This window comes from Capsicum annuum, chromosome 2 (genome assembly GCF_002878395.1).
Source record: "Capsicum annuum cultivar UCD-10X-F1 chromosome 2, UCD10Xv1.1, whole genome shotgun sequence".
Lineage (NCBI taxonomy): Eukaryota > Viridiplantae > Streptophyta > Magnoliopsida > Solanales > Solanaceae > Capsicum > Capsicum annuum.
In genome coordinates, this window is record NC_061112.1 from 103,632,816 (window position 1) to 103,704,904 (window position 72,089).

The window sequence follows — 72,089 nt, forward strand, 5'->3', positions numbered from 1 at the left end:
GACCCATGGATAAACATTTAACATACCTCAAAAGCTTGAATCTTGAAAGAGAGTAACTTTTCTTGAAGGTTCTTGAATGGTGACGCTTTGATTCTTGAGTTTCCTTAAGGAAGGGTTTGAATCTTTTTCGTGCAGAATGATCTTGAAAGAAACTCTAATTTTGATATTAAGGATGAATGAGGAGTTATGTTCTTTAATTTGATGGAATTAGGGGTTAAAAGGGGTGGAAAAAGACCCAAAAATCAGTTACTCATTTATCAGTACTCAATATTTTTATTTTGCTTAACCAACCGTCACTCTAATGGGTCTGGGCCAGTTTCTTACAGCTTCGATCTTTTGAGGGTCAACTCTAATGCCATCATCGAAAATAATATGGCTAAGAAAAGCTACTGACCTTAGCCAAAACTCACACTTACTGAACTTGGCGAACAACTGATGAGCTCTAAGAGTCTATAATACAATTCTGAAGTGGCCTGCATGATCATTTTCATTGCGGGAGTAGACAAGAATATTGAAGACTATGACGAACATATCCAAATACTGCTTGAACACTCGATTCATCGAGTTCATTAAAGTTGTTGGGGCATTTGTGAGATCAAATGACATGACTAGAAACTCGAAGTAACCATATCGAGTTCTGAAAGCTATTTTCGAAATGACATATTCCCTGATTCTAAGCTGATGATAGCCGACTCTGAGGTCTATCTTGTAGAAATAACTGGCACCTTGAAGTTGGTCGAATAAGTTATCAATTCTGGGAAGTGGATATTTGTTTTTTATTGTGACTTTGTTTAACTGACGATAGTCAATACACATTCTAAGAGAACTTTCTTTCTTACGCACGAAGAGAACAGGTGCGCCCAATGGGGAAATACTGAGCCTGATGAATCCCTTGTCTAGAAGATCTTTCAACTGTTCTTTCAACTCCTTGAGTGTCGATGGAGCCATTCTGTATGGCGGAATAGAGATAGACTGGGTATCTGGAAGAAGGTCTATTCCGAAGTCAATTTCCCTTTCGAGAGAAACTTCGGTAAGATCTTCAGGGAATATATCTGGAAATTCCCTTACAACTGAAACTGACTCGAGATTAAGAGTATCTAAATTAGAATCTTTGACTCGAACAAGATGATAAATACACCTCTTGGATATCATTTTTTTTGCTCTAAGGTACAAAACAAGCTGACCTCTAAGCGTTGTAGTACTACCCCTCCATTCAAGGACTGGTTTATTTGGCAACTGAAAATGGACAACTTTGTTTCTACAATCAACTAAACCATAACATGAATGGAGCCAATCCATGTGGAGAATAATATCAAAATCCATCATCTCTAACTCTACGAGGTCTACTGAAGTAACTTTCTGAGACACTGTAACCAGGCAGTTCCTGTATACCCGTTGGGCTATGATCGACTTACCCACTGGAGTAGACACTGAGAAAGTCTCTACTAAGATTTCAAGACTGACTCCGAAGTTTATGGCTATATAAGAGGTTACAAAAAAAAGAGAATCTCCAGGATCTAATAAAGCATATACATGTAAATAAAAAACCTGTAACGTACCAGTGACCATATCAGGAGAACTTTCCTGATGCTGTCGGGACTGAAGTGCATAAAGTCTATTTGGGAGCTGCCCACTGGTAGCACTCGAAGTGGCGCCCTGATGAGTTGGGCGACCTGCGAATGTGCTGAAGAGTTAGCCTGACCCTGTTGACGATTATTCCTACCTTTCTACATACCTGTCAGACATTCCTTCAACCTGTGGCCTGGCTTCCCGCATCCAAAACACGCATCGCTGCCAACCCTGTACACACCTTGATAATTTCTTTCATACTTCTAGCAGAGAGAATTAGTGCGAGTACTGCTTACACTGCCCTGGGACTTAGAGCCTGGTGCCCTATCCTGATTATCATTTCTGAACTTTGGCACAGGTGCACTAGCTGAGGATGGAGCTGGAAATGAAGATTTCTGGCAGAACTGAGGACGATTACCACCTTTTGATCTTGGCTGAGCAAAATTAAAGCCACCTGTTCTAGCCCTCTTGTTCTCCCCCTCTATCTCCTTAGCCTTATCTTCTTCAATTTGTTGAGTATGTACCACCAACCTAGACAAGTCCATCTCTTTGATCAACATTACGGTCCTACACTCCTTGACCACACTATCAGATACACCAGACACGAACTTGCTCATCCTAGACCTGTTATCAGCCACTACATAAGGAGCATACCTGGTTAGCTGAGTAAACTTAAGGGAATACTCTTTCACACTCATATTGCCCTGCTTCAAATTAATAAACTCTAACACCTTAGCTTCTCTTAGCTCTAAAAGGAAGAATCTATCTAAGAAGGCTGTAGCAAACTCCTCCCACTTTATATGCTCTGCTTCCGTGCCTTAATCCTCTCTCCACTTCTTAAAACAGGTATGAGCTACATCCTGCAGCTGGTAAGCAGCCAATTCAGCACTCTCACTAGAAGTCACTCCCATAATTTCTGTTACTTTCTGCACCTGGTCAAGGAATTCTTGTGGATTCGCTTTAAACTTGGATCCCGAAAAGGATGGAGGATTCATTCGGGTGAAGTCCCAAATCCTAGCTGCAGCAGTATTGGCTACTGGGTTGGCTAGGACAGCAGTTGGCCAAATATTTGGAGCTATTACAGAGTTGGCTAGAGTAGTAAATGCAACTCTAAACTCGGCATGTGAAACATACTCATTCAGGGGATCTTTCTGAATAGACAGAGGTACTGGCTAATTTTTGTTTCTTCTTCCGTTAGTCTTTCTGGGAGGCATGATGATACAAGTCAAATAGACGCCTTAGCTTTTGATGAATTATTTGGAGGCCAACACCTAAAGACCCAAGACTTGGTAACCCCGAGGGCACAAGAATATACAAGGAAGGCCCAGTGTGGAATCACTCTTGTTGACATTTTGGCAAGAAAGGTTGGTGCTTGAGGAGTTGATCCCTTTGTGTCCACCTAAGAGTGCGGTGTTATCCTCCATTGGTGTTATGTGTCTTGGTGTTTGATAAACACCTTGGTACTATTCATTGGTGTAGGTGTATGTCTCACTATCTATCCTTTACATTTATGCATTTTTTTTTGTTTCTTGTTGAATCCGTGCGTTCTCTTCTTTATCTACTCTTCTTCTAGTTGCTGAGTTTTGGTCCCTTAGGAGTAATTTCGTGTTTAGTAGTTTATTTCCTTATCACATATTCTGTAAACATAATGGAGATTAATTAGATGAAGAGTTTAAGTTGTGCTTATGCTCCTTCGCACAACATAAACACTGAAAAAAGGGAAACTTTTCCTAAAACTTCTTATAGGCTCTTGTCCATAAATATGACGCGCTTCATGCCTATGCATAAGACTCTACTCAATGCGGCTTTCAAACTCCTTAGGATACATTAAAACCTTAGGCTCTGATACCAAGTTTGTAACGCCCTGAGAGTACACCATGGGCGCCACACGGTGCTTATGGTCACAAGTGACCACAAGCTAACCCATGATATTGGTATCTTCTATGAGCACTGAACAAAATAATAACATATGCGGAAGAATAACTCAAAGCCATAAGGTTCTAGCAACTTAAATTAATATTGAATCATAATTTCAAACATCTGAGAACAAACTGGTAATACTGATAAACAACTGGCAATAACAACTGAAAAACTGAAGATTGACTAACTGTTTGTACTAGTCTGAAAGCCTCTAAACTAACTCACTGTGGAGTTGATGGGATAAGCTCCCAACTAACTCTGACTGACTAGATAATTGAACTACTGACATACTGAATGTAAGATAACTTCTCCTCGAAGGATGAGGACTCACCACTGTTGACCGCTGCTGATAGGCTAATCTGTCTAAGTACGGTCAGGAATTCGAGCATCTGAACCTATGATATGAGACATCATAGCGCAAGAAACGAGTATGCGATCAGTACTTTGAATGTACTGGTATGCTAAATAGGGTTAGGCTAATATGCATGGTTTCATATACATACGAAGTAACTGAATGAATGTATAACATGAAGTACTGAGTAAAATGCATAAAATCTATAAAGACTGAGCATGCATGACCAAGCATAAAAATATGTTCTGAATATAGTCTGAAAACTGAAATACTAAGTATTGATAAATGAGTAACTGATATTTGTATACTATGGTTAAGCAAAACTAAAACTGAATTACTGAGTTGAATACTGGATTGAGACTGTGGGAGCTAGCTATAACCAAAATGCCCTGATATATTATCAGGGTCCAACCTGTAAATCCAGTTGGACGAGTGTCATTACCGTGCCACGGGTACTAACACTGGCTGTGTGGATTTACTAATCTGAAGTCCCGAAGGACGAGGGTGTCATGCCTAACTGACGGGGGACCCCTCAAAATCTACGGTGGTGCCATAGGTCTGGAACCTAGAGACTGCTACTAGAGACTCATGCCTAATTGACGGGGGAGACACCATCCCTACGCTCACTCGGTGCTAAGTGTTACTCCCAACTGAATGACATTGATTATTAGACTGAACTGAGTTTAACTGAATGTAATAAATGGTTGAACTGATAATACTCATAACTATTTTGAAACCATTCTGTAGATACTGAAAACTAGGTAAGCAACTAAATTTTGGGTGTTGAAACCCCCAGGACTTGATATAGCAAGATCATACTAAAACTTTGATGACATGATATGCAAGCATTTATTCAAAACTCATTCTTGTAGGCATTTTATCAAACACTTGCAATGCATGGTTTAAGCTAAGCATGGGGTTGGTTTTAAATCTTGTAGTAATAGTATGATTTCAATAATAAAATCACCAATTAAGTCTTAAATCAATAAACAACACCATTTAAAAATGTGAGGTTTAATAACAACAACAATTTCGTGTAAACATGGTATAGAATCGAAATTCATGAGAATTCATGGTTAAAAATTATAATAATCATGTAAAAATCATAACTTTAAGTTTGAAATTGGGTTCTTGAACTCCATGAGTGAAAAGGACCCATGGATGAATATTTAACATACCTCAAAAGCTTGAATCTTGAAAGAGAGTAGCTTTTCTTGAAGGTTCTTGAATGATGACGCTTTGATTCTTGAGTTTTTCTGAGGAGGGGTTTGAATCTTATTCGTAGGGAATGTTCTTGAAAGAAACCCTAATTTTGATGTTAAGGATGAATGAGGAGTTATGTTTTTTAATTTGATGGAATTAGGGGTTAAAAAGGGTGGAAAAAGACCCAAAAATCTCATTAAAACGTCTTTAAATCACTTGAACAGATGTGGTTGACAGTCTGGGTGAAGGACCGTCACTTTGGTGATTAACCGTCACTCAAAACATCATTTTATGGCCAGAAAATAGGCCCACTGCCTAAGTTGCGACGGTTAGAGTGATGGTCCGTCACTGACTTGACGGTCCGTCAGCTTTTCCGTCGCACCTCAGCAGTCGGACAACTCTCTGGTAAAACAAGCATAACATTTTACTTTGATATTGAATTGCAGTAAAATTAGTATCGTTGGAAAGGTAATTCAATTATCTATCTGTTGGTGGGTCATGAGCTCAAAAATTCTTAGTAGAATGAAAGATATGCTTGTTTAAAGTTGACTATAGCAACATCCTTCTTAAGAATTCAATCGGTAAGGGATATTTTGATTAGTCTAATAGCTAGGACCTATTTGAGGCCTTAATACATATCAATTTCGACCATAAAACTACCAAAGCACTATAATTTATTTCTCATGAGCTTGAAGCATGATTCTACTATTGGTTGGAATTCTCGGGGTATTACATCATCGATGATATCTTTGATATAATATAGCGCTCAGTATTATAAATAATATCGAGAATCTTGAATACAAATCTGTCAAAAATATGAACAGATAAATTATTGACCAAATAAAAGTATGTAATTCAAGTAATTTATTTCACTTGAAAAATGAATATTTGAACTCATAATCCAAAGATTAGATGTATAGTGCTAGTAGGGTACAAATAATTTACTATGCGAAAAATAAAATTCGTAAAATATAAAGTATGACTAGTGCCTTGGGTTTTGAATCTCCACATTCCTATCTCCGAGATAAGAGTTTGAACACCGTATTTCTTAAAAGAAATGGTGCACGAGATATGAATGCTGTGTTCAAATTCAATTTGACTACTAACTATTATCTATTATTAATGACATTTCACATAATATTTCTTCACTGAGCTTTTTTTCATTGGGTTATCATAGTAAGGTTTTAACAAGACACATTGTCTATTTAATGGACACCAGTGTTATATAATATGAATGTCAAGTGACATATGTATGTGTGAAATGTCATTAATTAGAGATAATAGTTAGTAATCAAATTGATTTGAGCACCAAGAGTTACTCGTTCAATTTGGATTTGAATACCGAAAAAAGTTGGCCAAGTTGTCAACTTGATATCAAGCTTGACAACCTTAGGGGGTAAATTTGGTGGTCTATAAATAGCCACCCTTTTGTACATTTTTATTAATATATGAAGTACCAGAATAAAAATACTATTAAAATTTTCTAAAATTCTGTCCTTTCTTTAAATTTGATGTTGATATTTTATCTTTATTTTATAACACTTTGGACGTAGATTATCACTACTTTAATGACAAACATGTGCATTTAGATTGACTGAAATAGCAGAAGTTTCATTAGTTATTTCTTTTAGGATAATTATTTAGTAAATAATGATTTTTTTAGTTCTCTCGAAACTTATGAGACAATGATAAAGGAGCAAACTAAAATCTAATGAGAAAACATTACATCACATTCTAAATTGGTAAGTTATTACAAACATTAATGGTTGTTTAATATTTTGTTTGTAATGTTAAGTAATAATATGACAAACATTAAACTCAAGTATACATTGTTCGAAAAGATAAATTTTTTAAAGAGATATTACACCTTTTTAGAATAAAGACAAAATCTAAATAGTAGCCTAACAAGAGGAAAAAAAAAAAAACTCATTGCACTAAAACTCTAGCTATGAGCCTGTCTGATCAAGACTCAAATCATAAAAATCTATTATATGCAGTTTTATTCTATGTTTCTATAAGGGACTAGTTTTATAGTTTGAATTTATATACGTCCTTCATTTAAATGACCTAACAAGAGACATTACCTTAAACTAGCCCATGGAGAATGGACCTTGATCCATCGTATTAAAAGCCCACTTTTATTCTCTCAATACCCATGACGTGTCAACAATAGTAGCGCCCAAGTTATTAAAGTGAAAAAGGATTGTAAAGACCGACGGTAGTAGTTTCGTCAAAAACCAACCAAGAGGTTAAGGGTAACTGGGACAACCCTAAACACACGGACCATGGAGATGCAAAACGATTTCGACCGTCTACTGTTTTTCGAACACGCTCGTAAGAGTGCCGAAACTACCTACGCTCAGAATCCCCTCGATGCTGATGTTCGTCTTTCTCCTCTTTCTCTTTACTCCCCTTCCTTCCAAATTAGTTGTCATGTTTGCTTTTCCACAGTCAGTATAACTATTTTTTGAAACCCAAATTAATTAGATCAAAATTTATAATTGTGGACTCTCAAAAGGTAAGTTGTGACAAGTAAAAAGGAATGGAGGGAGAATCTATCATTTTTGGAGTCGTTATGCTTATAATTGGATTTTGATGTTTGAAGTTAGATGCTTTATTCCTTGTATATTGCTTATGTTGTGTTTGCTGTGTATATATATGTGTAACATTAAATGCAGAACTTGACGAGATGGGGAGGTGCATTATTGGAATTATCACAGTTTCAGCCCGTGACGGAATCGAAACAGATGATTTCTGGTATTGAGTTGCTTTAATTTGTGTCTCGATTAAACAGTTTGTTTTAAAAAGAAAAAATTCTTCCATATGTTGTTTATGATTATTGATGTTTATTTCCATGAGTAAAGGCAGAACTGTTTTGGTACATTTGAGTTTTTGAAGTTCTCTTCTTTTAGAGACTGATAAAGTGTGCATTTATCGTTGTTTAATTTATGCGTTGGGGAATTATCTTGGCAGATGCAACCTCAAAGTTGGAGGAGGCATTGGCTGTTAATCCTGAAAAACATGATGCGCTTTGGTGTCTCGGGAATGCGCATACATCTCATGCATTTTTAACCCCTGATATGGATGAGGCTAAGGTTTACTTTGAAAGAGCAACTCAGTGCTTTCAGCAAGCACTTGATGCGGTATATTATCTTTCTCAACAGAGGTTCCTGATGTATTCGTTCTTACTGTTGCAATTAGCTTAGCTTTTTGTTACTCTGAATACAGGATCCAACAAATGACCTTTACCGCAAGTCCTTAGAAGTTACTGCAAAGGTGAAGCTTTTGTAACTGTTTTAGTTAAGTCTCTATATGTTTAATGCTCTCCATCTTTATATTGTATTTAGCTATTCCAAATGAATAATATCAAGCTGCTACACGTGGTTGTTGCCGTTGCCTTTTCCTTGCAATCATTCTTTTCTTAAGTTCATTCTACGTGGGCCCATGTAATTGGTGTATATTGATATTGTAGTAACTTTTCGTGAATCTTTCCATGCTCTCTTATTCATATTATAGTATTCTTAGATTTTACATTTAGTTCGAAATAAGTAGTTTCACATAATCAAGAAGGTTTTGTTAATTTTTGTCCAAATTTACACTTACTAAATTCTTACATAACCAAGAAATCATATTAAATTGGAAACATTTAATTAAGGTAATTTAGTGAAATCACTTCTTACTTTCTATTGGTAAGCGATTTCTCACATGGTGGTGCCCAAGATAAAGACACATAAAATTTGGAGCACAGGGAATATTAGATTACCCTTTACTTTATTTGTCATTATATACATTGGTAAAATTTGGGTTACTTTAGAGCCACGTTTTTGTTCTCAATTGGAACATTTATTGCATCTTACTAATTATTCTCCCTTTGTTATGTGCCACTCCTCGTTTTCCGAGAGTCATTTTGACTAAACTTTGAAGCTAAATAGAATTAGATCAACTTAGTATTTATAGTTAAAGTTTAGATATATAAAAACTATACAAAGTGTACTATAAATTATTATTTTAACTGAGACTGATATTTTTAAGCATAACTATATACCAATAACAACATACCTAGTGTAATTCCACAAGTGGGGTTTGGAGAGGGTTGAGTGTACGCAAATCTTACCCCTACATCATAGAGATAGAGAGGTTGTTTTCGATAGGCCCTCGACTTAAAATATAGCATTTTCAAGGAGTTTGAAAAAGGGGAATACAGAAATGAGAGTAGTAAAAAAAAAGGAAATAATGTAAAATGGGAGCAACACAACTTACATTCGAAAGAACAGTGCTGCTAACAAAATAATGCATTAATCAAACCTCAAAAATACACAAGTAATAATCGGAATTGAAGAACAAGAAGCCACGAGAATAGTGTTAATACCACTGGTAAGAAAGAAGGCCCAAGTACTACCACAAATTCTATTTGGCAAAACACACAACTATCAACTAACCTTCTACCTTAATCCGGAGCCTCCAAACCTCTTATATAAGGTCTTGTCTTCGGTAGGCGCAAGATGCGCCATGTCTTGTCTAGTCACCTCCCTTCAATAATTCTTTGCCATGCCTTCACCTCTCCTGATGCCTGCCATTGCGAACCCCTCCCACCTCTTCATTGGGGCATCTGCACTTTTTCTCTTCACATGTCCAAACCATCTCAGGCGTGCTCCTCTCATCTTATCCACCACGAAGGCCAGTCCTACCTTGTCCTGAATATTTTCATTCCTGATCTTATCTCTTCAAAGTATGTCCACACATTCACCTTAATGTTCTCTTCTCCGCAACTTTCATCTTTTGAACGTGTGAATTTTTGACCGGTCAACACTCCGCCCCGTACAACGTAGTCGGTCTAATCACTATTATGTAAAAATTACCCTTAAGTTATGGTGGTACCTCTTATCACAGACAACCAGAGGCGAGCCTTCATTTTGCTTCTTGCACCAATATGATATGTTACGTGTTGTCTATCTCCCCATTTTGCTTCTCTACTTCCTCGGAGGTAGCGGTATGGACTGCGTACATTTTACCCTCCCCAGACCTCACTTTGTGGGAATATATTGGGACTGTTGTTGTTGTTGTAAATTGATTTTTGAGGTTCATTTAGTTAATTTAGTTTTTTTCCTTAAACTTCATCTAGAACTAAACTTATGACCACATTTAGCTAGCATAAACTCTTGCCACTTGAAATATCATGAGTGAAACTAGAACTTAATAAATACCCCCAAAAATCTATTAATATCTATAAATACAGAAATTATATGCTTACAAATTCACAAAAATTTCAATATTTTTATGATTTTCACCGAGTTGTAATTATTTTACACAAATCAAATCTCGTTACTTCATGGAATGTTAACTCATTTGTGTTCCTTTGGTATTTGATAATTCTCTGGCCAAACTTTCCTCCCTATAATTAGTTTTTTGTTTAAAAATTGCATCTAATTAGGTGACTAGGAAACTTTAATAATTATGAATACTTATCCATAGTATATGTACTTATTTAATTAAAATATTACTACCTCAGGCCTCTTGTAACTAGTGTGTCTCTATGCAGAAACTCCAGACCTCAGTCCCTTGTAGTTTCCAACAACAACAACATACCCACTAGGTTCGCACATGTGGGGTCTGCGAAGGGTATGATGTACACAGGCCTTACCCCACTACCTCATAGAGGTAGAGAGGCTGTTTCCATGGAACCCTCGCCCCAAGTGCAGTAGCTGGTAGTTTCCAAATACATTAAAATAAGCGTCTTCTCGAAACTTGATGAGGAAACCTTATATCCGGATTCAATGGATAATTTTATAGATTTAACTAGAAAATGTTATAAGAATTGAGAGCCATTTTTGGCCAAGCCCCATATGAACTGCCAAATGAATGTATAATACTACCACAAAGGGGATTAGATATCAAGTGTTTGGTGGGATATTTTTCTTATAAGAAATCGTCAAAGTGGATCTTTTAACTTCCGTAGCCAAAACAGTATTGGGAGAATCAAGATCACATAGCAAAAAGTTATGGTGAATATGAAAGAATATGGTTCCCACATAATGCTATGCTGCGAACTATATTAACTCCTTCAGAAACCACTAAGAACAGAGGGGTAGAAGCTTAAGAAAAAATCATATACACGTATGTTTTCTAAGTACTTGTTACTATTCCAACCGCTTGATGAATTAGCTTGAGTTGTACCCATTTTGACAGTCTACTAACAGGCTACTTGTCTAATCCAATAACTTTTGTATCTGTTCAGGTAAGGTATTTAGATGCCAAAGTTGCTAGCTTTATTATAGTACATGTTGATTGAACTGGATGTAAGCTCAAAACTGATTGCTTTAGAACGTCTATTCAATTTTCGTTTAGTGTCGAGCCGTAGTTAGCTATTTTTGTATGTCTGCTTGCCCGGTTTATGCAGGTGAAGGCAATCGTTTCATTCATTTTCTATTTTAGAAACTTATAAATAAGAAAACATGTTCCAAATTCCAATAAGGGATGAATGGATTATCAGATAAAGTTGATTACTTCATTGTAGTGCCAAAAGGCACTTATTATTGGAGTTTTGACTGCTATTCAACTTTGATATTGAGTGAAATGCAAGAAGTACGAGGATGTTATTAACGAAGAATGAGTAACTTCTATCAAAATATGTTATTCCTTGTGACGTGTTCATGCAGCAATACATAATATATGTGTGACGTTAGTAAGTGCATCGGACTGCTCATCATACTAATTGTGTTCCTGAAGGTTTTCTTGACGTCCTCTTCAGTTTCCATACCCTTTTACATTGCTAAGAATTCACTAAAGTAGTTACAGATGAGGAAAACAAAATTTAGGATCTTAAATAAGGAAGGAAATTAAAAAATAACTGGAAGTAAAGCGAAGCAAAGATGCACCAATCATTACACTACCAAGTAGGTATACTTCAAAAGTTACCGATCCAGCAGGAGAGTTTCAAATTTGCAAATTCTTTTGCTACATCCATACTTATTTTATTCTATTTTTATTCACATAATTATGGATTGTGAGCTTCCTCAGGAAGTTTCCTTGTGGTTTATTAGGGTAGCAGTCGGTTGTTTGGCTGGCTAGGTATTTCTTAATTTTCTTTGGTTTCGTTGATGAAGAAGTGGATCTCACAAGGGTCTGGATATGATAAGAGAATGGACCTTGGGCCTAATTTAACCTCAAAGCTTAAGTGGGGAGGGTTGCGCAAGCCTATATAGAAGAGAACGATCAATCCTCCCACACTCACACATTGAGACTAAACATATGGGACATGGACAATATAACGTGGGGGCCCGACATCAGATAAACAAAGTATTGGGATGGTCATGTCTCTGAATAATGGTAAGAAAATGGACTTTGGGCCTAACTCAACCTCAAGAGGTAAGGATTTTACAAAACCATATAGAGAGACCAATCAACCCTCCCTCAACCGGTGTGGGACTCAGCATTAGCATTCAACATTTACTATATCCGAGATTTGGTAAGGTTGCAAAGCAAAAGTTTTTCTCTATGCTAGGAGTATTTTCAAGTTAAATACATTACGAGATGTTTTTCCATGCCTTCTGCATTCAATTCTAGCTAATTCTGCACCTTCTAATCAACCGGAATAACTAATGGCATATCCTTTGCTATTTTACTAAAAATGGGATGAAGTGACCTTGTTTTGTTCCTGGGTTGAAAACTTCCTTTTATGGATAATAAACGGCATTTACTGTGGTGTTAAAGATTTGTTAAGGTTCAGAGAAAAAGCTTTTCTCCCTCTCCAGGCATTTTAATATGTATAGTGTAAGCTATATGGAAGGCATTATGGACCTGAGCGGAACGTACTGATGAGTGATGACACTGAAACACTACCATAATATAGATGTCATGTTAACACCCTTTTGTTCTTTTGATTTTTGTTTGTGGGCTCTGTTGAATCCTCCCTGCCTTTCTCTCCCCTACTGGTATATTGCAAACCCTAGGAAGATTAAATTGGAAAGCACAAGCCAAAGGTTGGTTGAGGCAAAGCAATCCTCTGGGGGAGGGAGAGGGTTGCTTTGCATATAAGATTATATGAGCATAGAAATGTTGGTTTATTACAAGGTGAATGGATGTTAGTGTAATGAAGTTTAATGTATCTTTTATTGTCATATTTATTGGACATAGTAATGAGATGTACTTAGATGACTATAATTTTTATCGACTTTCTGATTGCTTAGCTTGTATTGAGCAAATGTGTGCTGGCATGAGACTCTGCTTGCTTGCAAAAAAGATGCTTCACTTTTTATTGTTTGCCTATATGTACCCTAAACCTTGCAGATTCTAGTTATCCAAAGAATGGTGAGTATTTGAGAATTCTGACTACATGAAGCTTCGTTTACTCCCCGGCGACTAGCTGGTTCCAATATTTTCTAGTCTGACCCCCCTTTTTCCGGTGAAAAGGGGAAAAAGGTTACTCCATGCTAAGAAATTTAAAATCCTTGATTGAGTTGCTTTATTTCTTTGGTAATGAATGATTGAGTGTCAGATTCTGGTGATATGTCGAAGCAAACAAGCTTGAGAAATGTCCTGATTCGGTGGTGCAGTTTGTGGAAATTTACAATTGTTTTGTTTATTTTATTTTGTCAAATTTGTGATATTTTTACTCACGAGACGCCTCGTTTTATCGTTGGGTGTCTAGATTTATGTTCTTCTACATTATATTTAGGCTCCAGAATTGCACATGGAAATCCACAGACATGGTTCCATTCAACCAAGTACGGCGGCACCAGAACCTTCAACATCGACAAGCACAAAGGTATCTCTTTAGTATTTAGTTCTCCCATCTCTTGACAGGAGCAATATTGTATCTTCTGTGTTGAGTGTAACACTACTGATGAATGTGTGTTGATTTTTTTCCTTTTTAAATTGCTGTTCAGAACAAGTCATTATGTCTTTCTTTAGAGTAATTTTTTTTGCTCTTTGATTTTGTACGCTTTTACATGTTATGTTACTTTACCCTCCCTGGTGATTTTGGAAGCTGAAAGTCCCCTGAGACTGGTGTCGAAGCTCTACGAATTCTGCTGGTTTCATCACATTAATTTTCAATCTGTCAAATCAGTGTTGCTGATTCACCATTATGTTTCTGTTCTTGCATTGCAGACTTCAAAAAAGAAAAAGAGCAGTGATCTCAAGTATGATATTTTTGGATGGGTAATACTTGCTGTTGGTATTGTTGCATGGGTGGGATTTGCAAAATCTAATATGCCTCCACCGCCACCCCCGCCTCGACAATGAAAGCCAGCCATAATACTGCTTTACTGGTGAAGAACTCTATTAGAGTTTTTCCTTTGCATAAACAGGGTGCTAGGCATTCATGCCTGTCATTTAATTAGTTAAAACTTTCAAGACTTTTTTCCCGGTGTAATAGATCAAATAAGACCCTTTTCTTTTCATCTCTTAATATTTTTCGTGGAGTTCAACTTTTGCTTGCCTAATTCATTATAACTTTATGCAAATTAATCTACTGTATCCTTTTTTTAGGAGAGGATAGAGACCTTTGGTTAGGGGAGGAGTGACCCCATCAATTGCACCACATTCTTTGGTGGTATCTACCTGCCTTGTGGATTATTGTTTATAGTTGTATGTTTTCCCTGTAGCTGCTATCATCAAAAGCTTATTCTAAAATTATTGAGCTCTCAGTTTGCCATACCAGCCTCTACCTTCACAAGTTTAGGCTAAGGCTGCGTACACTTGGGTATGATGTTCTTGATGTCAATGTCTCTCTAGCTGAAAAAGGATTTGCCGTTAGCAAAGAATATATCAACACTACTTCAATCAACAAATGGAGGTTGACAGCCAAAATTTAACAAATCCCAATAGTTGGAATACAAGAATACAGAAATCACTTGAATACAGAAATCACTTGCAAGTTGCAACACTAATATTTACTATATTTCTCTCAAACAGGACTTTAGTTCCAACAGCAAAACCCGGCTCTATTGCCTTCGTCGTCGTCGTTTGCTCTCAGCTGGATGTGTTCAGTTGATGACGTCGGCGTTTGCTCTCAGCTGGATGTGTTCAGTTGATGATTTGCAGTGGCGAATTATGATAATACGAATTTGCTGAAGGTGTCCTTTTCCAGGATTCTTAAATTATGTACGAGACTTTCCATACAGATTAGCATACACAACCTTTGTACGGTACACCAGAATCATGCTTAGAACAGCCGCAATAATACAGAGACCTGACATTATCAAGGAAGTCAAGAAGAAGCAAATAGCACCTTCACACTTTGGAGGTTCATCCATGTTCAAAAAACTTGTCAAAGCCGATGCCAAATTCAACTGCCCAACATGGTGTTGTTGAGCTTGCTTTTCAGCTTCCATGTCATATATACTACTAGCAATAAGACCTGAGAATACTAATGAACCAGCTGGATTGGCAAGAGTGAGGAAATTGTACAGAGCCCCAAAATTCCTTAAGCCAAATAATTCTGAAGCAGCAGCTGGCACAATCGCCCAATGAGCCCCATAACCAACTCCAACCAAAAGAGTACCAATGTACATAGCTCCAGGCCAACCCATGGCAAAGAAGAAATGACCGAAGGCCATTATGACTTGAGCAACAGCCATGGCTGCATGTCTTGGATATGCATTATCCCTGTTTGACAAGGTTGTGTGATAGTTATAGACTTGAAGATTCAACAACGACGACAACAAAGTATCTAGTGTAATCCCAGAAGTGGGGTTTGGGGAGGGTAGAGTATACATAGACCTTACATTAAAGATTAATTAATAGCATCAATGTAGAGGCAGTGAAGTTCATGTACCTGACAATGATCTCAGAGAAGTATCCACCCCCAATACGGCCAAGGAAGTTCCATATGCTGATCAAGGAAACGAATACATGTGTATTATCATATCCTAAAGATTGGCTCATTTGGCCCAAATTGTCTATGACAGTCAAACCGGATCCAGAACCCAAAAGCAGTGAGAAGAACATAAGCCAGAAATCTGCTTTTATTAAAGCCTGCACTAAAGTAAAATCCTCTCCCCTTCGAGGACCTCGTCTTCTTTTGATCCTCACGGCTCCTTCAGCCGCTGCTTGTGCTAGTCTTACTTGTAGTTGCGCGATCCTTTTCTGCCTTTCTAAAGCTGGAAGTAAGTCTACTTCCTTCGGCTTCTCCTCTTCAACCTCACTAAATATAATTTCTTGACTATCGTTGTGTTCAGATTTTCCAGGATCTTGTTTCCGTGACTCAGCTAGAATTGCCTCTTCTTCTGATAATACTCTTGGCTCTTGAGTGAAACTCAAATAGACGGGGATCACAACAGGGATTATCAAGATGACAAATAGAATAGCTGTGAAGATTATAATGACATTGTGGCTAATATCACTAAAGTCTTCAACAAGCATAACTCCCATCAAGTAAGAAGCCAAAAGGAGGCATATACTATAAACAAATGAAAAACTTAGCCCATCAGAAGGTCTGACTTGTCTGTGGCCTCCAACAGGCCTGATTATAAACATGAGAGCAATAACCACCATTGCCGGTCCAACAGCAATCATAAATATAAGTGAAGCGTGGTCAGGTGAATGCATTATTGCATATATCTGAGTCAAAATTGCACCACCTAAGCCAGCAAATCCCTTAAGAATCCCAACTACAGGACCACGGCTTTTCGGGAAATTTTGTACACAGGAGACCAGAGCTGCTGTGTTGAAGTAGGTCTCACCATTTGTTCCTACAAATATAAGAATGCACATCTGCAGAGAAATGTTTAAACGTAAGTCAGCTGTTTGAGAAAACAAGGAATATTTGACCAAGTAGCACTCTAGCAGACACCATTAAGTTCTGCCAGTATAATTTCATGGACAAGACATTATTCATTATGAAGGTCAGAAAATGAGGGACTTTGATCAATATCTTAGGTGAACGGTCAACCGTATGAGAGAACAAAGAGTATTGATCAAATATATAGATCCCAATGCACAGCGTAAAATCATTGTTACTATGGATCAATCTTCAAGCAAGTTGGGATACCCTATATGAATTCTTACTGACCCTGTCGGTCCACTTACCTCATCTTGGACCAATATTAGACAAAATAAAAAAGAAATAGTATTCGAAGTTAACCCTGAGGGGTAGCTCGGCTGGTAAAGGCCTGAGGACAAAGTCCTTCAGGTCGCTAGTTCGAGCTCCAGCAGGGCCACTGGAGGCATTACAAACCGGCCGCGTCTCCAGGGCCCCGTGGAACTAATCGTGATGGACCCGCCTTGAAACAGCAGGACCCGGTGGGTACAGCTAGTCGGGTTCGCAAAGCGACACCCGGAAACCACGGAAAAAAAAAATAGTATCCGAAGTTGTCTATATTTTCTACTGGAAATGAGAATATCCAGATGCACTTGGAGGAGCTGGAAATGAGAATATTCAGATGCACTTGGAGGAGACTGTTGATATGTCAAATGCAAGCTAGCAAAGAAGCAGAATAACTCAACAAGCACTTGGAGGAGACTGTTGAAATGTCAAATGCAAGCTAGCAAAGAAGCAGAATAACTCAACAAGCACAGTTGCTGAGTACACACAAGCAGAAGGATACAACTTGGACAGAGAAGATCAGTTTTAATTCCATTCATTCAGAGACAAATTAACTCTTTTCCTTTAGTAATTATACATTGACGTGTGGTAGGGAATAAATGGTGGTTTAACATCTTCATATGAGTATCTATCAAATTCTGACCATCAGACAAACAGGTAATTAGATAAGGTAAGCTGACATTATTGGATTGACAAGTTAAAAGCAGCCTTCAGCCAAATATAGTATTGCAACTTCAGTTTTACATTATAAACTTTCACAAAATAGAAATGTCAAACAAGAAAAAGAAAAAGAAAAAACAGAATTCTTGAAGTGCATCTGTGTACAAAAGCAGGTTCTTAGAGGTAAACTCAGCTCTCGGCTTTTTGATTAGCAAGAAAATTAGCTTAATAAATGATTGATTAACCCCTTAATTTGCCAGGATATTTGATTTGGTCCATTTGGATACTTGAACTGTGTCTTCTTTTAATTGAACACCTCAACTTTATTAGGAGCTAAGGTGTTCAATTGGAACATGATTTAGTTCTAGTGTCTAAATGGAGGATCCTGACAAGTTTAATGGGTTATTTATGTATTAAGCCAAAAATTGGATAAGTAGTACGCCGTACTCCATTTAGATAATTGATGCAAAAGCAAATATGTCTACTTATGCAAGAGCACTACCACACAAAAAGTTTTATAATTGAAAAATAGTTTCTGAGTTTGACAAAACAAAAAAAAAAATTGATTCAATAATCCCTGATTAGTAACAACCCTATTAATTTAATGCACATCATGCAATATACATCAGAATTAACATTCCACCATAAAAAATAGAAGCTTTGCAACATCCAATAGATAGCAAAAAAGTTACAAATGAAATCATCAGTGGACAGCAACAAGATGCGTTGCTGAGATTTTAAGCACCTCCTAACTCCAATTCTAAAATTGTGAGCTCCGAGTCATCGAGAGAGCAAAAAAATGAAAGCTCACAGGGAGCAGTAAGAAAAAATAAAAAAACAGTGGACAGCTTTGAAGCAGAAGAGTACTCACAGCCCATAATGGCAAAGGTGGAGTTTTGCCAGTGACAATAAGCCAAACCCAACCATAACCAACAAAGTTCTGAATAGCACCAACAAGAAGTGCAGCCCATAAAGGCAAGAATTCACACAAAGTACCAGCCAAGAATCCAACGCTATCACCCAAGTCCTTAGCCACACCTAATCGAGCAATCTGTTTCTGATTGTAATTCAAAGAGCTTTTTATTACTGGAGAGATGCTGCCAAAAAGATATCCAATGCCAGCACAAGTCTGAATCCACATTGCTGCAACAAAGACTAGCCATCTGCTGTTGAACAAGTAACCAAATCTTTCTTTCAAATGAACCATCTTACATATATTTGGATTGAATTGATCACCCAATTAAGAGCTTCAGATTTTTCTATCTTGAAGTTCAATTTTTTGTTATGAATGAAGGAAGTGAATGGTACTTTGTTTTGGGAGGGGGTCCTCTACTCTCTTCACCGCTTATTTTCTTTTTCGATAAGAGCAGAGCAGAGGACAGTGGAGTTTGATTTTTCTATGGTCAGTCAAGTAATATGACGAGACTCAGTTTGATGAAGTTAATACGAGTCAGTTTAATAAAGAAAGACTTCTAAATATTAATTCCCCCTTCTCAATTTACATGACTGAGTGAGTTTGATATGAGTTTAAAAATAAAAGATAAAGTTTTAAAATTTATGATTTAAAATACGCCATAGTCGCCATTTAAGATAAAATAACCATTCTAAAATTAAATTATTGCTAAATATGAAAATATAAAATTCTTTTTTAAATGACATAATACATAAATATGACCCTAAACTTAACACCAAATTATAATTTTGACCTTAAACTTTGATAGTGCACAAATAAGACCTTTAACTATTCAAAACATGAACAAATATGACTTCCGATTTTGCAACCCCATGCGTGAGTTTCACTCGCGCGTACGTGAAAAATTAATCCAATCACACGGTGCCACGTCGTTAAAAGGGCTGACTTGGAGGGAGGTCATATTTGTGCAGTTTTGAATAGTTAAAGGTTATATCTGTGCACTGTCAAAGTTTTGTTCTTTTTGTTAAAACGTGATACAAGTGCGATCACGTAGATGAACTTATGAGTATGTGTATTGAATTCGTCCATGTGTGTGTGCAAGAGAAGTGGAATTAAGGGCTTAAAACATATCAAAACAACCACTAATTCACACTAGAAGGGCACCTAATCTCTAAGGGGCATTTTGGACTTTTTACCTTCTATTTGTAATACACTATATAAGAAACATTTTAGGGTTACTTTACTTAGTTTTTTGATATTGAAGATTGTATAACACACTTGAAAAACACAAGTTCTCTCTTCCATAGAGACTTGGCTGAAACTAGGAAACAACTTAGGTGTGGAATCACTTTTGTTGTTTGTTTGCTTGGATCATTGGGTGCTAGACGGATTGAGGTCCTCTCTTGTGTCCACCACATAGTGTAAGTGTTTCTACTATCTTTATCAAGGGTCTTTGTGCTTGAATACACTTAGGTTCTTGGTCTTTGTAGTAGTGTATGTCACACTCTCTATCATTTCCTTTGTTGTAATCTTGTAGATGTGTGGTGTATTGTTTCTCTTGTAACCCGCGTTTTGTTCTTCATCTTGATGTTGTTAACATAGTTTGTTGTGGGCTGTTTTTAGGTGTTAAACACCACAATACATTGTGTTTTTGTTGAATCCGAGAGTGGTAATCAAAAGGGTCCACAGTTCTTTCAACTTGTGGACTGATTTTGGTGTTGTTTGTGTGTTCCTTGTAGATCTTGTATCATTTGGTATCAAAGTAAGGTTTGATTTTGCTCCAATAAAATCAATCTTGGGATTGTTATCTTGAAAATTAAAAAAAAAGTGAAAAAGAAGAAAAAAAAGTTACTGTTCACGTTATTTGGATTTTTCAAAAAAAATTGATTTTTGTGTGTTTCTAGTGTTAGATTCTTGTTCCCTAACACTATTAGAGTCTAGAAATTGAAAATCCCAACCAAAAAGGAGTGTCAAAATAAAAAATCCCCCCCCAAAAAATACTAAACCCGTTTTTGACCCTAGGTCAAATTTTGAGTTTTTGATTTTGTGTTTTTCTTGTGTTTTTAGTGTTAGATTTGTGTTCTATAACACTATAGGAGTATAAGGTTCGGATTTGAGCTAAATTGGAGGTAATTTGAGTCATCCACCATTGTTGAGGTTGAGTTTGAAGAAACTTGAAGGGTTATTTTCGGTACAACCATAATTGAACCCGAAGTTTCAAATGTTCAAACAATGGACAATAATGCCATCAATCTCATTTTGGCTCGCCTTGAAACTATGTCCCGAGATGTGGCTAGGTTGAACGTGGGTATTGAGAAATTAGATACAAATATGGCATCAATGAGTGGGAGATTAGAACGTGTGGAAAGTCAAATGAGTCGACCTTCCACCCCTTAAAATATTTCCCCAACCATTACTCCCAAGGCCTTGCACCAAATGAACAAATCACTGATCCAACCACCAAATGTTCCCCAAAATTGTGAGTATGATAGAGCAACCCCTCCTCCACTTCACCAAGTTCAACATGATGGATTTGGAACCCAAATGCCACCAAACCCGAATCCTCCACTTATCCAAAGACCTCACTTTCCAATCCAAACTCTATTGAACCAAAGGCCTTACTATCCTCCAAATCCAAATCCACTTAATCCAAATCCACCAAATCATTTTGAGGGTTATGCTAGGGAGGAACAACATGGGGGTTATGGTGATGCTTACTTGAGGAAGAAGAAGAGAGGAGTAGGTAAGGTGATTTAGGCTGAGAAGTGAGGGGTGGTAACCAAACCCGAGAGCTTGGCCTCAATTTCATCAAAGTTAGTCTTCTGATCTTCAAGGGTGAGAGTGATCCCGAGGCATATCTTGCTTGGGAGTCATCTTGTGATAGGATATTCCAAGTGAATGATCTAACCGAAGAGAAGAAGAGTTGTTATGCAATCGCTCACTTTGAGGGGTATGTAAACATTTGGTGGGAGTATGTGAAGAGGTTTGGTGGTGTGTTGATTGTCGGGCGGAAACCGAGAACAAAGTTGTGCAAACCGAAACCAATGCTTCCCAAAAGTATCCTTCAAGAAATGAAGGTAAACCAAATTCTACTTCTCGTCCTATGAGATTTCAATGTTTTAAATGTCAAGGGTGGGGGCACAAGGCTAGTGAGTTCCCAAACCGGAGGAATGTAATCCTTAGGGATGGAAAATTGTATTACCTTGGTGAGGAAGTAGGACTTGAATTGAATGAGGGTGATAAAAAAGATCAAGATGGAGAGCTTGAGGCCGAGGTGGAAATTGATGAAGGTGGGGAAGATATTTGGCCGGTGGATGAAGAGTGTGTTGTGCCTATGTATATGGCTAGGAGAATCATGCTTAGTGAGGTTGTGTAAGAAGAAGCCGAGAGTGATGAGGGTGAAGAAGAGAAGCCGAGAGTTAGGATTGTGGGGTTTGCTCACAAAGACCCTTTGTTTTCTACTAACCAAGATGCTAGCACTTTGCCTAGCATCATTTTTTCTTATGTGCAGGTTAAAGAACATTTAAGTACAAGTAGCAAGCTTGATGACCTCATGGAACCCCTGGTTGAACATCCTAACCTTGGGAGAAACATTGAAAAGATGATTCAAAGAGGAGAGCTTGCGGGTGATGATTGCTTGAATTTGTGGACAAATTCCTCTCAAGATGGAGAGGATGATACAAGTGCGATCACGTAGATGAACTTATGAGAATGTGTATTGAATTCTTCCATGTGTGTGTGCAAGAGAAGTGGAATTAAGGGCTTAAAACATATCAAAACAACCACTAATTCACACTAGAGGGGCACCTAATCTCTAAGGGACATTTTGGAATTTTTGCCTTCTATTTGTAATACACTATATAAGAAACATTTTAGGGTTACTTTACTTAGTTTTTTGATATTGAAGATTGTATAACACACTTGAAAAACACAAGTTCTCTCTTCCATAGAGACTTGGCTGAAACTAGGAAACAACTTAGGTGTGGAATCACTTTTGTTGTTTGTTTGCTTAGATCGTTGGGTGCAAGACGGATTGAAGTCCTCTCTTGTGTCCACCACATAGTGTAGGTGTTTCTACTATCTTTATCAAGGGTCTTTGTGCTTGAATACACTTAGGTTCTTGGTCTTTGTAGTAGTGTATGTCACACTCTCTATTATTTCCTTTGTTGTAATCTTGTAGCCGTGTGGTGTATTGTTTCTCTTGTAACCCGTGTGTTGTTCTTCATCTTGATGTTGTTAATATAGTTTGTTGTGGGCTGTTTTTAGGTATTAAACACCACAATACATTGTGTTTTTGTTGAATCCGAGAGTGGTCATCAAAAGGGTCTACGGTTCTTTCAACTTGTGGACTGATTTTGGTGTTGTTTATGTGTTCCTTGTAGATCTTGTATCAAAACGGGTCATTTTTTATTATTATTATTATTATTATAATTTTTTTATTTATTTCTATAGCAGCAACACCTAGCTTTTTTTATTAAAAAAAATATTTGTGCACTGTCAAAGTTTTGCTTTTTGTGTTAAAGCGGGTCGTTATTATTATTATTATTATTATAATTTTTTTATTTATTTCTAGAGTAACAACACCTAATTTTTTTTATTAAAAAAAATACTAGCAGGGATCGAACCCGCACAGTAGGCTGAAGGAAGCACCCAAGAAGAGCAAATAACACCACTGGGCTATCTAAGTACCTTGTTTCATGTGGTTCAACATTAATATAGTACATAAATATAGATTTTCTACCTTATATATACAACGTAATTTTTTACCGAGGGGGTTCGGGTGAACCCCATGGCAACCACATAGGTCCGCCCCTGCGTTAATTTAATAACGTTTTGATAACGTTACATTTTAATAACGTTAATTTGATAACGTTAATTTAATATACTACTACTATCCTTAATAATGTTAATTTAATAACGTTTTATTAAAACTATAATTTTTTTTATTATTAGTATAGTTTTATCTTTAATTTAATATTTAAATAAATTATATTTAGATATATTATATAACATAAATTCGCCCTTTGCTTTATAATATATATACATACCCGCGCGATTTTTTCGTATGAGGCTGATCCACCTAATTAATAAATCTTTAATATTGCTCTTTTTCCGCAATGATAAAAGAAATTAGATGCCATTTTCATCTTTGAACCAAAATAATGAAAAAATAATAGTGAAAAGTCATTTAAAGGTCATATTTGTGCAGTTTGAATAGTTAAAGGTCATATTTGTACACTATCAAAGTTTAAGGTCAAAGTTCTAATTTGGTGTCAAGTTTAGGGTCATATTTATGTATTATGCCCTTAGATTTTAAGCTGGACGCGGCCAATTTTGCGCGTTGAACACGCGTTTTGCCACGTAGGATCGGAGGTCATATTTGTGCAGTTTTGAATAGTTAAAGGTCATATTTGTGCACTGTCAAAGTTTAAGGTTAAAGTTATAATTTGGTGTCAAGTTTAGGGTCATATTTATGTATTATGCCTTTTTAAATTGATTAAAAGGAAAAGTAAATCATGAAAACTGAAATAAAAGAAGTATAATCTAAAATAAATATATATTTAAAATGTATTCAAATATATCTCATTTTACATGACATATTAAAAAGAACATCCTTTCTAAAATGAATTTTAAAAATAAAATAAATAAATTAAAAGGAAAAAATATTATTATTATTATTATCATTAATCTTTCGTAAAAAAATTATTAGATGATAACTAATTAATATACCGCTTGAAAAATTTAACTCAAAGTAGATGGGGCAATTAAGGTCGGAAAGGGACAGTGTGTACTTCTCCTTACTCAATTCATGTGATAATGATTTGCTCGACAGGTGTATTGGTTATGTAGAAGGGAAGATGATAAAAATTAACTAATCCCCCACGCCTGATAGGAACCTGGTCTCAGAAATTACAATAAAGAGCAAACTAAAAATAAAGTGCAACACAAATTTACCGTGGAAAACTCCTTGCTCAAGGGAGTAAAAAATCACGACCTACCCTGTGTAGGATTTCACCGTCAATCTCCACTAACCTCGAAGAGCTTTGTTCAAGATTACAATCCCGCAATCGTACAACCTAACTCTTAACTCACAACTCAACAGTTTACTACAACTGTTCAATCCACTATATGAGCACTCCAAGAAGTCAAATCCGCTTCTTGTTACAACGCCTCACAAACAAAAAGTCAAACTCGCTTCTTGTTACAACATCCCACGAATAAGAAGTCAAACCCGCTTCTTATTACTCACACTCACAACATTCAATAATCGAAAAGATTACAACTCGGAATCTATCCTATTACATACTCAAAACTCATCAATTTACTTCAACTAATAACATCAACAAAGACTACTAACTCTAGCCTTAAACTTCTCAAAATCCAGCTTTCAGTAATGCAAACTCGAACAGAAACTATGAACCAAGTTTCTGTTTTGTTGTGGTGATGTCCTTCAGTTTTTTTGTTTTGATGGCTATTGCTCTCAAGATGATATATTTCATGGATATGCAATAGGTGCGGCTCTTAATGATTTTCATGCCATATATATGGTGGAGATTCGTCCTACCCTAGAATATCATGGACTAGGACTCCTTCTCCAAATGGAACATGGTTTCCTATAAGGAATTAGGTAATTCCTTTCCTTATAAGGAGATTGCATCATATAAGGAAACTTTTGAATCCTCTTTAGACTCAATTTATGCTTTTTTTATTTCATTCCTTCTTTGCTCCCTTATTTCATTCATTCTTTTCACCTTTCTTTTCTTGTTTGATCCTTTGTAGATTTTCTTCTTTATTTCATGGCTCCAATCTTCCTTATTTGCACTTGATTTCCTTGTGTATTCACGTCACCTGCTCTGGAACCTGGTTCACAAGATACAACATATAGAAGACAACAAGTAGTAAACCAAGTTCTTATTTGTCGATCATCAAAACTACAAACATGTTCTCTTACTTTCCACAAATTTCCCCTTTTTGATGATGACAAACAATGCATCATATATTCCTTGTCCACACCATATAACTTCCTCATTTTAGCGTCATTGAAAATCAACAACCAAAGAACTCAATAAACATACAATAAGTGCAATATCATTTTAACTCATGGCTACTTAGAGCAATACTATTTAGCACACACTTTTTGATAATAAGGTAAGTCAATCTGGGGATATTAACCATCTTACATACATAATCAAGACATGGAGAGAAGAAATACAATGAAGTGGACATGTACCAATTTAAGCCATTAGGACCCTTATCAAAAGCATATCATATCATGAGTATGAGATAAAACATAAGCACTACAAGAAAAATTGGAGGCAAAGGAACTCGAGGATATATACTGGTAGGAGAGGTACTAAGGCTGAGAAAGAGGAGGTGGAATGCTTTTTCTATACCATTGTGCACTTCTTTTTTTGACATTTTTTTACAATACTTCATGCTAAGCATACATGAGGTCAACCTTTAGCTGAGTATTTTCTGCATGAAGTAAATTGTGCATTTGCAAGATGTAGATAAACAACAACTGAATGATGAGACCTATATTTTTTCAGAACTTGGTTCATTTGCACAGAGATCTTACTCCTTTTTGATTTTTTGTTTTTTCAAATGACTTCTTCTTGATGACTTTCAAACCCTAGTTAAGGAAAAGTAGATATGATTAAAGGACTCATCAAATTTTGTGCAACAATGATGGATTTTGCAACAATAAGGGAACTAATATTAGTTTGTTCATAAGAAAGTTGTTCCCCCAAGAAATGGTTAGTTACACTTGAAAGGTGAGGCCATGATTTGGGATTTGTGAACCTGGTTCAGATGAATTGGCTAAGACAATGATGACACTAAAGGAAATGGACTGGGTTCCCCTTAAATTGTAGCTAGGGTAATTTTAAAACAACTGAACTTGGTTTTTTCCTTGAAAGAATTGACTTTTTAAGAATGGATCAGGTTCACCAGTGCTTAAGTTTTATACATACTTACAAAATACATGCATTGAAAGGAATGGTACATACCTGACTGTAAATAAGGAACCAAGTTCTCCTTTTGTGATTTCCTCCTCGATTTCTTGATCAATTAGTAAGGAAGAAAGGGTAATATCAACAGACCTTCTAACCACTATCAAAGATGTGTCTGAGGTGTGTACCTATAACGGTACGAGACTGAGTTATTAGATATACATTATATGTCCATTAAAGCATAAAATTATTTATTTTCTATCCAATTATTACGGAAGCCATGATGATGTGTCAATGCTTCTTGATATGAACAAGCTCGAGAAAAATAGAAACCAGGTTCACATTGTGTTGAACCTTTTAATCATCCAATAGTTCCCCTTCATTTTTGTTCACCATGTATAGTATCAACACTTGTTCTCCCTTTTCCTATACCTCCTTACTGAAATGAGGATTACCATTGAGCTATAAATTTGATCATTTCAGGAAATTCTTGGGAACCAGGTTCTTCCAGTATTGACCATTCATATCCTCATAATCATCTCCAGCAATACCAAATCTATCATTTTCAACCATTCTTCAAGATCACGATCATCAAGATTGTCAATAACAAGACTAATTGTTTCATCATCTTTCTGCAAAATTAAACAAATCAGGTTCCTGTTGCATAATTTTCCCGATTGTTGTGACCGAACCTTCAATATTAAAGTTAGCACATTCTAACGTTCTTCTTGATTTTTGATCACTCTGAGCACTGCTTCACTGAATATGTTGTGGGAAACTTATGAAATAGGAATTTCAAGACTCCTTTTAGAACTGGGTTTCAGAATTTGATTTTTTATTTTGTCACGCATCTAAAAGATGCTCAACAAATTATGTTTCAATCTTTTCCCCTATCCAAAGTCTACTTTGTAACATTGTAAACACGTGAGTAGGAGGAAACTTTCTTGCATTTCAATCATGAGTATGAAGCATGTATTATTTAGATATCATGGTTTGTCTTTTCCTCTCATCTTCACCTGAAACACTAGTTAAAGATTAGTCTTGGGTACCCAGATTAACTTGGGCCTCTTCCTGTGAATAAAAAGATGAATGAGATCTCTTCTAGCCCAAAAAGTCATATAATAGGACTATTTCTTTTGAGCATTTGCATGGTAAGGACCTAATTTTTTTTAAAAAAATTAGAATGATTCGTCTGACAAAAACCAGGTCCTTTTTTGATAAAATTAATATTTTTATGATTTGCTCAAATTTGACCTTGATATTGATTTCTAAGATGGCCTTCCTTTCCACAGTGAGTACATAATTTTAATCCAGCAGGGTTACCTTGTGAGAACTTGTGTTCTTCAGGTTTAAAACTGATCCCATGTCTAGTGGTGGTTTGACTATCTTGAATTTGAGTTAATAGTGTTGAGGACCTGGTCCACTTTTTATTGTGTTCTAACTCATCTTTAGTCCTTGCAAGATTTTCCTGCAGCAACCTATTCCTTTTAGTAATCTCTTGAAAATTTACAGTTAATTTCTTGATGTCATCTTCCAAAGATTGTTGAAAAGTGGTTGCTTGGCTTTTTTCCTTGGAAGAAAATTCCTGTAAAGAGTTTTTCAAGGAAAAATTTTCTTCATCAAGACTTTGATAGTCCATTCTTAATGATGCATAATCACTCATAAGTTGATTCTTGTCAGAACAAGCAGAATAATAAGCATCAATAAGAACATAAGCCAGATTTTCAAGTTTTCTCTTAGAAAATTTTTTGAGTATTTTTGAGTTCAGGTTTAAGATCAAGAAAACATACCTCAGATTCTCTGTGTTCAGTGTCATTATCTGAGTTTGAACTTGTCATGTGTGAAAGTATAGCCTCCTTGGAACTTTCTTCCTGGTTTTTCACCATCTTAATAAGCAATTGCAACAAGTGCTAGAGTGTCCTCATCATCATATTCAACCATAACTAGTAATGACCGATTTTGTGTTTCTTCATCTTCAAATTCATCAGAAGAGTTTTCCATTTTAGCAAGATCCCTTTTAACAGCAACACCAGCTTCATATTTTGTCATCTTTCTGTGCAATGGAAGAACCAGGTCCTTGTTTTGTTTCTTCGATTTTTCTTGATTATCTTTCTTGTGCTCTACTGTCCATAAAGGACAAAATTTGATGAAGTGTTCATGACTACCACACTTGTGACACACTTGATCATGATTCTTCTTTTCATAATGTCTCGAAACCTGGTTTCTATTTTGTGAATTCAGGCTCTTCCTTAACATTTTTGAAATCTCCCGAGTTCCAAATTTTTAGATTCAAAATCTACCTTTTCAGTAGCTTTTAGAACCAAATTATTTTTCTTTGTGACCCCAACAATTTAACGTTCTTGATTTTTCTTAATCTTATACATTTTTAAGTTTCCGATGAGCTTATCCATGGTTAATATGTCCAAATTATGAGCCTCAGAGACAGTTTCAACCTTACATTCCCATGACTCCGGCAACACACTGAGAAATTTTTGAACAACCTTACTATTGGGAAGAACTTCACCTAGAGAGTATATCTCATTAATAATTGATGTGAACCTGGTATGCATCTCCTGAATAGTATCTCCTTCCTTCATCCTAAATAATTCATATTTTATGTTTAGTACATCAATCTTAGACTTCTTCACTTGACTGGTACCTTCATGAGATGTTTACAAAGTGTCCCAAATTTCCTTTGCAGTGGAACAAGAGTATATTCTATTGTACTTATCAGGGCCAATGCCACAGATAAGGATTTTTTTGGCCTTTGCATTATTTTGAACATTCATCTTGTCATTAGCATTAAATTACAATCTACCTTTAAGAACTCATGTCTTTCCATCTTTACCAAGCTTCATTGGAATTGTTGGTCCATCTAATACAATATTCCAAAGATCATGATTTTCTCCTATAATGAAGTCCATCATTCTATTCTTCCACCACCCATACTATTGTCCGTTAAAGAGGGGTGGTCAAATTTGCGAAGCACTTTCTTGAGATGTTGGTGGGGCAGCCATGTGATCCTTTTCAAGGTGTTTGCCTTTAATTGAAAAGACCCGCCCTGATACCAACTGATAAAAATTAACTAATCCTCCATGCCTGTTAGGAACCTGGTCTCAGAAATTGCAGTAAAGAGCAAACTGTAAAATAAAGTGCAACACAAATTTACCGCTGAAAATTCCTTGCTCAAGGGAATAAAAAACCATGACCTACCCTATGTAGAATTTCACTGTCAATCTCCACTAACTTCAAAGAGCTTTGTTCAAGATTATAACCCCGCAATCCTAGAACCTAACTCTTAACTCACAACTCAACAGCTTACTACAACTGTTCAATCCACTATATGAGCACTCCAAGAAGTCAAACCCGCTTCTTGTTACAACGCCTCACAAACAAGAAGTCAAACCCGCTTCTTATTACTCACACTCACAACATTCAATAATAAAAAATATTACAACTCGAAATCTATCCTATTACAGACTCGAAACTCATCAATTTACTCCAACTGATAACATCAACAAAGACTACTAACTCTAGCCTTAAACTTCTCAAACTTTAGCTTTCAGTAATGCAAACTCGAACAGAAACTGTGAACTAGGTTTCTGTTTTGCTGTGGTGATGTTTTTCAATTTTTTTGCTTTGATGGCTATTGCTCTCAAGATGATATATTTCGTGGATATGCAATAGGTGCGGCTCTCAATGATCTTCATGCCATATATATAGTGGAGATTCGTCATACCCTAGAATATCATGGACTAGGACTCCTTCTCCAAATGGAACATGGTTTCCTATAAGTAATTAGGTGATTCCTTTCCTTATAAGGAGATTGCATCATATAAGAAAACTTTTGAATCCTCTTTAAACTCAGTTTATTCTTTTTTATTTCATTCCTTCTTTGCTCTTTTATTTCATTCATTCTTTTCACCTTTCTTTCTTTGTTTGATCCTTTAATTTTCTTCTTTATTTCATGGCTCTAATCTTCATTATTTGCACTTGATTTCCTTGTGTATTCACGTCACCTCATCTGAAACCTAGTTCACAATTTTCAAGGACTGGTTCACAAGATACAACATACAGAAGACAACAAGTAGTAAACCAGGTTCTTATTTGTCGATCATCAAAACTACAAACATGTTCTCTTACTTTCCACAAAATTTTTACATTTACAGGTTGGTTATAAGGTATTAAAATATATAGTGTTTAGGATAAAATAATAATTTTAAAATAAAATTTTGGTGCTATGTTTGATTGTCAAATTCGGGATAACTTATTCAGAATTAACATACAACATCAACATAAGTTATCCCACCCAAAGTGTGGTATAAATAATTCCACCATAATTTATCTTGGTATAAAGTCATAAAAACACAAAATTATCCTTCAAACTCTTTAATTGTCACTTTATATATATATATATTCATGAAAATGAAAAATGATAGTGATACCATAAAAACTATTTATACAATCAAATTCAAAATTGATCCAAGAGTTTATTATCTTTTTATTTTGGCAAAATGACCTTTTAGACCCTTGTACTATGTCGGTTTTGTAAGTTAGATACTTCTACTTACATATTTGTCATTTGGACCCCTGAACCCACTAAAAAATAACATTTTAAACTCTTTTTTTGGTGAGTGTAACACACTCTCCCCACGTCAGCTGCCACGTCTGCCACATCATTTAAAAAATAAAATAAATTTTTTTAAAAAAAAGTATTACATTAAATTCCAAGTCATTTTTAAAATGCTAAATAACAAATTAAATATTAAAATTAATATAATTAAATAAGAAAAATTTATAATTGTAGAAAAATTTGAATAATCATGTTTTTATTTTGCTCACAAATTAAACATCAAATTCATTCCAAATAATTAAAATTCTTCTCCAACTAATTTAAATTTTTAACTATAAATTCATATATACAAACATAATAAATTTTTGATTTTTAAATTTGAATATCTTACAAAAATTCACAAAAATTTTAATTTTTTTCAAGCGAAATTCACTAATTTTTTTTCAATATTCACTATCACTCACTTTCAATTCAAATTTAAATTTTAATCCCCCCAAAAAATATTTTAAATTTAAATTTTTATTCAAAAAAAATGAAAAGAATTGAATCGAGGGAAAATTAAAATAAAAAATAAAAAGTGAAGGTGGTGGTGGTGGTGGAGGAGGGGGCTGGAAGAGTGTTTGGGTGGGGTGTGGGGGTGGGGTGGGGACGGGGCTGAGGGTGGGGTGGGGATGGGGCTGGGGTGGGGTAGAGGGGCTGCAAGAGGCTGGGGGTAAGATGGGGCTGGGTAGGGTATGGGGGTGGGGATGGGCTGAGGTGGGGGTGGGGAAGGGCTGAACGGGTGTTGGGGTGGATTGGAACGGTGTTGGGTGGGGTGTGGGGGTGGGGACGAGCTGGGGCGGGGAGGGAAAAAAATATATATTTTTTTAATTTCTAAAAATATTTTTAAATTATTTTAAAAAATTTAAAAATATTTTTAAATTAAAAAAATGGAGGAAAAAAAGGATCCTTTTTATTTTTTTTAAATTTTATATTATTTTTATTTATTTTAATTATTTTAATATAAAATTGGCAAAAAATTGAGCACCACTCGCACCCAGGCAAGTGGCTACACTCTCTTTATCCTAGTCACCATTTCAATGCCACATAGGCAAGGTCAAGAGTTAAAGGGTGTAAAATGTTACTTTTTATTGGATTCAAGATTCTAGATGACAAACATGTAAGTAGAAGTGACAGCTGACGTGGCAGATGAAGTTGAAGTACTTGTCCATTACTTCTGCCTCATCTTACTTCATGCCTCATCTTAATTCAAACATGTAAGTTGAAGTAGGACAAACATGAAAATTTCCTAACAAATTTATCATGGACAAGTAATTAAAGTATCTTGACATCCCCTTTATAAATTAGTACATGTTTAATTATTAAATAAAATATTACTATTTTTTTTTACATATAGTTAAACATGTTTGAAAATTTAATTTTTTTTTAAAAAACACAATTTAACTTTTCAAAAATTAATGATACTAAATAATATAAAATAAGAGTAATTCTTTTTCACATTTTTTTATGATGATTTTTTTTAAAAAGGATATTATCAACATTTTATAGAATTTAAGACAAAATAAATAATTTAACATGAAATATTAAGCTAAATAAGGTGAAGGGTATTTTTATAAACAAACTATCTATTCTTAGAAAGAATGCATGCATATCATTTTTAGTACCACAAACCAAATAATTACTAAAAAAATAATATCAAGATAATTAATTTTAGTATAACTAATTTCAGTATAACATCTTAGTATAATTTGTTTCCCAACCAAACAACCCCTTAATTTGGTGCGATCGTGTGGCTAGTTTATTTTTTTATTTTATCATTTATTTTGTTTATTGTGTATTTTTAAAAATTTTCTCTTTTATAATAACTCTATCAGTTCTAATAATTGATATGTGTATATAATGATTTGAAATACTACAACCTGTTTAATAATATATTTATTAAAATATATCAATATAATTTATCCGAATATTATACTGAATTATTTAGAATAAATGACATTTTCTTTTCAAGAACTAATGAGTCTTACCCAATCTCCTTATCCTAAGTTGACTTAGCTTTAATAGACTCACATGATAAACAAGTTGTTTTTCTTTTGTAGAAAAAGTGAAAATGAAAAGGAAGTATAAGAATTCTCATCACCGCTCATTCAAAAAGTATATTCTCCATAAACTATATTTTAGTTTTTAGTGTCTAATGAGATATTTTACATAAAATGAGAGGGGGGAATTAAATGAAAAATAATCCTCATGCCTAAATATATTCCATGAATTTGACTCCTATTTATTTCCTCGAATTTCTATTTAAATTTGTGACACTTGTCTTATTTATTTATCAATGATTGAAACTTATTTAACTAATCAATAATCTTAATCATGATTAATATATCTTCATTCTAAGAAAAAAAAAATACTCTCTAATTTGGCAAAAATTGAAATAACGAAGGGTACAAGAATTTATAATTTGACACAATTACTTCAACACTAATTCAAGTTTAAAACAAGAACACTATGAAGTACAACAATACCGTCAACATAAGATCAAAGTGATCTTTCTAAGAAGTGTGTTTTATTTTTTCAGAAATTAAGATAAAATAGAAATGTAAAGCCAAGTCTCCCGATTTCATGGAGTGTCCTTAAGGAATAATTCCCCTCACTGCACCCGAGTTTTGAAATCTTTCTCCTAGGATAAAATGGCTTTCAATCCAACTATAGTGGTACCTCAAATAACTGAATTCGTCGAACTCACTCAACGATTTGATTGAGCACAAGGAATGTTTTGAAGATAAGAAGAGTTTGTATTTCAGAAAATTTTTCATCCCTAAACTTGTGGATAAATACAGGTTTATATAATCATCAAGTTCCCCTTCCGAAAGGTGGCAATGGTTCATTCGAAAAGGTGTTTCCTTTGAAAGAGTCATGTTTTTTCATTCGAAACATTGTGTCTTTTTCTGAACAGACACAACTATCTGAACAGTCTCACCTTTTCCAAAACAATGTCTTTTCATAAAAGGTTGTGTCCCTCCATTTTCCATTCACACCAATTGAACCCAACAATCCCCCACATGAATGGGGGGATGGCTATTCTTTGTAAAACTTTACGGAAAAATATGTGATCATCAAGCAAAGACTGATTGTATCTGGATAAATAAGTTTTCCTTTGAACTTTCCATAGTGAACATGTATCGGATGCACTCGATTAATCGGTAGATTTGATATCTTTGAACCGTTGATCTTTAATGTACACCTAGACAACACATGTCACACAACCAACCTTTTACCATTTATGGTTCTCACGGTTTTGTTTTTTTCAGCCATGAACACGTCTCGATTTCATGAGAGCTTAGAGAATAGGCCTTTACTAACATTCTCTTTGAAGCGGATTCCACTTTGCCCTCACATAGGTGATTTCTAAACGTTCAATCTTATAGATTATACTATTTGTTCAAATCTACCAAATTTAGATAATCATTAAAATACTTTTCACCTTAAGTCTTATCCTTGTTTACTAAACATTGTCTATATCATGAGAATGTGTTGGTATTTTGACAATGTTGAACCTGTCAAACACAATTTTGTTTGATCTTCTTGAACCTAACTCTTGGGATCTCCAGTCTGCTAGGTAGAGTTACTGTCATGCTGACTTGTCCTAGGCCTTAAACCCATTCTCTTAGATGTTCTCTCAACTCCTTCTCTAGATAGGCCTTTTGTAAGTACAGAGAAGTTCTCTAATGGTATTATATCTCCGTCTTATGTAATGAGATTTACCATTGTATATCATGCTCCCTGCCCTACCTATTGCTTCTTGGGTATAACAGTGTATACATACTGGTGCCACTAGTTTGGGCCAATAAGAAAATCATCTAAGAAATTTTGGAGCCATTCTGCTTCTTCACCGGCTTTATCTAATGCGATAAATTCAGATTCCATTATAGAGCGAGCAATACAAGTCTGTTTGGATGATTTCCAAGAGACCGCTCCTCCATCGATAGTAAATACATATTCACTCATGGATTTTACTTCATTCGATTCGGTGATCCAATTTGCATCACTATATCCTTCAAGTACTGCAGGATATTTATTATAATGCAAAGTGTAGTCTTAAGTGTATTTGAGATGCCCTAAAACTTTTTTCATTGTCATCCAATGAGTTTTATTAGGATTACTCGTGTACCGACTCAACTTAATAATAACACATGCTATGTCTGGTCGTGTAAAGTTTATTATATACATTAAACATCCCAATACTCTTGCGTACTCCAATTGTGAGTCACTTTCACCTTCATTCTTTTGAAGTGCAAAGCTCACATCCATTGGAGTCTTGGCAATACCAAATTCCATATACTTAAATTTGTTAAGTACCTTTTCGATGTAATGAGACTGTGACAATAGCAACCCTTGTGGAGTTCTATGGATTCTTATCCCTAAGATCACATCCGCAACTCCAAGGTCTTTCATATCAAACTTGCTCTCGAGCATTCATTTCGTTGCATTTATGTCTGAAATGTCTCTACTGATGATTAACATATCATCCACATATAAACACACAATGACTTGGTGATTTGGAGTGTCTTTAATATAAACACATTTATCACATTCATTAATTTTGAATCCGTTTGCCAACATGATTTGGTTAAACTTTGCATGCCATTGCTCAGGTGCTTGTTTTAGTCCATAAAGTGGCTTAACAAGTTTACACACCTTATTTTTTTTCCTGGAACCACAAAATCCTCAGGCTGTTCCATGTAAATTTCTTCCTCTAATTCTCCACTTAGGAATGCAGTTTTCACATCCATTTGATGTATTTCAAGACCATATACCGCCGCCAAGGTAATTAACATTCGAATCGATGTTATCTTTGTTACCGGTGAGTATGTATCAAAGTAATCAAGACCTTCTTTTTGTTTGAAGCCTTTTACTACAAGTCTTGCCTTGTATTTATCAATAGTACCATCCTCTTTCATTTTCCTTTTGAGGATCTATTTAGATCCTAAATGTTTATTTCCTGGAGGAAGATCAACCAACTCTCATGTATGGTTGCTTAAGATTGAATCAATCTCACTACCGACTGCCTCTTTCTAAAAGGATAAGTCTGACGACGCCATCGCTTCCTTAAATAATTGAGGCTCATTTTCTAAGAGAAATGTTACAAAATCCAATCCAAAAGAAGTTGACGTTCTTTAACGTGTACTCCATCTTGGATTCTCATCGTTATATACATCCTTACTTGGTTCATCTCGAGGTCGTTTAGATCCTCCACTATACTGTTCATGTTTAGTTTTATACGGGTAAATGCTTTCAAAGAATTTATCATTATCTGACTCAATTATCGTATTTTCATTAATATCCGAATATTTGAATTTATGAACCAAAAACCGACATGTTTTACTACTTTTAGCATATTCTATGAATACGCAGTCAACCGTCTTAGGTCCTATCTTAATCTTTTTTGGCATCGATACTTGAACCTTTGCTAGACACCCCCACACTTTGAAATATTTTAAGTTGGGTTTCCTTCTTTTCCATTTTTCATAAGGAATTGATTGTGTCTTACTATGAGGAACTCTATTGAGTATTCGGTTGGCTGTAAGGATTGCCTCCCCCCACAAGTTTTGCATTAAACTTGAACTTATAAGTAAGACATTCATCATTTCTTTCAAAGTTTGGTTTTCTTTTCTGCAATTTCATTAGATTGAGGTGAATACGAGGCCGCAGTTTGATGGACAATTCCTTTCTCTACACATGTTTCGGTGAAGAGAGATTCATATTCTCTGCCCCTATCACTTCTTATAGTTTTGATCTTTTTCTCTAACTGATCTTCAACTTCAGTTTTGATTGCCTAATCGCATTTATTGTTTCATTCTTACTATTTAGCAAGTAGACATAACAATATCTAGTTCAATCGTCAATGAAAGTTATGAAATACTTTTTCCCACCACGTGATGGTGTTGACTTCATATCACAAATGTTAGTGTGGATTAAGTCTAAGGGATTGAAATTCCTTTCAGCGGACTTGTACGGGTGCTTAGCATACTTTGATTCTACATAAGTTTGACACTTTGATTTATTGCACTCAAAGTTTGGCAAAACTTCTAAGTTAATCAGTTTTCGTAATGTTTTATAATTAACATGGCCTAGTTGTTCATGCCAAAAATTGGGAGACTCAAGCAAGTAAGAAGAATTTGAAATTTTATTGATTTCAACATTCATTACATTCATTTTGAATAAGCCCTAACTGAGGTAGCCTTTTCCTACATACACTTCTTCTTTACTAAGTACAATTTTTCCGAAAATAAATACACATTTGAATCCATTCTTGTCTAGAAGTGAAATAGAAATTAAGTTCTTTCATAACTTAGGAACATACAAGACATTGTTAAGTATCAACACTTTACCGGAAGTCATCTTCAAGCACACTTTTCCTATTCCTTCCACTTTTGCAGTAGCGGAGTTTGCCATGTAGATTTTTTCTTCTACTTAAGCCGGAGAAAACGTCGAAAACAACTCCTTGTTAGCACCAACATAGCGGGTGGCACCAGAATCCATCCACCATTCGGGAGGATTTCCCACCAAGTTGCATTCGAAAAGCATAATATACAGATTATTCATTTCTTTCTTATACTCAGCCAGATTTGCTTGGCCTTTCTTCTTCCCTTTCTTCGGGTCATGACAATCCGTAGACTTATGGCCAATCTTGCCATATTTGAAGTATTTTTCCTTGAATTTCTTCTTGGGTTGATTGCTTTTATTTCTAGCTTTCTTTCACTTTTTAGAGTTATTTTGGTCATCTTCTACAATGTTTGCTCCACTCATTGCAAAATTGTCTCTTGACCTTCTTTCCGTAACCTTGTTATCTTCTTCAATGTGTAGTCGTACAATCAGATCTTCGACTGACATCTCCTTACGTTTGTGTTTCAAATAGTTTTTGAAGTCTTTCCACATAGATGGTAGCTTCTCTATTATTACTGCTACTTGAAACACTTCATTTACAATAAAACCTTCCACTAGGAGATCATGGATGATCACTTGCAGTTCCTGTACTTGGAAAACAACAGACTTGTTTTCTATCATTTCATACTCTAGAAATCTTGCAACAAAGAACTTTTTAGTTTCGTCATCCTCCATCTTGTACTTCCGTTCTAGCGTTTTCCATAACTCTTTTGTAGTCTTGGTTCCGCTATACACATTGTAAAGGTTATCTTGGAGATCACCCAAGATATATTCGTGCAAAGAAAATCTGAGTGTTTTCAAGCCTCCACAATCACAAAGCGTTTTTTTTCAGAGGTTCCCTTGGGCACCTACGGAGCTTCCTCAACCGTGAACCTTTGAAGACACAGAGTTGTGAGGTAGAAGAACATTTTCTGCTACCATCTCTTGAAGTCAATACTCATGAACTTTTCGGGTTTCTCCGCTGGTGCCAAAGCTTGCGGAGCATTAGTACAATGCGTCGTGGCAATACTAGCTGCCGCCGTAGTCATTCCAACATCATGCATTTGACTATCAGTCATTATTTTCCTATTACCACAAGACAGTACCTTAAGTATATCGAAATGCTTATTAAAAAATTACAGCAACTTTAAACACTTCTTGTTTCTAGTTTAACGATGAAGTTTTTATGACTTCCAATCGTCAACCGAGTGATCTTTAACTTGTGATGAAGATTTTATTTCTTCAAATCACTAGTTAAGTTCAAACGGAGTAGAAAGCTAAAAGCTTTAATCTCCAAAAATCAAGTTATACAGATTCGGAAAAAAAACTTTAGTGAAAAAAAAAATTTCACCAAACAAGAAAAAAAAAGATTTTTTTTTCTTTTTCTAAAAATTATTCCTTAATATTGTTGTTCTTCAACATTTTCGGGTACAAGAATTTGTAATTTGACACAATAACTTCAACACTAATTCAAGTTTAAAACAAGAACACTATGAAGTACAATAACACCCTCAACACAAGATCAAAGTAATCTTTCTAAGCAGTGTGTTTTATTTAGAAATTAAGATGAAACAGAAATGTAAAGCCAAGTCCCCCGACTTCACGGAGGTGGAATAATTTCCCTCACTGTACCCGAGGTTTTAGAATCTTCCTCCTAGGATAAAATGGCTTTCAATCCAACTATAGTGGTACCTCAAATAATTGGATTCGTCGAACTCACTGAACGATTTGATTGATCACAAGGAATGTTTTGAAGACAAGAAGAGTTTGTATTTCAGAAAATTTTTCTTTCTTAAACCTGTGGATAAATGCAGGTTTATATAGCCATCAATTGCCCCTTCCAAAAGGTGGCAATGGTTCATCCAAAAAGGTGTATCCTTTGGAAGAGTCATGTCTTTTCATTTGAAACATTGAGTCTTTTTCTGAATAGACACAAGTATCTGAACAGTCACTCATTTTTCAAAATAATATGTCTTTTCATAAAAGGTTGTGTCCCTCCATTTTCCATTCACACCAATTGAACCTAACATCATATTGGTTGTGTACGAGAAACTTGATTAGTTTATATGATGTTAAGTAGTCGCCTGAGTACTGCTTTTCATCCTATCGCCATTTTTTCAATTACACATTTCTTTTAAGAGGGTCTTATTATTCCCTTAATTTTTTTTTAATAATTAATTCTATCTTTTATACTGAGTTGAACAAAAGAATAAACACACAACCTTTTAATGCGTAAGATCCAAAATTAAAATTTAATTAGTTTGTGCTACTTTAAAATCTTTCAAATAATTCTTGCACATTTTCAAAGAGCTCCAAAGCTTCTTGAATGTGTTTTTTCAAACTACTTTTACTAAGAGTAAAATTTACTACAATCCCTGTAAACCATGTATGGACGATATTAGTTGAAAACCATTATCCTGTAGGGCGTTTTTCCAAAATAAAAAATCAACTACTTAGATTTGAAAGCAATAATCTTAATACATAAAAAAGACAGTTCGGTGCACTAAAATACCCGCTATGCACGGAATTTACATAAGGGCCGAACCGCAAGCTATACTTTCAAAAATATAGTAATACTCCTAACAACTCTAAAATGTGTCATTCTTATTAAAAACAGCTCTAAGATGTACAATTAAATTACAGCAGCAACAACAACTCTAACATAAGTTTCTATTTCATTTTGTTGCCAGTAATAAATACATCAATCATAAGTCAAAAGTAAATAAATATTTTTCAGTATCTTCAAACAAGTCCTAGTTATAGCGCTAGAGTAAAATAAAAAAATATTCGAGTGATTGAACTTTAAAGCAACATATTCGTTCCAATCTATTGACGTCGATTATTAGGAAAAATTATCCTCAAATGATTAGGATTATTTGGCTTCTTCAACAAATATGACTTTCATCGAAAGAGAGAAAGAGAAAGTTAATAAATGTAGAAATTCGGAAAATATGTACAGTTTCTCTTTCCTTTAATTTTAAAAAACTAGATAATAATAAAATAAGGAAAAAAAAATTGGGCGGGTCATTTCATTTACGCGCATATATGTAATTCATTAATTATAACTGCATTTTTTATCCAGCTCATCATAAAAGGTGGAACTAATTAAGGAAAAAAAAATATTTAGGGGGATAATGATACCTTTCTAAAGAAAATATTTGTAACTAAATATGATGATAGAATAGGAGGTTAGTCATGCATTTGCCTTTTTGAAATCGCACTAAATTCAAAGTCTATTTCTTATCTTTGAATTGTTAGAAAAACAAACAAAATAAAAATAAAAATCTACAATATATTAAAAATGTGAAGATTCTTAAAAAAGTGATTGAACTTTTTGCTCTTCCTTGAAAGACTTTATAATAGATAAAATCATCTTTTATTATTTTTTTAAAACATTATTTATTTAATCTTTTATTTATTAATTTAAGGTTTACTTTTGAATTAGAATTTATTGATATTTAGAATTCACTTTAGGTTTACGACTATTTCTACAAAAGTTATCGTAGGTTGCAAAGGAAAGGAAAAAATTAGGTCCAACTTTTAATAATTAATACCATATTAATTTTAGAATTCCTTCACTAAATTTCTTTAGGCCAACAGTCTCTGAAAAAAAATATTCTTCCTTGCGAGGTGAGTTCTTCAACCTATTATTACGAATTTAGCATGTTTTTTTTTTTAGTTCGTAGTTTCTATTGTTTTTAATTTTTTTAACTATGATTTTGGAATAATTATTCTCCGTTTGTGTTTTTTCTTGCATATTGATCATCCAATTGAATTGCTTTTAGAAATAAGAGATTTGATGAACAATGTTTTAGGTTACTACATGTTTTCAACATGAATTTATGTAAACTTGGCACTTTTCACTTACGAATTATATGATTTAATATAATTTTTTTAAAATTTTTTTTAGTATGTCCTTGAAGTTTGTAATAATAAATTATCTTGTATTTATGATAATCAAATGCTAATTGAGACTGTTTTTTTGTGAAATTTTGATAGTGTTTATGATTGAAGAGATAATTTTGCTTGAAATTTAAAGTACGTTTTTTATTTTGTATTTTAAAATCAATGATTATAATTTTAATTATAACCTTATCTTATTTGACTATATCAAAAATTTTAAATAAGAATTTACTTTATAGACACTATGTATTCTCCGTATGACACAGTAGTTTATAATTTCAATAGCAATTGATTCCACGTCCGTGACAAAGAAATCCGTAACAAAATAGATTACGTGTAAGTTTTTATGAATTTAATTTTCTTATTGTTTAAATTCTGCGCAGCTAATAGTTTTTCACTATAAAAAAGAATTTTAACGACATACTTTTTTTTATACTTTATTATTTTGGTCATGACTTATTGATACTTTTAGTTGAATTTTATTTTTTAAAGCATTTTTATTGTCAACTTCTCTAATTATATTCTCTTGCTTTGAAAAGAATATAGAAAACTACAAATATCAAAATAATTGATTAGTTAGTTGAGTTTGAGGCTTTGGAGAAGTGGTTGTAGTTTCACGTGAAATACTGCAGTGCATTTTCTTCTAGCTACGAGACTTGTGTTTGGATTAGTTGAAATATTTGCTTCGTCTGCACATAGTACTTACTTTGAGATAACTATGAACCATTTGATATCTTAGATGTACCATTTGCCTTGTCCTAATATTTTTACAAGCTTTATCCCTCTAAAGTTGTAAAAGATTCCTACTAAGACAATCTCTTTGGCGCTAAGCTCTAAATACTTCTTAGTTATGCTTTCTGATTTGTAGCTTGACCTGGATTAATTTGCACTCCTTCATGTTGGATTTATTTATTTTAGTGTTGGTCAAATCTAGATTAGTCAAGTTTCAATATATATGAATTTCGAACACCAAATTTCAAACATTTATAGCATTCAAGTTAATAATATTGATATAACATACACGCGTAACATATCTATATGCATTATATGCTAAAAATCTAAATCTTCAACGATTATGCATGTACTTGTTGAAACTAAAACGAAACATGATATATTATTAATTTTTTCAATAAAACTATGAATTTAAAGTACACAGTTAACTCAAAATTTTAATAGATGCATGAGTAGAAAAATTATTTCAAAATTGAAGGTGTCAAATAAAAATACTTTATCATGTGTTTTAAGTGTTTGTTTGCAACAAATTTTTACAGTGACAAAACTAAATTGCAATCACAATAAAAATATAAATAAGCATAATTTTTTAATTGATAAACGATGTGGGTACAAATTTGTTCCTTCTTTGATTCTTCTCTCTTAATTTTTTTCGTAATTCGTGGACCGCCAGTAGCGTATTTCTCAAACTTAAAAATATTTAGATTTGATCTCCATGAAAGAAGGGTTTATAGGTCTTCTTGATGTATTTGATTATCAAGAAGAGACGATTTTGATCTATGAATATCCCATGAATTTTTGAGATAGTGAAGATGCCTCCTTAAGGGAATATTTGCCCCTTTATATAGGAATAATTCAAGGTTTAGGGTAAACTAGACTCTAAGGCCTCTAACAGAATTTGGATTCTTTTTGTAGAGTCCCATAAATTTTAGATGTCTACAAATGCCCCTACTTCAAGGCTTGTCGAAGTATAGACTTGATGACGAGTCTTGAAGTACCCATAAAACTTACATCTTTATGCGGCGGCTACAGATTTGCAGATTTGATTTATGAGAGAAGAGATGAAGGGAGATTTGGTCCCACTGGGCGTGTCAATTTGTTTGCAATAAATTTTTATAGTGACATAACTAAATTGCAATCACAAATAAAAATTTGAGAAATTTATTTTTTTATTGATAAACGTTGTGGGTACAAAGCTGTTCCTCCCTTGATTCTTCTCTCTTATTTTTTCATAATTCGAGGACCGTCAGTAGCGTATTTCTTGAACATAAAAATATTTGGATTTGATCTCCATGAAAGGAGGGGTTGTGGATCTTCTTGATGTATTTGATTATCAAGAAGAGATGATTTTGATCTATGAATATCCCATGAATTTTTGAGATATTGAAGATCTTGGAGATGCCTCTTTAAGAAAATATTTGCCCCTTTATATAGGCATAATTCAAGGTTTAGGGTAAACTAGACTCTAAGAACTTTAACAGAATTTGGATTCTTTTTGTAGAGTCCCACAAATTTTAGATGTCTACAAGTGCCCCCTACTTCAAGGATTGTCGAAGTGTAGACTTGATGACGAGTCTTGAAGTACCCATAAAGTTTCCATCTTTATGATCCTGTGGCTACAGATTTGCAAATCTGATTTACGAGAGAAGAGATAAAGGAAAAATTTGGTCCCATCAAGTGTGCCAGAATTTGTTGGATAATAAATTTCAAGATCAAAAAATAAATAATTTGGGACAAGAAAAATATTACAACAATTGCTTTATTGATTTCAATAAGTGAGTGTTACAATTTCTATGAATCTTCTGATTCACATTTTCAAATATAAATTCAAGGGCTTCGAGCTTGATCTTGAATTTGAACTTGATTTGTTGATTTGATGAATTTGATCCTGACTTATGCTTGAATTCAAGGGATTTTGAGCTTGTTCTTGAATCTTGCGGTCTTGATCCTGAATGTTGATGAACTGGATTTGAATGCTTGAGCTTTGTAGAGAAATTGCGATGTTTGATCTACGAGCTTTCTCTTGCTTCTTGTTAGAGTTCCTGGTCCTCCCTTTTTTGAATTATGAGACTCATATTTATAGTTGTAGGAAGTAAAGAGTCATGATGAATATGAACTTCTTTTGACCAATCAGATTTAAGTAACATGACATCTTTTATGGGCTTTTGATTTCACTAGGCCTGGTGCATCATTCTGACATGTGGCATGGTCCTATTGACTCCTTCAATTGACTTAGCATGCCACATCACTTGACACGTGGCACTCAGTTGGGCCTCTAGAAAATATAATATCTTGGGCTTTAGCATAGTGGGCTCATCATTTGTAGCCCAAATCAATGGGCTAGCCCCAAAAATTGGACTTAAATAATTAATCCAATTATATTAATCCGCAATATTTATTTGGGACTAAGATATTTTAAATTTAATATAATCCAAATTTCGTACGGATTTAAATTAAGTAAAATTTTATTGTTCATAAAATGCCCCTACTTCAAGACTTGTCGAGATATTTAATCTTTTGGAGACTAGACTTGAAGTATGATTTATATCTTTTCGTGCTTCAAAGATTTCCATACATATGAATACCTCATTCATTAGTTGAGAAAATTTAAAGCTAAATCATATTAAATTGCCTCTCAAAAACTATCTTATTTTTTTCATGAATCTCTACACGTAAGACCCATAGGTGAGGCATGATATCTAATTCCAAATAGATTTTGGAAAATTTTTTATCGCCTTACTTAACTAGGAATAAAACTCTTTCAATTTGAATTTATATTGGAGAAGCAAACAACCTTCAATTTGAATTCATATGGGAGAAGGAAACAACCTCCAATTTGAATTTGTATTGGGGATGAAACTCTTCCAATTTGAATTTGTATTAAAGATGAAAACCTCCAATTTGAATTTATATTGGAGAAAGAAACAACCTCCAATTTGAATTTGTATTGGAGATGGTAGCTCTTCCAATTTGAATTTATATTGGAGAATGAAACATCCATCCTATAACTCTATAAAAGGATGTAGGTTACCCAATTTTTCAATATCAATTTTGAGGTTTCCAAGCTATGAATAGTGTTGAGGTAATTTCTTTCCCTCCTACTTTTCTTTTATTTTTCGTTACTTTTTTTTTAGCACAACATGTTAATGGTATAAAATTCATATCTCATTGTAGGAATATCAAAATTATGAACCGTTTAATACTTTAGAAATTAGACTTTAAGATCTACAATATATCCAAAATTCAGCTTTAAATTCCTTCAATATAATTCTCGATAATATTTTGAAGTTAACCCTAAATTTTATCATGCTGAAAATTTCAGATCTGTGCATCTTTGCCAAAACTTTCATATCTTGAAGTAGGAATGACGAAATCACAAGCCTCTTAATTTTTGTGAAACTAGACACAAAGATCTATAACATATCCAAAATTTATAATTTAATACCTTCGATATATTTTCAGCTGTTATCCCAAAATCAACAGTGGATTTTGATGCAACAACGGTTTCAGATTTGCACAGTGACACCAAAAAATTTATATATCAATGTGGGAGTATCGAAATCATGATTTGATTAATTCTATGAATGCAAGAAATTTATATAAATAGCATATCCAAGATTTAGAATTTATGATCTTCGAAATTGTTCTAGACAATTTTTTGAAGTTGATCCTAAATTCTGTCCGATGGAAAATTTTAGATTTCCGTTGCCTCACCAAATAATTTATATCTAGATGCAGAAACATACCCATCAAAGGGTATTTTGATTCATGCAATCCAGATTTTGAGGGTTTCATTCTCACCATAATGTTTTGTCTCAATCCAAGTCGGTGATACATGACTTTTCAGTTTGAAACGTCCTGTCAGGAACCAATCTCTCTCCTACTTGTGTTTTCTCTATATTGCCTTTTTTTCTTGTAGAATCGAAGCAGATTATAATGTTCAGCAATCGGCTTAGGGTGTGATAGTTTAACTTCGCCTCCTTTACCCTAAGACCTGACTAATTTTGCTTCAAGATGGTGGCTATGCAACAATCGGCTTAGGGTGCGAGAGTTTAACTTCGCCTCTGTCACCCTAAAACCCGACCAATTTTGCTTCAATATGGTGCCTATGCAACAATCTTCTTAGGGTGCTAGAGTTTAACTTCGCCTCCTTTACCCTAAGACCCAACCAATTTTGCTTCAAGATGGTGGCTATGCAACAATTGACTTAGGGTGCGAGAGTTTAACTTTGCCTACGTTACTTAAGACCCGACCAATTTTAATTCAAGATGGTGGCTTTTCTTCAAGTATGATCTCTTTCACCGATGCACTTATGAAATGGTTATCTTTAAGTGTGGACCCTTTCACCGATGCACTTTTGTAATAATCTTCTTTAAGTATGAGCCCTTTCACTGATGCACTTACGTAATGGTCGTCTTTAAGTATGGGCCCTTTCATAGATGAACTTATGTAATGGTTTTCTTTAAGTATAGTCCCTTTTAATGGTTAGCTTAAGGTGTGAGAGTTTAACTTTGCCTCCGTCACCTTGAGACCTGATGTAACACCCCGTACTTTTACCTAGCTTAAATTCATCCCAAAAATGTCAAAAACTTTCTTTAAAGATGAATAGACTTTTATACATGTGGAATTTTTAAGATTTTGACTTTTCATTGTGTGAGAAATTGAATAAGCTTTCCATCGATATAAAATTTGCTCAAATCTGACACCCGGGCGAAGAGTTATGGCCATTTTAGCAAGACAATGTACCACCTGAGCCATCACCGCATCGCAGAGCCAGCCAAAATGGCAATTGTCAAAACCCAGTGAGCCTCTACGATATTGGCGCTTCACGCCAAGGCTCAATTTCAGAATAGTCCTTTTCCAGTGTTCGAATGCGATACCGTCGTGTCGTGGTGAACTTCCAGGTCTCAATCAAAGTGGCAACGCGATATAACCGCGTCGCGCCACCAACCAATTTCCCAGTGGCTTGGCGCGATAGTGGTGCCTCGCGCTAAGGGTCCAGATCGAATGTCACAACCCAAAAATGAGGGTCATGATGGCACTTGTCGTGGCGTACCTTGACAAGTAAGCTTATCACCCAAACTGATATGAATAGAGAAAAAGACAGAAATACCCAAGGTAAGGCTTCTAGAATGAAGCCGAACCATATAAATAATCATAAAAATGCTGAAAGAGCTTATCCAAAACACCAATCATGCCCAAAACCAGGTGTCAATAGTGTAAGAACTACTAATACAATTCAAGAGTCAAATACATCAAAAAAATAACCACAAAAGAATAATAACTGTCTCGAAACACTAATAAGGACATAACTAGTATAGAAAGATAGAGGTGAACTTCGAACGCATGAATGTCCAACCGCTACCTTGGATGCTCCAACAACCGCCCGAATCAAGTAAGTTGAGGCGCACTCGAGCTAGGACCTGCACCGAAAGGGCGTAGTAGGCATGAGTACGGTCCACTTGTACTCAGTAGGTATCATAGACCGACTAAGCAAAGTAGTAAATAAGGCATACAAAATATATACTAAGGGCACGTCACCTGCAATCAGAAAATGTCCCATAATGGTAGCCCACACCGCTTGCACTAACAGTTTTAATATATCTCACATATATTGCAAAAACACATCAAGATATAGAACACAAGTATAGATTATGTCACATATAAAATAGAGCAAGAGAGAACATGTAGATACAAGATCATCAAATACAAGTAAAGAAAGGTAAGACAAATACATAGATGACAAGTCAATAAGGCAATACAACACAACATAAACACAATAAAGTAAGTACAATGTATATGATAATGGTGATGATGATGATGATGATGATGCACGAGGTTGTCGAACAACCTCTGGGATCGTCGCACAATCCTCGTATACACCTACGGAGCCAAAGCTTCCCGATGTAGGACCCATGGGGTGGGGGGGGGTCATCAACCTATATACAATCCACATATCTCATATCTCCTTTTTGGCACATCCCTCGGAAAGGGTTTTATAAGGTGTTACAATATTTTAAAAAGGTGTTGCCAGTGTTTCTCAGATGTTGCCACGGTGGTACCAATGTTTCATGAATGAGTATGATATGAAGATGTAATGCTCACAACCAATCACAATAAGTATTTTCACAACCAACCACATGATATATTTCCACAACCAACCACAATGATATATTTCCACAACCACATGAGCCAATATTCACTCATTATTTTCATTTCATCCATGAATTTTCACATGTCTCATATGCCAGTAAAGTATACATATAATCACAATACACCCATGGTACCACATTAAACAATACAATACTATTACGCACATGTATTCAAGGCTATCAATGTCACATAGGACCCCACATGGTCAAACATATCACATAATATTTCAATTTCGACAATTACATCACATATAGGCCTCCACACGGGCACAACACGTAGATAGCCATTTTTCATGATTAGTTCCCACCCTTAACATGCATTTTGTACCATCATTTACTATCCAGCCCAGTCTGAAGAGTTAAGCTATAACCTACCTCGAAAGCCGAAATCGGTCAGCTACACTTGAACCCGCGACCTTTCTTTTCACAAACAATTCTGAACTCTACTAAAAACATCAAATATGAAATCTACGCATCAAAACAAAACCAAAGACACCCATATTGACTACTTTTAGTTCGGGGTCAAAACGGACCCCCAAAATAGGTTTCCAAAAAAGAAGGGCAAAATTGGAACTTTACTAAAATATGTTCCCCATATTTTTAGGAACCTACAGCTGAAAATTCAGGTTAAATTGAGTAAAAAACGGGGTTCAAATCGAAGAAAAATCATTTTTGAGCTTTACCGAAAAAAATTCTTGAAATCCGAGTTAAAATCAAGAATCGGAGTTATTTTGAAGGTTAAATTGATGAAAAACTAGTAATTATAAGATAAAAATATTATTTAAGTGAAAGGGGATGAAATTTGGGTTTAAAATCATGCCTTAAGATTTTTGGGGTTTTGAGAAATTTATCAAGAAATTTCTAAGAAAAGAGTGAATTCTTACCTTAAATCCGTAATTAAAATCAAGAAATTGGTGTTAATCTAGCTTCCCAAGCTCTCACAAACTTCACTTTTAAGCTCCCAAAATATTTAGGGTTTAACTCTCAAGAGACAGATGAAAAATGAGCAAAATGGGCCAAAAATGTGGAAAACTGCTATATATATTACATATTTTTCTGCATAACTGAGCAGTTTTTATTCTAACTCGAAATGGACTTCGACGGGGTGCTTGAAATTCATTCGGAGTCCGATTTATGCAAAAGAACTATGCAAACATACTAAATTTGATATTCCAGACGTGATGGCAATACCATATTTTCCAGAAAAATTCATTTTCACAAAATTGACCCCCGAGACCCGAAATCATAATTTTTCAAACCGAGGATCGAAATGAGATTTAAAAGCCATAAAATCATACCAAACATGCTAACACACTAAAATCAACATTTTGAATCTATTGGCGAAGTTGTATTTTTCATACGAGGTCGTTTCAACCAAAAGTGGATCCCACACCCAACTTTTCAATTTTTCAACTTTCCGATCAATAGGTCGAAATGAGCTCAGGTGAACCAGGACCCAAACCAAAGGTCTACCTAGACTAAAATCAATATTACGGAGCTTTTGGCGCAGTTCGTTCGGTCATCCCTCGCACGGATCAAAATATAACTACATAAGTCCAAAATAAGGCTCTCAAAGCCATCAAAAATCACAATATTGCATAAATGATACCAAAATGCATCAAAAATTATGTCAACCACTCCCACACCCCAAAAATACCATAATGTAACTATGGGGAGGGGTAAAACAGTCAAATCACATAAAATCACAAATTTCACATATTTCGTCAAATTTTTTTGATCGTTACATCAAAATCTTTTTACGAAAACTTAAAGTTGTATCCAGGGTTAAAACAGTCATTCCCCATGATTTTAATTCATCCAGATATGTGATTTAATCCCTAAAAATGTTTAAACTCTTCATTATCCACTTTTTTCTCAAAATCAAAAGATAATTCTCTCTCAAGAAAACAAACCCTAGCTCTCAAGAATCAAGGTCAATCCCAAGAATTTCTCTAAGAACTCCAAGAAACTCTCAAATTAAGGTATGTTAGATGTTCATATATGGGTTACTTTCACCCATAGAGTCCAAGAATCCCTTTTTAAACCTACAAGATCTCAGATTTATGATTTCCATGTTTGATTTAGATTTAATTCATGTTCATGATATTAGTTGGGTTCCAATCCATGATTTAAGTGCCAGTTTCATGAAATTGAATAGAATGTGTGATGAATACGTGTTTATCTTGATAAACCCTTGAATTTACAAAGTGATTAATATGTCTATGATGTTAATTGGGTTTTAATCCATGATTATTATATGATTCATGAAATTAGATTAGTATTTTATGGAGAATTATATGAATTGCATGCTAAACCTATGGAATTGTAAGTTGGGAATTGTAGTTGCCATGTTTATATGTTATAATTGATTATTTGCATAAAGTTGTGCTCCCCAAGTGTTTGATAAAATGTCCATGTGAATAAAGTGATGAAATTATGACATATTATTATATGAACAAGCTTATGCCCTACAAGTGTTTTATAAAATGTCACTATAGATGATATATGAACATGTATACATTGTTATGCTTTGTAAGATCATGTGATGCTTTACTTTTCATGTTATCGAGTCCTGAGGGTATCTATTACCCGACAATTTAGTTGTTTACCTAGATCTAGTGTCAGTGACAAGATAGTATCAGTCATGTCACAATCAGTAGTACTCTCAGTCCATTACAGAACTCAGTAGAACTCAGTCAATTATTGAACTTAGGAAAACTCAATAAACTCTGTATCAGTCCAGTCCAGTTCAGTATAATCAGTTTAGTGTCTTTCAGTTAGGAGTAGAATTTAGCATCGAGCGAACCCAGGGATGGGGGCATTCCTGTTAATGTAGGGTTTGACCTTTAGTAGCAATCCCTGAGTTACAGAACTACGTAGCCAGCATAGGTTGAGATGACTTCCTGCTAGATAAGGGTTGACATATTTCTCTTGAGTTTTCCTATTAGTGAGGGTTGACAAAATTTCTTCCTGCAAGTTAGGGTTAACTCACAGCCAATGTTAGTACCCGTGGCATGGTACTGACACCCTTCCAATTGGGGTTACAGATTGGACCCCAACCCAGTTATCTTACCTTATTTGGGGCATGTCGATTAGATTATTACCTCTTACAGTTTTATTTTCAGTCTTCAGTTTAAAACTCAGTTTAGTTCTACGAAATCAGGACTGTCAGACACAGTCAATCGATATCAGTAATTCAGTTATTAGTAACTTCAGATATCAGATACTCAGTTATCAAAACTCAGTACTTAGATTCAGAAAAGTCCAGATACAGTATATATCTATGTATGTCCACAGTGCTGCGTACTCAGTGATTTCAGTAGTACCAGTTATTCAAGTACTCTAATGTTTAGTTACTCTATATCATTTAGTCAGTTACTATTCATGCATATGAACTCTTGCATTCAGCCTTACCTCATGTAACATACCAGTACATTCTCACATACTGATGCATACTTTCCTGCGCTATGATATTTCATATCATAGGTTCGGATGCTTAGGTTCTTGACCGTATTTAGCCAGATTTAGCCAGCAATAGTAGATCTAGTCGTGAGTCCTCATCTATCGAGGATGTGTTTTTATTTCAGTATTTCAGTAGATGTAGTAGTTCAGTAGATGGAATTAGTTGGGGGATTGTCCCATCAACTCCACTTTCAGACATATTCAGTTAGAGGCTTTTCAGACTAGTTTTTAGATAGTGTTCAATTTTTATCAGATGTTATTTATCAGTATTTCAGATGTTTTGAACCTTATGGCATTTCAACCCATTTTTCTCATTAATTACAATATTATTATTCAATTCTCACAACAGATATCATTCATGGGTTAGCTTGTGGTCCTTCGGGATCGTGAGCACCGTGTGATGACTAGGGGGTAGTCCCAGGTCATTACACCTCACAAGTTCGGCTTCAGGTATGGTCTCTTTTCAGTGGTTCAGCTTAAGGTGCGAGTTTTAACTTCGCCTCTGTCACCTTGAGACCTGACAAATTTAGCTGCTTTAATAAATCCATCAAAATCTCATCTCAAGGTGCAAAGGGACAAATCTTGTCCACCTTAAGGCATAAAAAATTTGAGATTCTTTTAATTATAAACCCGTGAGAGCCATCTAGGTGCAAAGGGGCATATCTTGTCAACCTTTAGGCATGAAAATTTTGAGATTCTTTTAAAAATAATTCCACGAAAGAGACCAGCTTAAGGTGCAAAGGGACAAACCTTGTTCACCTTAATGCATAGAATATTTTTTCATATCTTCTTAAGTATAAATTTGTAAAGAGACCAGCTTAAGGCACAAAGAGAGAAATTTTTTCCACCTTAAAGCATGAAAATTTAGGAGGCCTCGATTTGAAGACTTGGAGATTTTGTCAACTTTCACTTGCAAACTTGGCGATTTGGGCAGCTCAATTTTCAAATTTGTTGAATTTGGGAACTTCAGCTTGCAGGCTTGATAAAAATTTTTACTTTAAATTACAGGCTTGGTAGATTTGCACCCTTAGTTGTAGGCTTGTAGAACTTTAGCGTTCCAAATCCTATTGAAGGAACTCTTTTTTTTTCGATGATTGCCCCCATTGAGACACATATATTTGGAGTGAGTTCTAAATTTAATTAGAATATTTTCATACTTGACATTCATATGATAGATACTGCAGGAACATTTTTTTTGACACTCATGTAACTGAACTCAGAATGAAATTCTAAGCACCTACTTACCTCGATAAAGAGGATCAAGTCGCAACATAGTTCTGGAGTGACTGTTTTTTTTCGTCCTAACTTTTGCCTAGGTTGCATCTTTCGAAGTTTTCAACCTAGTGAACTTTTTTTTTAGTCTTACACAATTTATACTTTTGCTAGACTTGAGTGGACATGTTGTTTATACTCGTGCCTTAAGGAGAGTTTCAACTTGAAGATTTTGCTCAAATTTAAAGAGCTTGTTGACATATAATTTAGAATCATGTTTCAAAAAGCATTTAAACTTGAATACTTAGCTCAAATTTGAAGAGTTTGTTGATATACAGTTTAGGCTCTATTTTAAGGAGCATGTTAACTTGGAGATTTTGGTCGAATTTGGTGAGCTTTGTGATTTGAAAATTTAGCTCACAATTTGATAAGCGTTGTAACATTTAGCTCAAATATGAATAGCTTGGTGATATACAGTTTATACTTGTATTTCGAGGAGCATTTTAACTTGAATACTTAGCTTAAATTTGAAGAGCTTGGTTTTATACAGTTAGGCTCGTGTTTTAAGGAGCATGTCAACTTGAAGATTTTGCTCGAATTTGAAGAGCTTTGTGATTTGAAAATTTAGCTCTCAATTTGATGAGCTTTGCAACATTTAGCTCAAATTTAAAGAACTTGGTGATATATAGTTTTTGCTTGTGTTTTGAGGAGCATTCCGACTTAAAGATTCTGATCAAATTTAAAGAGCTTCACAATTTAAAATTTAGCTCATAATTTGATGAGCTTTATGGCATAAATACCATGCTCAAATTTGAAAAGCTCTGTGATTTCAAGATTTGACTTAAATTTGAATAGTGATTTAAAGTTTTAGCTCAAATTTGAAGAGGTTTACAACTTGCAGAATTTACTCAAATTTATAGATCTTCATGACATGTAGTTTAAGCTCTTGCTTCCCAAAATAATTTAACTTGCAGTTTGGACTCGTTCTTTGAGAAGCTTTATAACTTGCAGTTTAAGCTCATGCGTTGAGGAGCGATTTAACTTACAGTTTAGAATCGTGTGTTTAGGAGTTTTATAGCTTGCAGTTTAAGCTCCTGCAGTGAGAAGCGATTTAACTTGCAGTTCAGACTCATGCGTTGAGGAGTTTTGTAACTTGCAGTTTAAGCTCATTCATTGAGGAGCACTGAGACATAAATAGTCTCTTCGAATTCATCTTCGGGTGTAAACTTTCCCTCACTATGAAGGTCTTTTATATCTTTAACTTTGTGAGGCTCACAGATAAGCTTCTATTGATCTTTTCTTACAGTCATGCTTAATTCTATATCATGCGCACGAGTTACCAACTCTTCAAATGTATTGGGTTTTAATCCTTGCGAGATGTATCAAAGACCCCAATTCATGCCTTGAATGCACATTTCAATGCTACAAGTTTCACTGAGGCGATCTTTATAGTTGAGGCTCAAACTTCTCCACCGATTGATAAAGTCAACAACTGGCCCATCTTCATGTTGGCAACCCTTTGTAAGTTCAGTTATAGTAACGACGTGTCTTGTGCTATAGAAACGTTTAAGAAACTCTTTGTCTAACTACTCCCAACTATCTATGAAACCATGTTCAAGGTCGGTGTACCAATCAAAGGCATTTTCTTTGAGAGATCCTATGAACTGCTTGATGAGATAATCACTATATGTTCTAATATCATTAAAAGTCTTAATAGAGTGTGCTATATGTTGTTTAGGGTCCCCTTTGCCATCAAAATAATGAAGATTAGGAGGCTGATATCTATTAGGCATTTTCAAGATATCAATCCTTTATGTATACGGCTTTGCATATGTGGGAGAAAATTTGAACGAGGACTTAAATTTATCTTTGATTGATCCCATGATGAAGTCTTTCAATTGACCAATAGAAATCAAACCTTCAATAGAGACTTGAAGCTCTTTGGTCGTTGTTGTTTGCCTTATGAATGACTCTCTTTTCTCTTGAATTTTAGGAAGCTTCATGGGTGTCTGGATTGATTCTCTCTCATACATGCTCTCCATATTATTTATTAACCTGGAAAGTTTAGCATCTTGTTCTTGCACGTGATTTGTCAAGTATTAAACTGCTTTAACCAAGCTTGCCAGTTGTTTTTCTATTGTGGAAGTCATTTCAGTGTTCTTGAACTTTGATATTGGAAAAGTTGAGATAAGAGGTAGAGATGAGAGGTAGAGATTGTTCCACTGGGTGTGCCAGTTTGTTTGCAATAAATTTTTACAGTGACAAAATTAAGTTGCAATCATAATAAAAATATGAAGATATATAATTTTTTTTATTGATAAACATTGTGGGTACAAATCTGTTCCTCCCTTGATTCTTCTCTCTTATTTTTTTTTGTAATTCGAGGGCTGTCAGTAGTGTATTTCTCGAACATAGAAATATTTGGATTTGATCTCCATAAAAGGAGGGTTTGTGGACCTTCTTGATGTATTTTACTATCAAGAAGACATGATTTTGATCTATAAATATCTCATGAATTTCTGAGATATTGAAGATGCCTCCTTAAGGGAATATTTGCCCCTTTATATTGGCATAATTCAGGATTTAGGATAAACTAGACTCTAAGAACTCTAACAAAATTTGGATTCTTTTTGTAGAGTTCCACAAATTTTTTAATGTCTTCAATGTTCAACTGAAACAAACTATAATTCAAGTGGTTAGATAAAATTTGCACAAATTTAAAGCATTGTCAATGCATTTCACATACCTTATTTGTATCTTAGATATTTATAAATACTATATAACTAATTAAATAAATTCTTCATCTTTCCATTGTCAAAAGATGTTTAATTTAATTATTGTATTTATTTTAATTATTTTAAAAAAATATCATATTTAGTGTAACATTTGAACTCACTAAAGTGAGGTACACGTGCGAGGCGCATACACTCAAACTAGTAAAAATAGAAATATGGGTTTGAGACACGAAAGAATCAATTTTTCTTAGGAGATATTATTCATATACATATTATAAAAAATGCAGGCAATTTCATCCCAATACCCCAAAGTCTGGCTATACTTATACCTACAAATTTTAATTTCTTAGTCACATCATGACGAATGGCCTAATTTATAAAATTGAAAGTGGCTATTCAAAATCATTGACCAATTTTCTAAATTTGATTGAACATAAAATAATGCATATAAAGAAGATTTCTGAGTGATGTTCAGATAATCAAAAATCTCAACTTAGTTTATTGACCACTAAACCTCATCTATCAAAAGATTTTAAAAATTTGTGATATTAAATTAAAAGTGAGTTAATTTATGAAAAAGACAGTTGTGTTATACTATAATGTTTAAACTTTGGGAAAGGTCGTAATTCACAAAATATATCGTACTGCACTTAAGGACGACATGAAACTACACTGAAATCTCATATGATTTTTTTCCACTTTAGATTTTAGGTTATTGTAAATCAAAACTTTCACATAAAATTTGTCTTTATTTCTCAATTTATATATGTAAAATTTGGATCTCTTATACTTAGTTTGTTATCTAGAGTTTAAAGTATTTAGAGTAAAGCATCTAGTACCCTGAACTCTGACCAAATTTTCTATGACACATTTCAACTTTACGGGGGTCCTATACCTTTCGAAACTAAATTTTAGCGTATTTTTGTCCTCCTTTTTAGCTGACCTGACACTTTTTGTCAACTTCTTTAGCTGACGTGGGTCATATTTTATGTAATAAAGGTGTCACATCAGCATAAAAGGGTGAAAAATACGCTAAAATTGAGTTCACGGAGGTAATAGGACCCTTGTGAAGCTGGACTGTATCGTAGCAACTTTGGTCATAGTTCGAGGGGGACTTAGACGTGTCAAAATGGGCTTGGCCCGTAAGGTCGGCCCAACCCAACCCTTTATTTAAGTAGGGTTGGGCTAAGTTTTTTCAGTCCATTTAGTAACGAGGCTTATAAGCGCAGCCTCATTTGGCCCGTCGACCTTAGAGACCTAACCTGTCAGTCTCAAAGGCCATTCCGTGGGCTTGGGCATTAAAAATAGGGTAACTTGCATAAATTCTGAATTTTTAATGGGTTCTAACATTTTTACCATAACCTTGTTAAATTACAAGATATCCCGAATTTTATTTTTTATGATACATATCTTTAGCCTTGATACATATGTATTGTGATACATTTGATGTAACTGAGTGGTTAGTTAAATAAGTAAGTAACTAATTTTCAATTATTACGAGGAGTAAATCATGGCATAAATACATTTGATTCCAGATGTATCACAATGAGACATCTGATTCCAGGTGTATCACAATGATACATGTAGTAAAATTACTCAATGCTCATTCGAAATTTAATCTCACACAAAAATAAATAGCTTACATATGCCATACATATGTTAAATGTAACAAACATTTATAAATGAATCAAATATATGAATCACTATCAAAAGTGTTTATCATATGTATCACCAGTATTCTTACAACAAATGTATCACTCATATCTATCACCAATATACTGACAACAAATGTATCACTCATATCTATCACCTCTTATAGTACGAAAATGTATTGAGAAATTAACATCATTATATATGTATCAAGAGCATTAACTAAAAATTTATGTATCAACACCAAATTCGATATTTAATTTAGCGGACCATTGCAGTGGTCATCGTCATTGTCATGATTCCGCCATAAACTATGAGATTTTTTAGCTTTCATAGTATGAAGATCTTTCAAAAGAATATTAATACTTGTTAACATGAACCACATAGTAAATCTTTTAAAATTTTAAGGAAAAGAATTAATAGAGATGGGAAAAAATTGAACCAAATTGTAAATTGCAAATGATAAGATCTAATGGAAATTTTTTAATTTTTTTTCAGATACTTAAGCGATTCTCTCCTATTATTTACTCTCCTAAAATAAATGCAAATCTGTTACTTCCTTATTTAATATATATCAAGAGGAAGAAGAGAAATATGAGATTTTATAAAATATTTTAAAAGATAAGGGATTTTATGTATTTATGCCTCTTAAGTTTGTGTTTTCGTATAATTTATCCTTAAAAATAATTATCAAACATTTTTAAATTGGTCATTTATATTCTAGGAATTAAGATTTTATCAATCTTTTGTAACTAGATACTTATTTTTCATCCATTCTTTGGTTGATACTAATTTTTCGAGAGTTCTTATAGTGTGTTTGAAATGGCCGGTAAGCTTATTTTAGTTGTAAAATAATCACTACTTTTGAACTTTTTTTTGGTCCCTATTGAGCAATAAAATTATGTGTTCACCTTTTGGGAGATTTATCATATCGTTCTCTTATATGTAGTTTCTAAATATTTTTCGTAGAAGCATTCACATGGTGTTGTCTGTGGCTTTGCCCAAGTATAACATTGAATTGACATCTTAGTTTCAAGGTTGAGGCATGACACTCGGTTGACATCCCATATGTTGGATTGGATTTATTTTCTTAAAATTTTGAACTTTTATCAATAGCTAAAGTTATAAACTAAAAAAATCAAAGCAAACGGAACTAAACTAAAAAGAACTAAGCCGACAGTTATTTTTTTGTGCTGTTTGATTTGGTTTTAGAAATTTAAAAATTGACCAAGTTGGTTTGGTTATGGTTTTGACTAATAACCGATCCACACCGACCCATGAACACCCCTACCTATATTTATTATCTTAACCATATTAGAAATTCTCCATGAAATTTGTAGCTAATCATCCTTTCTCTGCTTATTACAGTAAATTTCACGAGAAAATTATTATACAAGGGTAAAAGTACGAAGATGGAAACAACACGAAAATAAAAGAAAAAACACTAAAACAAAGGAAATAAGATAGAAAACAAAAATGGATAGATATATTGACACAAAATGATAATGAGAGGACAACAAAAGGATATATTAAACCCAAAGACCTTCCTATCGACTTATCACAAGCACCAAACTCTGCATAGACCTTACGGGAATGAAACCCGAGCAACTCACATTTCTTATAATCAAGAAAGCTCCCAACAAGCTTCAATAACACTCTCAAGTGTAAACTTACATTCAAAATCATCTAAGCTACAATGAAGTGAGTCCTAGCTATCTATTGTGAGACCCCGTAAAACTTTGATGATTTTTTAACCCCCCTCCCCCCCGCATGCTTAATGTAATTTCTTGACTTGAATTATATTTTGGAATGTTAAAAGGGTATTTTGAAAAAGTTTTAGATTTTTTGAAAGGGGTTCAGGATCATTTTGGGACTCGGAGGCAGTGAACCTCCACAATAAAACTATGTCATGGAGGTTAACCTCTACGATACTGGTGTGGTACGAAGGTTAACCTCCGTGATATTGGCGTGCCACTCTAATATTTTAATTTCGTTCAGTTTTTAGTTTTTTCACTTGGGGTGAGGGGCTTCTGGTCTTTTTACCCTTGCACGACCTTTAAATATAAAATACACCATTTTTCCACCAGTTTTAAGGGTCAAAGACCATTTTCCATCAGTTCTAAGGATCAAATACCATTCTCTTCCTCTTTAACACTTAAAATAAGAAACTCCAAGGGTTTCACAAGGAATTCATCATTCAAGCTCCAAACTTTGAAGTGTTTTCAATTCCCAATGTATTTCAGGCATGTTTCTCTTTCCTGAACTTTAATTTTACATTGTGGCATAAGTTGAATGGATTTTCATGTGATTTAATCGTGGGTTTTAAAATTGGGTTGAGGAATTTTGGTTGTTACAGATTGAATTACTTGTCCCATATTTTAAATTGATTATTTATGATTTAAATTGATGTTTTTGGGACTGAATTGGTGCTTATTTAAATGAATATAATGGGGGACATGGGTTTCCCCAAATTGAATGAATTTTGACTCAAAATTGGCATTAACCTCAACCCACTTTATAAATCTTAGTTTCAAATATGATAATTGCATAGTTTAGCGTGTTTTGAACCCATTGTATTGTATTAAAGGATAAATGGACATGGATATGGTTTTGGATGGCCTTGGTGGCCTTGGTTTTGAATTTTAAATGGAACTTGGGAGTCCAATTTAATTTTGTGAATTGATTTGGCATAATTAAATAAGCTTGCAAGCATACTGGTATGACGATACTAAGTGGAAAATGTCTTAATAAATGACACATAGGTTAATAGTTCGTTTATATGCAAAGTTATTTTAATTTGAGCTTAAAGTGAATTGTGTAGCTCACCGTGAATGTGTAAGTCCCGAGAGGATGAAATCGAAGACCACGTTTGCCGGTGTTGGGGTCTATAGGATTGTGTACTTGATGCACACTTGATATATATATTTTGGGACTGTTATTATTGCCTCGATGGCTTTAGTTTTTCCTCAGATTTTTATCGATTCTTATGGTTAACACGTACTGGGCTCTATCAACAGGGAGAGTTGAACCTATATAGCCTATGGGTGCCTTTAGGATGGATCAAGCTACACAGTTCAGGTTAAATCTTTAAACTCTCATGTTCATAACCTTTTACCTTATCCCCGCATCCTATATATGTATATATGAATGTGTGCATGTGGTTTTGACTGATTTTAGACATGGCATTATTTTATCACCTTTCCTAAGTTACATGCCAGTACTTATCCCACTGACCATCCTAGGATGCCATATCGTTTCATGATGTAGGGTCCAAAGATTTTTCTGTTGCTCCTGTACAGCGTTAGGTGGTTGAGCATGTTGTTTGAGTTTTTGTGAAGTGGTGAGCCTCCATCTTTCGGAAGGCCTTGTCATTTGATTATTCTTTCTTTATTGACTTAGTACTGTTGGATTCTTTTCTTTGATCATAGTCGGGGGCATGTCTCAACTTAGTTGGTATTCTGGTTTTAAAAGTTATTATGGACAAATATGGGTTAGTTGTTGTTTTGACTCTTAATTTTTATTTGAGTTATCTATTTATCTTTTATTACTATCTTGATTTGCTTCTGCTTTATTGTTATTATTGTGCTCTTGAGGTTAGGTTAAGGGGGTGGTCTCCTGTCCATGGTGGGCTAGAGATACTCGTCACGGTCAGTCCCTGATTTGGATCGTGACAAACTTGATATCTGAGCACGGTTCAGGGTCTTTGGGTGTATAAAAATCCATGTTGAGTAGAGTACCTTTTATGGGTGTGTAGTGCACCACACTTATAAGGGGGAGGCTTCGAGGCATTTAGGAATGTTTCCCTTTCTTGTGTTTTATTTCGAACTATAGAGTTTAGTGTTATGAAACTTCTCTAACTCCTGGCTTTCTCGCATGTCGGATCATGGATCCCCGAAGATCTGATGCTCGTAGAAACTTTACTGGAACCTCTGTTCCACCTGAGGAGAATGTGGATGGTAATCTCCCTATTCATGGAGTGCAGACCTAGTCTAGGTTTCCTGCTCATGACTGTGCCGCCCCACGTAGAGTTCCATTGATCCCTACTAGTCCTCCTTGAGATTTTTAGGCTGGTGACACTTATTCTCGTTCGCCTCGGGGAGATATCTCTAATGTGTAGTTTCATCAATCTATTCATATTCTTACTTCATTGGTGGCATCGTAGTCTCGTTAATCCATGTTTATTTTGTTTCTTATTCATCTGATATCTCTCGGGTTCGCCATTTTATGAAGTTGAATCCCCCAACCTTTACAGGCTTTAAAGTTGAGAAGGATCCTAAGGGGTTCGTTGATGAGATGGAGGAGATTTTCAGGGTGATGCACGCTACTTATTCTGAGGGTGTAGAGTTGGATGTGTATCAGTTAAAGGATATAGCTTATCAGTGGTATAAGGAGTAGGAAGCTATGATGAGTGATGATACTGAGAAGGATGAGTGGGATAAGTTTTTAGGAGCCTTTCTTTATCACTTCTTTCCTTAGGAATTGAGAGAAGCTAAGGCAAAAGAGTTTATGAACTTGAAGCAAGGGAAGATAAGTATGAAGAAGTAGGCTCTGAAATTTCAGTAGTGTTCTCATTATGCTCCGAAGTTAGTGGCGAACATGAGATCCAAAATTAGGAAGTTCACTTTTGGGTTGTCCCATGATTTAGTATTGGGGTGTAAGGTTGCAATGTTAAATAATGATATGGACATTTCCAAGCTAGCGGTTCATATACAATAGATGTAGAATGAAAAGAAGAAGCAGGTAGAGATGCGAGAGAGGCAGAACAAGAAGTTTAGGTATTCAGAGCAGGGTGCAGGTTAAAAGAATAGTGGGAGAGAAGGTAGATAGTGGATTAAGAAGAAAAAATGATAAAATTTATTTGTATGCAGTGCTCCTTATCCAAAGCCTTTAGGTGATTGTCATTTTTAGGCTAGTAGTGGTCCTAAGGCATAGAGTGCCCAGCCTCAGGATAGTAGAGCTTAGTTAGCCCCACTTTATACTTCTTATCATTTTTGTGGCAGTTTCACCATGGAAATTATGAGAAAGGGAGAAATCAGTGTTATAATTATTATCAGCTTGGTCATTTACAGCAAGATTTTCCTTCAACTAGGGTTGCCACTAGAGCTAATAAGGTTTTGATCGCCACATCTTTAGCTCTTGCACCCAAGGGCGCTACTTTTGGTACCGACACTGGCCGGAATCGTCTCTATACACTTACTACCCATCAAGAATCTGAGGCATCCCCAGATGTTGTTACTGGTATGTTACAGCTCTTTTCTCAGATGTTTATTTTTTGATTGATCCGGATTCTACCCTATCTTATGTGAACCCTTACGTGGCTGTGCCTTTTGGTTTTGGTCCAAAATATATTTTTGACCCCTTTTTTGTTTCTGCCCCAGTGGGTGATTCTATAGTTGTTAGAAAAATCTATAAGGGTTATGTGGTGTCCATCTTTCATAGGGAAACATTGGTGGATTTGTTAGAGTTGGATAATGTGGATTTCAATGTTATCTTGGGGATGAATTGACTTTATTTGTGCTATACTTCTTTGGATTGTAAGACCCGAAAGATCAAGTTCCATTTCCCTAATAAGTCGGTGATTGAAAGAGAAAGGATGTCATGACCCAATTTCTCAGGTCATGATGGTGCCTACTATAACCCACTAGTAGGCAAGCCAAACACGTAGTCCAAAATGGAAAGTAGCGGACTACCTAAAGAGGTAAAGGAAAGAATGCAGAATATATGTAATTAAAAGATCAAAAACATAATATAGTCCCAAAACCTGGTGGTATCAGTACAAGAGCTTCTAATATAATAAGAGTACAAAAATGACATACCAAGGGAGTTACAATGATACAACTTATCTCTGAATACAATATAGAGACTAGTCTAGTACGTAAGAAGGAGAAAGGTAATACTCTAAACGTCAGAAGCTCACTCTAAGTCTCTGAACCATGGTTGCTCCCCATGATGCACACATCAACAGTGATAACCTGTACTATGACCTGCAGGTTGTAGAAGTGTAGTATAAGTATCAAACACATGGTATTCAGTAGACAACTACCAATTGAGCTCCATAATGTAGATATATATAACATATAAGCAGAATGGAAAACTACACCCAAATGTCCATTAACCACATAATCAAGACAATAAGAATAAACTATCCTATCCATGTCCATGATACCGACATAATAAGGCTAAGAAAGTATCAAGGATAAGCTATCTATTCCAACCATAATAGGACTCTCAACACTCTATCGTATATCATCGACCAACATAAAAAATAAGGACAAAAGAAGGATATATAATAGTATACAAGGCTAAGGAATGAATATATATAATCTGAGTAAATGAAGGAAAAAAGGTACATATGATAATACCAGAGCTATATAGACCGATATATGTATACGTGTAAATAAGGTCAACTCAAAGTATAGCCTAAGTTATCATACTAGAATTTTTAAGACCTCATAATCATAGTAGGAACTAGTGCTAGAATACTCAGGGTTTTTAATCCATATGTATAATCATGAATTAATTATGCATAATAATGAAATCCAAAAATAGAAGAGACTAGAATCATACCTCAATTCTCGATACCAAATCAATAACCAATCTGCCACAAATTAGCCATAACAATGATCATAGCAATAATAATAACAATATCAATGACAACGCGAGTAATCAGTAGTTCAAACAATCCATACCAACTCGAGCCTATTATATGCCCCCACCGCCCCAGGATCATAAGGTTCAATTAACATACAACACACCACAAGATATAGTCATCACCCATACCTATGCAACTCTCCATATGGGCTGATAGACATAAGCGCATACTGGTGATAGGCAATGCGCATGCAAAAATGAATGCAAAGTATATAATCAATATCACAATGTCATCATCATAACCATCTCCATCATCATCATACCTATCCTCATCATAATCACTATCATCATAACCATCATCATCATAACCATACTCTGACCTTTTCGGGTATATAGTTGCCATACATAGGGCCAGAAGGACTCAACCGATAGCTATACACATAGACACATCAATATAATCATCCTACGGTCTTGCGAGTATCAACATCATCATCACAATATCCTTCGACCTTCCAGATATCGATATCTCATCACGGTGTCCTCCAGCCTTATCGGATATGTAAACATATCATCATAGTCATCCTCCGGTCTTGCTGGGTATATAATCAGTATCATCAACACATATAAATATAACATCAATACTAAATCTATCATTGGGTTTTACCTAAAATTTATATCATCAATATAACATCTTTTTTCATTCATACTGAGAGGATTATATATAGATATAATAGGTGCACGGACTCAAGTCCTGGCTAAAAAGAGTATAAATCTATAAATTCATTGCTCGGAGTGAACTTCAGGACTAAATCATTATAAAAGTTCAGAAAGGGTCAGAATCTCTTACGGCCAGAGTAATTAGTGGTATCAAATCATAGATCAAAATCTATCTCAATCAAATCCTTAAAACATTATTATTGATCTCTTTTACATATAAGTTATTCATTAAGACAGGCGGTTACTATTATGAAGAAATCTATTTTTAAGGTAAAAGTGGGCTTTAACCCTTATTTAGGAAAGACAATAATAAGATCATATTTCAACAAGAATCACATTATTTATCAATTTAATGATCACGAATGTACCATATCTATGCATGTCATTACCAGTATTCGAATAATAAAATCACAAGCATCAATACACATACATAAACTACAACCACATCTTTTACAAGGATAAGAACTTCCCGGATGTTCAACCGATATCTTAACATGGCCTTTGGCCCAATGTGTCCAAAATAATTATAATATCATAATCACGGCCTTAGGTCCGCATACATATCCAGAACTCATATCAATAATCATATTAGTAAATTATCTCATATCTATACACCATAAAGCATATTTGAAATCATCTCTCCTCTAGGAGGCATAATATTAATAAGCATCTCACATTAGAATGAATAAGCATCTTAAATATATGAGTCATAATATCAATAAGCATCTCACATCTAGGAGACATAGTATATCAACAGGGCCTAATTTATAACTATGAGTCATATCACATCTATAAGGCATCTCATATCTAAGAGGCATAATATACCAGTAACTATGAGAAAATATCATCTCCATATGTCAAATAACACATCTATGAGGAGCATTATCTCTATAGATCAAATATCATGTCTATGACTATATTATGGCCATGAGCCATTAATCATTCTTTGGGGGAGAACACCATCATCATTCGCCAAGTCGCGAAGTAACCTTACTCTAAAGGTCACTAGAACTACTAAAAAGTAGTAAAAAGAGACAGAAATAAGAGACCTCAAAAATATGTTGAAAATAAGAGACCTCGTGAGGTCGCTTATACCCTAAATTTATTTTTTTAATTTTTTTCAAAATAAAGAGGCCTCATGAAGTCAATAAACGATAAAAAAATTCTGCCACATAATAATAGAGACTTCAAGAGGTCGAAAATAAAATGAGGGAAAAGTTGGCATCAAAATAATTAAAATTATTTAAAAATAAATTATAAAATATAAAATGAATGAATAAAATTTTAAACATTGTAACCTCGTGAGGTCTCTATTATTTTAATAAATTAATATTTATTACTATTAAGAATAATTATCTATCAATATTATATGTAGCATGAAATTAAAATATTCATTTTCTTTCTTAATAGTATTTATTATTATATTGAAAAAAGAAAAAAAAAAAGAAGAGCAACTCTCTCAAAACTCCCACCCAACCCTCTCTCTCAATTAAAACTCCTTTTTCTCAAAATCAGTCCCTCTCTCGATGCTCAACTCAAAGCTCTCTCGTCCAAATTCTAAATCCGTCCTCTCTTTCATTTCAAGTAAGGTTGCAAGTTCTGATTTTTCCTATTTATGTATAGAATAAAATGTGAATATATGAATTTTTTGGGTCTTCTTTAATTTTCCCAAAATGTGAAGATTGTAAATGGGTAATTGAGGATGTTGTTGTCTTGTCTTAGAACTGTGTTTCTATGCTTTTCGACTTTCTTGTTCTTGTTTTAGAACTGCGTTTTAGATTGTGAATCTATGATTTTCGATCGAATAGTTAGGCTTTTTATGTGATTTTTTAAATTATTTTCCGAATAGTTGGGGGTTTTATGCGATTTTCAGAATTGTGAATTTGATTACATTTCCGCATAAAGCTACAAAATGGCTATTTAGAGAGCATTTTTTTAATTTTTAATTAATTATATGTGATGTTATCTTTTGGAAGCACTTTTCAGTGTGCTAGTGATCTAGTCTATTTTTGTTGAAGTAGGAAAGAAAATGAATATTAGGTTTATACAAGCTTAAATGAATCATGATAAATATGTCGAAGATCTAAAAGAGAACCACATCAAAACAATGTGTTTGTCAGTCAAAAACACCTAATTATTAGGTTGAAGTATACTATCTAATTACAGAGAATAATCATCCTTAAACCGACAGATGCATAAGTTCATATATGGCTTATAAGAAGTTATACAATTAGGGATCATTTGGATGGAAACAAGTTATCATGGTATAGTGGGATTATTTACCCCGTATTCCTCGTGCCAAACAACTCCTAAGTACGTGTATTTTCCTTTATGTAAAATAACTACAAGCCATCATATTAGTATATTGATCAATCAACCATTCTTCAATCTCTACCTAGCTAGTTAGCAGTTTCTATATGAATCCTCGGAATCTACTAAGCAACACTGGAGATTAACAGTTAGAATATCTATTCAGCTCGATCCAGATGTAGAACAATACTATTCACACTAACTAGGGAAATGCAGAAGTATATATTTTTTAATAACATTAAAGTTTCTTTAGAACATATTTTCATGTAATGTTATATTATATGTCCTCTATAACAACATATCTCCATAGCATCCAACAAATATATAGACAAACAACAACGTTAAAGAGAAGTTTGACACTATAACTTACCCAAAGAACAACTTTCTTGAACTTGTTCATAGCTCTAAAGTTTTTGAGCTGATTCAGAACAGTATTTTCAAGTAGTTCATCTGGTGCCTCTCCATCCTCCTAGATCCATGGATGATCTAATTCATATTATAATATATATACACACTTAATTAGTTAAAAAATTGAATAATGCACAAAATACCAATTCAGTACTTCCAAGTGTGTCCGTAATTGTTTAAATATATGACATACTTAAATATATGACAAATCTGTGGATATAAAAAAGTTTCTTCTTAAGGAGTTATGATAGTCATGCATAGTAAGACTAAAATAATAGAGCTTATATCGAAAATAACTTTTTTTTACCTCACATAGGGTTAAGAAGGTCTGCATACACCCTACTTATGAGACTATATTAGATATGTTGTTGTAGCCAAAATAGCGTTTAGTAAGTCACCCAAAAGACAAATCTTCATAAAAAAAATAATATGAATACAAACAATAAAGTCCTATACAACAAAGGAGAATTAAATGAATCTTTCTTTTCTTTTTTGCTTCTTCTCATTAGGCAAAGAATAAAGGATCGAGAGAAAACATTACACGAAACATAGATTTACTCTTAATAGTACAAAGATTTTATTATATAAAAAAGACAACACTCATCACACAGAATTTCACAGCAGTAAGAATTGTCATCCAAATGAAAATCAATGTCTACCAATGCCTTTAAACATGTAGCTTTTTGTATAATTTTTGATATTGCAAATGCCATGACTTGATCACAAGGAGAGAAATCCTTTGGTAACTTTAAGAGAGCTTTCATCAGTTGTCCATTTTCTTCATCTTGATTAATGTCGAGGTTTATTTCATTATTTATAGGTGGGGTGGAAGTTTCATTAGACAGTATAAGAGAATCAGTTGAAGGAGTCAGTTTCTTTGTCACCGAGTACTCTTCTTTCACACTTTTTATCCCTATTTTTTTGGATCTTGAATCTGCATTTTTTTTAACTGGTAACTTTGTATAGATTGATAGAAACAGATCAGCACTTAGGTTGTACTGAGGCCACATTTACAATATAAATCCTATGATCCTATTTCTATAATTAATCCAACGCATCAATAATAGATATCATATCTTGAATCTGCATCTTTCATAAGAATGTTTTGAAAGATATCCCAATTCTTACCAATGTTGGTTGCTTCATCCTGAGCATCCTCTTTAGAAACACCATTTGATATATTACCACCACAGTTGTTTCTCTTCTTACCATCTTGTTTTTTCTTATTGAGAGATGTTGAGTTATGGTGCCTCTCCCATGATCCAACTGCTTCTTCTACCTGCTTTCTGAGGTAACCTACATTAGTGGATCCATCCTCATCAGACGAACTATCCCTGGTGATGCTGTGATTACTTTGTTCATTTCTACTCAAGGATATATAATTTATGTTTTGGATAACAACTTTTCCGGATAAACTTCTCCCATGGTGCATTTTTCTATCCTCCTCATAGTCATTAGAGACACTATTATTGCTTGAATTGTTACTTTCGTGTCTATCCCCGTTTGAGTCTTTCTTCTTGTTTTTGAAAGGTGGTTTATTCTTCCAACTATAATCTGATTCAAAACTGGGACCTCGACTAGAATCTTTTGGATTTGTAGGACATGGCATTAGGATAGTAGGCAGGATTAGCCTGCATGCCAAAAAACATATATCCTGGATATGGTGAAATTTGTTGAAATACTGGATTTTGATAATTTTGCTTGTAATCTAGCAAATTGTTCAGCCATATTAGTTGTGATTTTCCATCTATAGAGTGGATTTTGCTAGGTGGTGATGAACCATTTTCTATAGATTCCACATACAAAAGCAGCAGAGCTTAACAATAACAGTGATAATATACCCAATATAATTCCACAAGTGGGGTATGGAGAGAATAGAGTGTACATAGACCTTACCCCTACCTTGATAGGTAGAGAGACTATCTCTAGTAGACCCTTATCTTAAGGAAAGAAAAAATGTAGAGCAACAGAGTTTAGCCATCACAGAAATGAATATAAATAATGTGCAAAGACCCATGTTAAAGAAAAAGATTACACGAAGAGAATAATGAAGAAATATCATATTCATGGTTAACGCGATTAAAAGATGTCATCATGGAAGCTAGTTATTATGAAGTTTCAAGTAGAAATAAACAAGAGAATGATACATGTATGGAGAATATCATCATGTGTACCTTGATTAGTATCTAAAAATCCATGACTTGTGGCATCATCATTCTGTTTTCTGATATCTTGAGTAATATCACTATGTTCAGAAGCAAGCGTGATCCCAGATATCTCAAAATACAAAAACTCAGAAGGTGAGTAGGCTTGAAGGGCTGCCACTTCATCCATCCAAATTCCATCATCTCTCTTTTTGTTGTACAACTTCATAAATTTAATGCTTGCTTCTCTGTATAAAGGCAAATTATATTTCAATAGGAATTCGCAATAGTGCATCTATCATCTTAATTAGTCCGGTAAATAGTGTTCAGAAGCAAGCGTGATCCCAGATATCTCAAAATACAAAAACTCAGAAGGTGAGTAGGCTTGAAGGGCTGCCACTTCATCCATCCAAATTCCATCATCTCTCTTTTTGTTGTACAACTTCATAAATTTAATGCTTGCTTCTCTGTATAAAGGCAAATTATATTTCAATAGGAATTCGCAATAGTGCATCTATCATCTTAATTAGTCCGGTAAATAGAGAGATTTATACGTTGCAGCAAAATGAATATCTAAATGGATAGCAATCTACCTTATTGCTCCAGTTCTTGCTGCAATTTGCTGCAATATGCCTTAATAAACTACAAAGGACTAGGCAAATTAGGTTTCTTACTCTCTAGCTTGATGCCACAAATGGTTGCATTTAATTAAGAGCACTACATATGGACTAAATTAGCTCTATTCCTGGGGAATTCCACCCTAGTTTCTTACCTTAGGATTTAGATTGTAAGTTGCTTTAAGTTGAATAAATTTGATTGAATGGGATTCTCGTTAGGTTGAAGTTCTTATCTGTTTTGACTTTGATGAATTTGTTGTTCAGCTTCCTATGAGTCTTGAGCTTTGGAAATTGTAAGTTTACTGAGTATGAATATTGAATACTAATTAGCAAAAGGCTAAAGAAAGTTTTTGCTTATGAGATGGATGAATTAACAGACAATGTAGGGTTAAGCTTTACATAACAGTACTAATTGTCAAAGGAAAAAGGATTAAACTTTTACATAAATAATATTTTACAATCAATTATTTGATAATCATTCATATTGTTTTGCTGCAGCAGTAAATTAATTTACCTTCATTTATCTTGTCATTATAGAGAAAGTGTTTTTGGCATCCAGAACATGAACATCAACGTCAGATTACTACAAACTTCAGGTTAAAAGTTGCGCGCATACTTGTTGGCTTATTGTCAAAAGCTCACTCAAATAACAAGAGGCCTAGGTGGGTTCTTCCTAAAAATTGACAAAAGTTAATTGACCATTGGGCGACCGATTTGAGGTTTAATGAGCGAGATTAGCAAGAAAGCTAGAGATATGACTGAGGAGCCCAGTAGTGACAAAAATGATGAGGATTATTATATGGACAATGCATCACCGCATTGTTAAAGTTGAGTGTTGTATGAGATAATCTAAATTATGTACTTTATGGTGGTTTATTTGAATTATTAAGTGTTTTTAAATGCATGAAAACTTTGAAGTAGTCTAATCAATAGTATTGTATAAATAACTTGACTTCTATGTTTTTTCATTCAATTTCAAGGTACTTTAAAGTTGATTTTACTTTAGTATTCATTGGATGATGTTTAGTATTTATGTTTGTTGTAGTTTGATTGATTGGTGGGAGCTCTTGAAGATCAAGTTAGTTGATTAGATTCTATATATTATTAAATTTAATTAAACTGCTAGGTAGCTAGCTGTTCTAGTAGTCAATTTTTTTTTGCAGAAAAGAGATCTCATGAGGTTGATATTTTGCAATTTTATTTTTCAACAAATGAACAAAAGCGACCCCAGGAGGTCTCTTTTTCACAATTTCATTTTTTAGGCACTCAAACAAGAGACTGCAAGAGGTCTCTTATGTTTTAAATAAACCATTTATGATTAAAAAAAAAAGTAAAGAAATAATAGTGACCTGATGAGGAGTCTTTTAATTTTAAAAATAAAAAAATTAAATTAAATAGAGACCTTATGAGGTCTCCTTTAATAAAATAATAATTATTATAAAAAATAATTTAGAGACCTCATGGTCTCTTTGTGAAAAATTTGAAAAATAACCTAGTGACCTTATGAGGTTGCTTTCAAGCGACCTCATGAGGTCTCTTACAAAAAACAACCAATGTTTTAGAGACCATCCATTGAGGTCGCTTTTGAAGTCTCTTTTTCAGAAAAAGAGACCTTATGAGGTTTCTTTTGTAGGTCTCTTTTTAGAGATTTTTTAGTAGTGTAGTCTCAACTATGCCTAGCATCTATAATAAAGTCCATAGGGCCTAACACAAGTCTTAGCCTAATGTGGGCCGAAAGAATCCACTTCTAATCCTCGAATGCCAAATTTAGGGAATTTATATCCCAGACTAGTCTAAGGTATCTAAATTTACTTTTTGATGATACATAAACCATAATCAATC

General features: G+C 34.5%; 2 protein-coding genes across 2 annotated transcripts; one reads left to right on the forward strand and one right to left on the reverse strand.

Moving 5' to 3' along the window:
• The first annotated feature begins 7,145 nt into the window (after positions 1-7,145).
• LOC107858858 (mitochondrial import receptor subunit TOM20) lies at positions 7,146-14,472 on the forward strand. Its single transcript, XM_016703660.2, has 6 exons — positions 7,146-7,425; positions 7,723-7,801; positions 8,018-8,187; positions 8,273-8,320; positions 13,719-13,808; positions 14,153-14,472. The coding sequence occupies exons 1-6, from the start codon at positions 7,330-7,332 to the stop codon at positions 14,285-14,287; spliced, it is 618 nt and encodes a 205-aa protein (XP_016559146.1). The 5' UTR covers positions 7,146-7,329; the 3' UTR covers positions 14,288-14,472.
• A 350-nt stretch (positions 14,473-14,822) lies between these two features.
• Positions 14,823-19,268, reverse strand: LOC107858857 (protein NUCLEAR FUSION DEFECTIVE 4). Its single transcript, XM_016703659.2, has 3 exons — positions 18,622-19,268; positions 15,822-16,759; positions 14,823-15,652 (listed from the first exon to the last, which is right to left on the reverse strand). The coding sequence occupies exons 1-3, from the start codon at positions 18,955-18,957 to the stop codon at positions 15,145-15,147; spliced, it is 1,782 nt and encodes a 593-aa protein (XP_016559145.1). The 5' UTR covers positions 18,958-19,268; the 3' UTR covers positions 14,823-15,144.
• Positions 19,269-72,089: the final 52,821 nt, after the last annotated feature.

What these genes read in the sequence shown, in the direction of transcription:
- LOC107858858 (XM_016703660.2), top strand. Translation starts at nt 7,330, where the DNA reads ATGGAGATGCAAAACGATTTCGACCGTCTACTGTTTTTCGAACACGCT. An exon ending in ATCGAAACAGATGATTTCTG is followed by an intron (nt 7,802 to 8,017) that starts GTATTGAGTTGC and finishes TTATCTTGGCAG; the next exon opens with ATGCAACCTCAAAGTTGGAG. An exon ending in TTCAGCAAGCACTTGATGCG is followed by an intron (nt 8,188 to 8,272) that starts GTATATTATCTT and finishes CTCTGAATACAG; the next exon opens with GATCCAACAAATGACCTTTA.
- LOC107858857 (XM_016703659.2), bottom strand. Translation starts at nt 18,957, where the DNA reads ATGGTTCATTTGAAAGAAAGATTTGGTTACTTGTTCAACAGCAGATGG. An exon ending in CACCTTTGCCATTATGGGCT is followed by an intron (nt 16,760 to 18,621) that starts GTGAGTACTCTT and finishes ATTTCTCTGCAG; the next exon opens with ATGTGCATTCTTATATTTGT. An exon ending in TTCTCTGAGATCATTGTCAG is followed by an intron (nt 15,653 to 15,821) that starts GTACATGAACTT and finishes CTTGTCAAACAG; the next exon opens with GGATAATGCATATCCAAGAC.